Below are 70,614 nucleotides of genomic sequence, written 5' to 3'. Positions count from 1 at the left end.
TGGCTCCAACTCCTCTCTATCTCCTCTCCCACCAGGACTCGTGCAGGTAGCTAGCTGATCAGGTGCTTGGACAATCAGCTCGGTGCTATGAGAAAGGTTTATGTCTCTGTCTTCATAAGGTGCTCAGTCAAGATGAGGAGCCAAGTCCCAGGCTGGCAGCAGGAATGTCCCAGAGCGTTCTGTTGAGTGTTTGACTCAAGCCTTGAGCTTCAGAGGCAGGAGGGACCCCCCTAGTGGCTTTGGGCAGTGAAGAGGGACCAGAGGAGGGGACCTGAGACAGGTTGGGGGATCCTAGCTGGATCCCTAATTGGAAAGGAGCATACACTTCAGTTCACAACTCCTGGATGCAGAGAACGGCTTCTGTTTCTTTATTCTCTGACACTCAGCTTCATCCTAGCTGTGGCTCCATCCCATTGGGTTGGCATGGGTTCCGACTTCATTAACCCCAGGGTCACTCTCCCTAGCTCATGAAGCTGTGCACAGTGCCAAGGCTTGTGGGGTGGTGCCTGGATGGCCACTGATATTTCTCAGGCCCCTGTTTTGCTGGGTTCCAGAAAATGGTGGTGGGGGAGGGGGAGCGTTGTCTCTGAGAGATGCCTGGGGCTCAGGAATTTGGGGGTGCATCTGGGGGAGTGAGAACTGAAGGCAGAGACCTGCCTTGTGCTCATTCCTTCCAGCTCCCCTCAGGGAGGGGAGGACACCACCTTTCCTGGTCTCATGGTGAAGCTTCCCTTTGAAACTCATCTTCCTTTCTCCAAACCCACTGCCCTTTATTCTCTTGCGGGAGGGAGATTATCTGATTTCTTCAGGGCACACAGACTTCATCTTCAGAGAGTCTCAGGAAGGGAAAAAATTTGCATTTTGCCCCTCAAATGTAGGGGGTAAGGGCTGGGAAGAACAAAAGCTAATTTTCCATGTTAAAGCAACCAGGAGACCATGGGCAACGAAGGCCTGTAATCTAGCACTTGGGAAGTGGAAGCAGCAGTTCAAGGTCAGGCTGCCTAGCAAGTTTAAGGCAGGCTGTGATGCACAGAGACTGCCACCTAAATCTAAAATAAAATAAAGTAAAAGAAAATAAAAACCAGAACATCCACCTCCTGCCTCAGAGAGGAGGCTGGCTGGGGACCAGGGCAATGGGGAGAAGTTTGGATGCTTTTTTTTTTTTTTTTTCTTTTTCAGAACACTTAGTCTGAAGTCAGCCTGTGGTCCTTCAAAGACTCCTCAAAAACCACCTCCTCCCCCTCCTCCTCCCCTCCCCCCTCCCCCCTCCCCTCTCCCCTCCCCCTCCTCCCCCTCCCCTCCCCTTCCCACTCCCCCTCCTCCCCTCCCCCTCCTCCCCTCTTCCCCTCCCCCTCCTCCCCCTCCTCCTCCAGATTGTACCAACTCAAACCATTTTGCCCAATGGCCTTCTTGCCATTGCGGTTTTGGCTTTGGTGGTGCAGGGGCGAAGGGAGGCCCCTATGGATGCTGTGTAAGCCCCACCCCCGGGCTGTGTTTCCAGTCCTTTTAATTTTTGCATTAATTTTTTTTATTGCATTTCTTTGTTTTGTGTTTGGGGGCTGTGCTGTGTGTGCAGAAGTCAGAGGCTAACTTTTGGGACTCCAGTTCTCTCTTTCTACTAGTTTGACCTGGAAATCAAACTCAAGTCATCGGGCTTAACAGCAAATACTCCAGAGCCATTCTGACTGCCCCATCTATTTTTATATTCTTTGTATGTTCATGTGCGTGCACCTTGTGTGGAGGAGGCACCCAGTGCCTTTCCTAAGGAACTGTCCACTGGGTTTTGGTAAGAAACCAGGATTCTCACTGGGACCTGTTTGGTCCTGCCAACTGGGCTACGCTAGCTGGCCAGCAAGCCTTAGGGACCCCATAGCCTTTGCCCTCTAAGCACTGGGGTTACAAGCATGCCCCCTCCCAAACCTAGCTTTTTACCTCCATCCGGTGGAATTAACTCCTTGTGCTTGGGCAGTGAACTTTGATTCTTACATTTCTACAGACTAAGGTACCTTCCTAGCTCCGCATCAAAAACAAATCGATTTGAGACAGGGTCTCACTAAGTTGCCTAGGGCTGCCTTTGAACTTGTGATCCTCCTGCCTCAGCCCCTGAAGTAACTGGAATTACAGTTAGGCATCACCAGGTCCAGTTCAAATGGCGTTCTTGACCACTGACATTGACCTAAGAGTGGCCTACACAAGATCTTGTAAATCAGTGGTCCTCAGCCTTCCTAATGCTGCGACCCTTTAATGAAGTTTCTCCTGTTGTGGTGACCCCTCAACTATAAAATTCTTTTTGTTGTAATATAACTATCTGTGTTTTCTAATGGTCTTAGGTGACCCCCATGAAAGAACCATTCAACCACACCAAAGGGGTTGAGACCTACAGATTGAGAACCGCTGACTTAAATTTTTACTGACCTTATAGGAAGGGAGCACAGGCTAGCCCCATCTTGGCTGGACTGTATGGGAAATTATACCAGAGTGGCCCTCACAGTACACATTTGGGTTCCTTGGGCGGGTCTGAAATGACCTCTTGAAGCTGGGAGCCTAGAAGTGCCTCCTGACACCTAAGAGACAGTGAGGAATGAAAGTGTTGTGTGTCTTTAGCTCATATCAAATCCCATCTAATCCCTGCCATATTTGTTATAACTATAACTATATATATGCATATATATACACATGTACATATATACACATATACATTATATATGTATGTATATATATATATATATATGTGTGTGTGTGTGTGTGTGTGTGTGTGTGTGTGTGTGTGTGTGTGTATTTTTTTAAACCCATATCCATTCCTTCTCCACCCAGGCCAGCCTTGGCAACTGTGAGACCTGGCCTCAAACACACAGTTCCTTTCTGAGCCTTGAAATCCTCTCCCTGGACTATACCCAGGAGCTGTGACTGTCACCTCTATGACACGCTAGCCTACTGTCTATGGTCAAAGATGGGTCTGTGTCTTTTTATTTTGTGTGTCTGTGGCAGGTTGGGGGATACATATGCATTGTGGGTGCTTCTTGAAACCAGAACAAGGCATCAGATCCCTTGGAACTGGAGTTACAGACAGTTGTAAGCCACCACGTGGTGCTGGGAATAGAACCTAGGTCCTCTGAAAGAGCAGCCTATGATCTTAAGCACAGAGCCATCTCTCCAGTCTGTATACTTTAATTTTTGACGCTGTGTCTCTTACTGAGCCTGGAGCTCATCAATTTGGTTGGTGGGCCAATGGATTTTTGTCTCTGCTCTCCCATCCTCCGCCCAGGAGTTAGAGGTGTACATAGCCACCGTCTGCCTTGTATGTGGTTTCTGGGAGTCCTCATGATTGCACCACAGCCCCTCTACTATCGACTGAGCCCCTCTACTGACTTAGATCGCTTAAAACCTACTTTAATAAGGGTTCTTAAATGCTTCAACCTCCCTTCTAGCCAACACCCTCCAGAAGTAGTGGGAAAGAAAGGTTAATAGGGCAAAGGGGGATGTGGACCTGTTTAGAAATAGTTCTTTGGGAGCTATTCCAGTCTTCGTTGTCAGCAGTCCAACATGACTCAGCAAAACACCAACATGACTCAGCAGCTGAGTCCAGCCCGCTCGGCCATCACCACTCACAAATCAGCAACAGCGGTTCGATCCGGCAATCAGCCCATGTCTAAGGAAGCTCAAGAAGCCACCAGTATATCATGAGAAGTTCTTTGGCAAGTTACTCTCTAAGAAGTCACGACAAGTGAAGATCAGCAATGCTATGCAAGGAGAACCAACACGTGTGGGTCACCAACTAGTAAGGTAGAGCAAGGCGAACCAATGCCAGAGACTCCCCCCACTGTCTGTAGGGTCACATTCATATTCTTTCCAAACATCGTGCATCCTCTCAGATGTCTGCTTCACCAAGACATTCTCTCACCTGTGTCTGCTTCAGCAAAGCATCCTTTCACCTGTCTGCCCGGGCAAAACATCATATGAAGTAACTGAGTTTCCAAAGAACCCAGAAATTTCCACTTCACTCCCCAGCCCATCCATGTTGAGGAAAATTAGATGAGCTGTCCAAGGTGGGATAGTCAAAGCCTCACACAGCCTTTCTCTCTTCCCACTGGCTTCTCTGAGACTGGGAGTTCCTCTTGAATGTCCCAAGAGTAGGAAGTCTGCCCACAGACACTACCTACGCATGCACCACTTAGTCCTTAGATACTAACGGATGCCACAACCTCCAGAAAGCCTTCAGGGACTTCCTGTTGGCCACTCAGTAGCCCTTGCATATGCCCCCCCCCCCCCAAACTGTCCTTTATCTCCTGTGTGAGGGACACAGACGTTCAGTCTTGTAACTCTACTGTGGCCGCTAATAAAGAAAGACACAAAGTTATTCAGAGTTCCCCAGCTGAGCCAGAAGGCTGAGGTTCAGGCAAGGCATGCACTGGCGGAGCCTGGACTGGAACTCAGGCCTCCGCTCTCTGTATTATCTTTCAGGGTTTCCGGCTTGACCCAGAGAGTGCTGCGGAGACCCTTAATCACTGTTGCAGCCCCCTCTTCCTATCCCTGATTCTCCCTTTCACCCTCTTCCCCACCGGTGCCTCCGTGCCTCCCCCCCCCCGCCCGCCCCCCTTCCTGGGCTCAGCCTCCTCTGTCTCCTGTAAAGATTTGGAACTGTACCCTCAATCTCTGTAATACACAGATCGTGCCACTAGAGGGAAGACACAGAACATGAATCGGGATAAAAGGTGTGCGCTACCACATCTGGACCTGTGACTAAAGGGCTTTGAGAAACCTCTCCGTTAGCAGATTGTGGCAGGAGAGGTGGTGGAGGTTGTGGCTGTGGCTGTGGCTGTGGCTGTGACTGTGGCTGTGGCTGTGGCTGTGGCTGTGGCTGTGGCCGTGGCCGTGGCTGCGGCTGCGGCTGCGGCAGTCAAGACTGTTCACCCAGCCAAATCTCCTTGTACTGCTAATAAGCACCAGGCATCTCTACAGTGGGGCTATCTCAAGCATACCATGCTCCCCTGTGTTTGAAATCATCAGCATCTCCACCCAGCTGCCTAAGCTTAAAGTCAGGGTACCCTCAGCTTCAGCTTCCCCCTCTCTCGGTCTCTCCACTCTGCGTGGCTCCTGTTCGTGCAGCAGTTTATATTTTAGCCCTCCAACCTCTCTCCGCGGCCACTCTTGTGCCCTAACGAGGCCAAGTGGCTCTTGAACTCTGCAGTTGGAATGAGGTGGGGCGCTTCAAAAACTTCAGACGCCCATCAACACACACCTGAAACCAACAGAGTGGGGGTGCCTGGGGCAGGCGCCAGGTGCAGGGCTTTTGAAAGAGCCCCACCCAGATGGCTGCAGCGGGAGGCCAAATTTAGACACAACCCTGAGACCAGACTCTCTCAATGTGTTTACACCTGGGATGCTCCAGCCCATCTGTCAGACCATTGTGTAACATGACTGCTTTTCCTAGAATTCAAAAGAATTATCTGAAGGCTCGCACTGCCTACACACTCACTCTCTGGTCCTGCTTTCCTCAACAGATGCCCTGCAGTTTCTGTCCACGACAGCTTGAGCACAGCAGCTTTTCACTGGTAGAGGTTACTTTCAAAACAAAGATTTAATACCGGGCATGGTAGCGCACACCTTTCAGCCCAGCACTCTGGAGGCAGAGGCAGGCAGCTCTCTGAGGCCAGTCTGGTCTACAGAGTGAGTTCCAGGATAACCAGGGCTACACAGTGAGACAGACCATGGGTAAGGGGGTGGGGAGACCCTTCCTTCTGGTGCACATCTTTGCCCCCAGCACTCAGGAGGCGGAAGCAGGCGGATCTCTGTGAGTGTCAGGCCAGACGAGGGTACACAGTGAGGTCCCGCTGTGTATGGTTATGTGCGTGTGTGTGCAGGTGCCCTCAGAAGCCAGAGGCTTTGGATCGCTCTGCAGCTGGAGTTGCACGACTGTTGGGAACTGAACTCAGGACCTCAGCAAGAGCAGGGAGTGTCCTTAACTGCTGAGCTGTCTCTGCAGCCGCAGAGGTAGGCTGTAATTCCTTGAACTTTGTTCAAAGTTGTGACTGTTTTGTAGGTCATCGGTTTAGAGCAGCGGTTCTCAACCTGTGGGTTTCAGCCCCTTTGGGGGATCACCGAATACCTTCTGCATACCAGATGTCTACATTTCAATTTGTACCCAGCAAAACTACAGTTATGAGGTAGCAACAAAAATAATTTTATGGATGGGGTCACCACAACATGAGGAGCTGCATTAAGAAGGTTGAGAATCACTGGTTTAGGGGGGTTCCCATAGCAACACATTATTTTCTTTTTGTGTGGATTTAACTGTCAACACCTCTGTTGTTAGAAGCCATTTTGTACTGTTTTCTACTTGGAATTTCCAAACTCTGGCTCATAACAACCCAAAACACTCCAGCTACAGAGAACACTGCAATGGTTAGGGGTTTTGTTTAGTTTTTTTGTTTGTTTGTCTTTTTGTTTTTGGTTTTTTGGTTTTGTGAGTCAGAGTCTCATTGTGTAGCCCAGGCTACCCTCACAAACTTTTTCTTCCTGAGTCAGGATCTCAAGTGGCCTAAACATGCTAGGTAGCCAAGGATGACCTTAAATTCTTGATCCTCCTGCCTCAGCCTTGGCTAGGATTGCAAACATGCCATACCATACTTGGTCTCTGCCCTGATTTTTGTTTGGTCCAGGACCTTTCTGGAGAGTTCTTCTTGGGTTACAGGGTTCTGTCTGAGGTGTCGAATTTCGGTGAACCAGATTGTGGTAATACACAGACTCTTACATGCAAATCAGTTCCTCTCCATTCCTGGTGCTTCTCTGATGTCCACGTTTGAATTAAAAATGAAATACTTGTTTGGCCAGCACTCATTTCTCCAGGGACCTGGCTCTTCCCACTAGAAGAGAGCAGAGTTTTAAAAATAGTTATAATAAAGAACTTGCAAAAAAAAAAAAATCACACACCAAATTCAACCAACCCAAAGTTTGTCAGTGAACTTCTAACTAGTGTGAAGCTATGAAGCTTCACACTGGATTCACACTGTCACTATGGGATATATTTTAGGCACTTATCTACCACAATATGAAAAATCCACGACAGAATTGAAACTAAAGAACAGAAACAACAACAGAAACCCAATGAGCTTTTATTAACTTTTTTTTGTCTTTTTAAAAGATTTATTTATTTTCTTTAGGTATGTGAGTACACTGTCGCTCTCCTCAGACACACCAGAAGAGGGCATCTGACCCCATTACAGATGGTTGTTAGACCTGCAGCAAGCATCCTAACCACTTGAGCAGTCATGTTAACTCCAGACCAAGGCAAACTTCTCAGTACTGACTGCCCCCACTGGACTCCAGGTCACCAGCAAGAAACAGGAACCCTTCTGCCCTGAAGACCTCACACCTTCCCTCCTTGGTCTTGCCCTTGGAGTGCAGGTGGGGAACAGATGTTCTTAGACTCAGTTGTCCCTCGGATCCAGGTTTGATCCTCCTGGCAGGGGATGAGGGATAAGGGGCACGTGCATCCCAGACGCAATCATGGAAACAGGCAGGATCCATTTGAGACAAATTTGTAAAAGTTACACTTCTGTTCAGAGTTGGACATTTCTGTGTCAGTGGGCATTGTGCGGCGTCCAGATGTGACCTCCATGCAGGCAGGCTGCCCCTGGCCTGGACTTCTCCAGAGGCTGTCAGTGTTGCTTACACTGAATTATGTTGATGGCCCAGTCGTGATACTTTGTATCCCCATACTTGGGAGGCTAAGCCAAGAGGGTTATGAGGGGCAGCCTGGGTTATAGAATTTATATGTATGTGTATATATATATATATATATGTATATATGTGTGTATACATATATACATATATATATATACATACACACACATATATATTAGACACACACATATATATATTTACACATATATGTATACACACACATATATACATATATATATATACATACACATATGGTTATACATATATACATAATGAAATACATACATACACATACATATATGAATATACATATAATGAATATATACATATATACATAATGAAATATATGTTTATTTTTGTACACATACATATGAGTATAATATAAATAATGAATATATATACATATATAATGAAGTACATATATATACACATACTTATATAAATATACACATATAATGCATATATACATGTATATATAATGAAATACGTGTGTGTATGTGTGTATATAGGTACTTATCTGTCATCTCATCTCAGCACTTGGGAGGCAAAAGCAGCCAGCTCAGTCACATGATGAATTTGATGCTAGCCTGGTTTATCCAACCGTGTCTGAAAAAAGAAACACAGGGCACTGCCAAGACGGCTCAGTGGCTAATGGTGCATGCCGCCAGCCAAGCATAACCACCTGAATGGTGAAAGGAGAGAGCCTCTTCCTGCAAGGTGCCCTCTGACCTCCACACTTGGGCTACGGCAGCCTGTGCACACATACATAATAAGTAAATGCAATTTAAAAAATAGTTTGTATCTCAGCTGGGTGGTGGTGGCACGAACCTTTAACCCCAGCACTTGGGAGGCAGTGGATCTCCAAGTTCAAGGCCAGCCTGGTCTACAGGGCATGTTCCAGGCCAGTCAGGACTCAGAGGGAAAACCTGTCTTGAAAAACAAAACAAACAAGAAATTGTGTCTCATGGAAAGGGTGCATTTGTTTCCTGCAACTTTTTAACCTAGTAACATCATTACCATTTTGATGTTTGTACAATGGCAAAACTGCCCAGTGAGTTCATTTCTCTGGGCCCTATCCCTAAGGCTTGGATAAGGACACCCTGAGCCTTATTTACCATAGAAGACCTACCTGTCTGGTATTTAATGTGAGCCAGTTCAGTGCTTAAGAAAGCATACACTCTTATTGCCTAGGGCCAGCCACAGCTCTAGAGGAGACACACCACTCATTTTTGGTTTCCATGGACACTGCATTCACATGCAGAAGCCACACACAGACATCCACATATGCATATCATTTTTAAAAAGAAAAATAAAATCCTCTTCTTTAATATGAGTCACATTGGTGTGACGGTGCGCATCTATTGCCTTATCTACGATGACAGCCAGGGTAGGAGGAAGCCTGGATAGCAACACAAGTGTTTGTTGGTTTGTTTGTTTGGTTTGGTTTGGTTTGGTTTGGTTTGGTTTGGTTCTGTGAAAGTGTAAAATTGGAGGGAGACTTGCTCTTTTACCAGAGGAAATCAACAATGCTCTCCAAGTCCGCTGCTTTTACTTAGCATGTAGCTCATGGCTCTCTGAAACACTAAATAGCAAGGTCACTGAGTGTCATGGTTTGGATATGCTTGGCCCAGGGAGTGGCACGATTTGGAGGTGTAGCCTTGTTGGAGTAGGTGTGTCATTGTGAGTGTGGATTTAAGACCCTTGTCCTAGCTGCCTGGAAGTCAGTATTCTGCTAGCAGCCTTCAGATGAAGATGTAGAACTCTCAGCTCCTCCTGCACCATGCCTACCTGGATGCTGCCGTGCTCCCACCTTAATGATAATGGACTGAACCTCTGAACCTGTGAGCCAGCCCCAATCAAATGCTGTCCTTGTAAGACTTGCCTTGGTCATGGTGTCTCTTCACAGCAGTGAAACCCTAACTAAGACACTGAGCTTCCTTCCCTAACACTTCTTCAGCCACTCCCCGGGACATTCCTATGAGGCGAGATTCTCTGCAGTCATGAGGAAATAGGTAGAGTCATTTGCTCAGAGAGGGAGAAAAAAAATGTTGCTTTCTGTGGGACACTTGGCCCAGTCATGGGGTGAGTATCAGGGTAGTGGAGACTAACCCAGGTTCCAGGTCCAGGAGATTTCTGAAGGTCTGTGTGATTGTATGGGAGGCTCCAGACCTGAGCCTTCTCTTCAGTCAGAGTCTGACTTGTTTACCTCACAAAGGTTTGGTGCTGTCTCATAACAAATAATAATAATAATGATGATGATAATGATAAACAATGCAGTCTCCCCTGTTAATAACAGAAAATTGAATTTTGTTAAAGGAAGGGCTTTCTGTTTTTCCAAAAAGGGCCCCAAGGGATTAGTTCATGAGACAGAAAGTAGAAGCTGGGACGCAGAGAAGACGTCAAAATGCCCTGAGAGGAAAGACAGGAAGTAGAGGAAGGAGACAGGAGGCTTCCTGCACAGGGTTGAGCCCTCCAGGACCCAGTGAGGTTTTCATCCAATGTCTCAGTGGCCAGCTCTCTGGTGGAAGCTTCGGAAGGACCCAGCTCTGCAGCTTGCTGTGGGTGGGGCTGCCAGCAGTCAGTGTGCATGGCCCTGGGGACAGCTCACGGGGGGGGGGGGGGCTCACGTTTAATAAGCATTTCCATGGGTTCACCTCTACATGGCACCAGGCGCTGAGCAGGCGTGGTGGTAATGTAGCTAAGGAACAGTCTTTCTTTTATCAACCATCCAGCAGGCCCAAGGCCCCGGGTACACTTAATCTAGAGCTGGGCAGGCTGCTACTTTATCCTTGGTGAAAGCCTACCACCTCTAGGGGCCTTAGAACCCAGCACAGAAAGCGGCAGAACATGGGCTTGCCACTTTCCGTGGCCCAGGCGGACACATCTGTGTATGTTTTCTCGGTGCAGAATGTTCTGCCCTTCCATTCAGGTTCTTCAGGAGCAGATTTAGCCCCTAGATGTGAACTGGAAGCAGCTATCATTTGGTTCTATTTTAAAATTTCAAATTATATTTGTGTGTGTGCGCACACTCGTGAATGTGTGTGCGAGTGTGCATAGGCCAGAAGACAACTTTTGGAAGTCAGTGCTCTCTTCTTACCATGTAGGTCCCAGGGATGTCTCTCAGGCCATCACAGGCTTGGTGGCAAGAGTCTTTACCCACCAAACCATCCTGCCAGGCCAACTGTTTGAGGATTTGTCCTCCAGCATTCATACGTGGGAAACTTCATCCCAAATTCCCCATGTTAATCCCTTGGGAGGTCATCAGGACCAGATGGGGTCACGAGGGGGAGGATTAGTGGCTGTGTTCATTTGTATTTTGGGGACATGATCTTTTTTTTTTTAAGATTCATTTATTATATATGAGTACACTGTAGCTGTCTTCAGACACATCAGAAGAGGGCATTGGATTCCATTATAGATGGTTGTGAACTACCATGTGGCTGCTGGGATTCAAACTCAGGACCTCTGGAAGAGCATCTGGTGGTCTTAACCACTGAGCCATCTCTCCAGCTCCCCACCACCACCACCACCACAGGATCTTAATGTAGCTGGCCTGGAATTCACTTCACAGCCAAGCATGACCGAGTTATTCTGATGCTCCTGCTTCCACCTCCTCAGAGCTGGAATTACCCCTTTTGCCACCAAGCACGTGGTGTAGTACTGGGGATTGACCCAGGCCTTGCATGCGTGCAAGGCAAGCTCCCTGCTAACTGAGCTACTTCCCAGCCCACGTCAGAGGCTTGATAATGCTGGAGCAGATGCGGGGTGGGAGGAAAGAGAGTTTGGACATGTGGTACCCTACTGGGTTATGATGCAAGAGTGCCCAGTGGATGCCAAGCAGAGGTGGCACGTGCTCTTAGACTTCCCAGTTCTTGGAGCTATGTATTTAATAAATGCCAGTGCTTTATGAGTTAGTGTCTTTATGAATTAGTTAGGGTTTCACTGCTGTGAGCAGACACCATGAACAAGGCAAGTCTTATAAAGGACAACATTTGATTAGGGCTGGCTTACAGGTTCAGATGTTCAGTCCATTATCATCAAGGTGGGAGCATGGCAGCATCCAGGCAGGCATGGTGCAGCTGGAGCTGGAGCTGGAACCTTCACCTGAAGGCTGCTAGCAGAAGACCAGCACTACTTCCAGGTAGTTAGGATGAGGGTCTTAAAGCCCACACCCACAGTGACACACCCACTCCAACAAGGCCACACCTCCTAATAGTGCCACTCTCTTTGCATAGAGCATATGCAAACCATCACAATTAGCTTGCCTCCATTATTTTTTTTTTCTTACCATAACAGAGGACAAACTGAAACTAGACCTTCAGACTGCTAGGGGAGCCTAGTCAGATTCCCTGAGCCTCCCCTTTTCAGCAGGACCCAGCTTTTCCTGGAAACAGCGGCCCTACAGCGGCCCTGCCCGCAACGCAAGGACTAGGTAGGGTGCCAGCCATTTCCTGTATGAGCCATACAGGCCTCATCCAACATTCTGTCAAAGTACCCAGACTGCTTTCCCAGAATTCCAGGTTGGGTCCATCAACAAGGACAACTCCGGGATGCTAGAACTTGTGTCCAAAGGAGCAGTGGTAGCTCCTGGGCTACGTCTGGCTGGTGGCTGCTTCTGAGACCCTCTGCCACGAAAGCCACAGGACCAGCACGAATGGCGTCTTTTCAGCCTGCCAGCCCTTGGCACTGGCCTCAGGAAGAATCTATGACCTAACTAAAACGTATACAATGGCTAAAATCAGGCATGTGCTGACCCACAAAAGGCTGAGCAACACGTTAAATATATTCAACCTCACCAGCCATCAGGGAAATGCAAATAAAAGCGGGCTTGGGGAGACGGTTTAGTTGTTGAGAGTATACGGCTATGCAGAGGACCTGAGTTTGGCTCCCAGCACACACTTGTTAGCTCTAGCTCCAGGGCACCCCACGCCCTCCTCTGGAGTCCATGGGCACCTGCGCTCACACATGCGCATGCTACCCCTGGGCAGGCAGTCCGGGGAGGTGTGAGGGAAGGAGCAGAATGTGAGCATGGGGAGCCAGCCAGTGAGCAGCTTTCTACAGCCTGCGCTTCACTTCCTGCGTCCAGGTTCCCGCTCTGCTTAAGCTGCCGCTTTGACTTCAGTGGCGCCCCTCAGTGAAAAACTGTAATGGGGGCTGGGACGCCAAATAAACCTTTTCCATCTCTAATTGCCCCCCCCCCACACACACACGGGTGTGGTGGTTTGAATAAGAACAGCCCCCAAGGGTTCATATGTGTGAATGCTTAGTCGACACATAAGAAGGATTAGGAGGTGTGGCCTTGATGGAGAAAGCGTGTCACTGGAGTTTAAAAAGTCCAGGCCAGGCCAACTCCCCCCAAAGCCCCTGTCTGTGGATCCTGTTGTCTGTAGAACTCTCAGCTACTTCTTCAGCACCATGTCTGCCTGTGTGCGTCCATGCTACCCACCAAGCCTTGGAGGGTTTAGAGGAAGAAGGTAGGCAGGAAGGCACCGGGGAAATCCAGCCCTCTATGTGATCATAACAGAGTGTCTATCCCAGCTTGCTCTGGAGGGAGCTGGCTGGTGTCTGTTTGGAGCAGGGGGTCAGAGTCATGGGCAGTCAGGACGGTATGGGACCCAAGCCCCATACTATCTTCAGCAACTCGTGGCCTCAGGATCCTGTCACAGGACTGGAAAAGACTTCCTGAAAAGATGTTCCAAAGACTGCACAGGAACCTGGGGCCCAGGATGGAAAACCAAGAAAAAGACTGGATATTTGGTCTGGAGAAACCCCTCCCGAACTTCTCCAAACTGCTCTACCTTTCAGAGCAGTGCGGCCCTGAAGTTTTGTGTGTTTTTTGTTTTGCTGTTGTTTTACAACAAAAGCTGTTTCTGAGATTCTAAATCACCATTATCACCACCACGTAACTTTAATTTTTTTTTCAGTGTCTATTTTTAATGATGGTTCTTAAACGCTTTAACCTCCCTTTTAGCCCACCACCCACCACTTCAGTGAAACATTCCTTCATGTGTTTGCCCCAGCAAAACACCATCTAACAGACTTTGGACCAAAGAACCCTTAAGTTTCCACTTCACCACTATCATCACCACCATCGTCATCATCATCACCACCATCAATCACTACCACCATTACCAACATCTACTGGCATCTATCCCTGCCTTTCCTCTTCACTCTTTGTAAATGACAGGAGCATCTGCCTACTTGTTCAATGCAAACTTATCCAAACCAAACCTAGGGCTGATTCCAGACATCTCTTTCCTCACAAGCCACACCCACCCCTCATCAAGCCCTCCTCTACCAGACAAAGCTACCGTTTTGATATCTCGTGACAGGACACTGTTGTCTACAAAGTGCAAGTCTGAGATGCATGTAATCAAGTTACCAAAAAAAAAAAAAAAGGTTGTAAAAGAGCTTTCTGCAATGTTTTGAGTAAGTTCATGATTTCTTGCTGGGCCAAAGTCACAACCACCCTGGGGTGTGCGGGGCCTGCGAGCTAGAAATAAGCCAATTCAACCTCTGGCCCCCATGGTTTCACAGCCTCCACCTCAGCGCCTCCCTCCTATCACTGGATCTCCCTAGCTGTCTTCTGAACGACAGGTTAGATTCCACACCTGTCTCCACATAAACCTTACTAGTGGCCTGTGCCATAACAGGAAATAAGTAGAGTCTCTGGTTTGGTTTACCTTCAACAGCTAGGCAGAAGTTGCTGTCCTTTGCAGAGTTAAGAAAGACAAGAGTTCCTTTCTTGTCACTGCCCCCACCCTCTGGCTCTCCACCGGACACTCATTACATCATTAGCATACACCTGCATCTGAGGTTAACCTCTTCTGTGCTTTTACACATTTGCTGATTGATCTGTTAAGGAAGGAATCTAAGGTTGTCTGGGCTGAATAGAAATGGTCAGACCTCATTGTTTCAGAGATGCAGAGAGAGTCTTGGATCCAGTTGTATATATAGCTGCAGACTTACCCAAGGACACAGATGCATACAATCATTACCTTGTTCTCGATCCATGATTGGAGCCATTACTGTCAAGGATAGCTTCCCTCTAAATGTTCCTGCCAGGTTATCATGAAGAGAAATCTCAGCACATGTTCTCAGGCCCGTGCAGATAGCGACAATGCTAACCTTTATGAGCAGGTAGCCACAAAACCGGTTCCTGTAACTTCACTTAAGACTCAATTGTCCGTCCTTGCAGGAAAGGCCTGCTCAAGGACATTCGAGAGACAGGATTCAGGAAGCTAACAGATGTGTGCCCCTCACCCCCCCCCCCCAAGGATCTAGCCTTGTGCGCTGCCTCTATGTGAAGGAGCACCTCTGTAAACTCTAGGATACTTTATCCAGTCTATGCTTAATTAATGTGTGTGTGCTTCATAATGAGATGTTTCTAAAAACAAAACAAAAAGTACAGTCCCTGAGAGATGGCTCAGGCTCACGAGGGCTTCCTGTTCTTGCAGAAGACCTACGTACGGTTCCTAGTACCCACGTCTGTTGGCGTACCACTCACTACCTATAACTTCAGCTTCAAGAAATCCAACATCTCCTTTGGATGCAAGAGCACCCACAGACTCAATGACATTCAGACAGTCTCTCTCTCTCTCTCTCTCTCTCTCTCTCTCTCTCTCTCTAAGTAGAAATACCAGGATTAGCACCTGACCTGCCCACCTCCTGAACACTCCCCCCCTCTCAGCCCAGGGAACTTGTCTACAGGTGCCATTTCCAGATTCACCACCAGAACTTTCAGAGCTTTTGACTAGCAGCTATGCATTTAATTACCGATTGTCACAAACACAGACTGTCTGGTTCTCAGGCTCTGCACAGAGTCAGGCTAGGCCGGAGACAGGAAAACAACAGAAGACAGCTGGGAACATTTACCAAGGAAAAACGATTCATAGCTACCTGTGGCCCAGCCCACCAAGGGAAGGCTGGAGGGAGGTCAGACCCTGGCTGAGTGAGTGAGTAGTGACTAGGTTTGTAGAAGGTCCTAGAAGAGGATTTTCTGGGAGAAGAACTTTTTTTTTTGGGAGCAGAGTTGGAGGGCAAAAGGGAATTTCCATGGTCAGCTGGTTGACGAGCCTGGGGCAGATCTGTCTCCGGAAGTCTGCTGCTCCAATGGAACACCCTGGACTGGTGACCTTCCAGGATGTGACCATCACTCTTACACACTCACTTGCTGTTTTTGTTTTGTGTTTTATTCAGACTGAGTGTCACACAGCCTTGGCTGGCCTGAAACTTGCTATGTAGACCAGGCTGCCCTCAAACTCAGGGATCCACTTGCTTCTGTCTCCTGAATGCAAGGTATCAAAGGTGTGCGCTAGGATGTAACTGCAACAACAACACACTTGGTATTTTGTTTTGTTTTGTTTTGCTTGTTTGTTTGTTTGTTTGTTTTCGAGACAGGATCTCACTGAGTAGCTCTGGATGTCCTGGAACTCACAGTGCAGACCAGATTACTCACATAGATCCGCCTGTCTCTGCCTCCTCCTAACTGTCTCCACTGTCGCTGTCCTTTCTCGCAGTATTCAATCACACCCGTGGAAAGCCAGCCTTATTTTTGACGGTACTTAGGAACTCAGGCTCTTAGGCAGTCCTCTATCACTGAACTACAGTGCGAGCACCCTGTTTTCTAATACAGAACTGGGCACGCTCGCCCTTACTCCTGCGCCTCTCCAGGCCACACGCTCCCACGCTGAGATACAAATCGAGGACAGGATCTATGCACAGGAGCGCTCCTTTTTTGAGTCTCGCCCCCTTCTCTCACCCGGTCCACTGTAGCCTAAGCCACGCCCCTAGAATAGAAACAACGCCCCGACAGCGCGACACGCCCCCGACACGCCCCTTCGCGTCCATTGGCTGCCCGCATTGTCCGCTCCCTGGCCCGAGCGGTGATTGCGGCGCGCCTGAGTCAGTCCAGGGAGAGAGCGCGGGTGGCGGGCCAGGCCGCGGGACAGCCGCAGGTGGGGCCTGGAGCGGTGGCCGGATCGAGGCAGCCCCGCAGCCCCGCGCGGGAGCCAAGATGCCTCGCGGGGACTCGGAGCAGGTGCGCTACTGCGCGCGCTTCTCCTATCTTTGGCTCAAGTTCTCTCTCATCATCTACTCCACCGTGTTCTGGGTGAGTGATGGAGCCCGTGGAGCCGGGGTCGGGGTGGGGTATGGGACGGTCCACACTCCTTCGATGGCCCCCTAACACTCGACCCAGGCTTGGGTTCAGCTTCAGCCACTCAGAGAGGCCGCCGGGAGTGCGGGAGGGCTTCTCGCACCACTTCCCTGGGAACCGGGATACCTTGGCGGCCCCAGCTCTGCTCGGTTCCAGCAGCCCAGTCAGTCCTCAGCGTTCGAGCCCTGTTGCCCACAGGACGCCACTTTGTTCACCTATGCTGCTGAGCTCCTACCTAATGGGGTCCGGCTCGCCAGCCGAGTCTGCTGTGCATCCTCTGGCTGCTGTGTAGGGCGCGGGTACGTTGTTGACTGCGCCCACCACGCCTTCAGGGTGTGACTCTCCACAGCCTGGCCAAAGGTGGGCAGCTTTTGTGCTTGTGGCCACCTGGATTCCAAGTCTGGCCCCTGTTGCTACTTGCCTGTGCCTTTCCTCTGACCAAGATGTTTCTCTTGGGCATCTTGCTTTCTTCCTTGTTGGAAGGAAATGCTTTCTTGTTGGAGTGCGGCATTCCACTTGACAACCCGGCGGCTCCTGGATGGTGTTGCTATTTTCATGAGGTCTGGCATTGCCCATAGAGGATCAGGATGGCATTGGTTGCGCACAACCAGGCTTTGAATACTACCCGCCACTTCCTAGCTGAATGGTCTGGAAAGTTCCTTCATTTCTCTGACCATAGTTTTCTCATCTGTAGTTGGAGACAGTAGTTATTAAACACTTGGATGGTTGTGGAAGTAAAATAACGCAGGCCAAGATGAGGCCACAGAGAGCTAAAAAAAAGGGGGGAGATAGTAATAATATAATTATTATATTATAATTATAAAAACATTAACAATAAATAATAATTATTAGTATTTATTGTTATTGCTATTGTTTTTTGGGTTTTTTTTAGAGACAGGGCCTCTGTATGTAACTGCCTCTGTCACCCAAGTGCTGGCATTAAAGGCACCTATTATTATTGTTGTAGTTATTGTTGTGACAGGGTCTTACTATAGCTTAGTCTAGCTGGTGGTGGTGTATATGTGTGTGTGTGTGTTTGCTTATTTGTTTTGAGACAGCATCTTATGCATTTCTGGTTGATTTAGAACTCACTAAATAGTCCAGGCTAATCTTGAACTCAGTAATCCTCCTGCCTTAGCCTTCCAAGTATTGGAGTTACAGTTGTAAGACACCATGTCTGGCACCATTAATGTTATTATGGGCAAGAATCTTTGCCTGTGAATGGTATAAGCTAAAAGGTCCCCAGGGACATTTCCCCCCACAGGGTCTCATGTCATCTAGGCTGGTCCCAAACTCACTGTGTAGCTGACAATGACCTTGAACATTGGATCCTCCTGTTTGTACCTCCCACACACTGGGTACTGGGATCACAGGGGTGTGCCACTACCCCTGGCTTATCAGGGCATTTTAGAATAACTGGACTTCAGTCTAGACACGAGGATATCTTTCCACAGGTTGGCCCTGTGTTTACCTCTACAGAAGTGTGTATGTAGATAGGCTTGTCCAGAGATCCCAAAGGGTCCCCTGAAAATAAGGTCCTCCCTCCTTCCCTCCCTTCCTCTACTTTCTCTCCCTTTGTCTTTCTTCTCTTCTTCCTCAGCTCCTTACTGCATTTCTTCTGTGGGCAGGAACTGCTGGGCTGGCCATCAAGACTGCCTTTGAATGGGAGCCCTTTACAAGGCGACCCTGCTGGCAGTCAGTAGATCTTGATTCTAGTCCTGCTATGTCCCAGACTCACTGGCATATTGTAGGCAAATGATATCTGTTTTGGGTCTCAGAAATGTTGGTTCTAGCCTTTGGCTAGCTTCAACTCCAGGTACCCCGAAAGAAAGATTAGCAGTGTTGCTAGGCTCCCAAGGGTAGAGGGTGGGGCAGAGACATGGGGTATGAGTTGCAGGGAGTCTGAAGGTTCGGATAGACGATTTGAGCTATAACTCAGAGGCTCTCACCCAAAGTTGCATCGGAATTAACTGGGAGGTTTCCAACAGATCCCTGTGCCTTGGCACACGTGTTTATTACTGTGTACCTCAGCTCCTCACACAACTGCAGTGTGAGCCAGGGTTGAAAACCCCAACGCTGGATGGGCCTGGGAGACCACAGTGATTCTGCTCAGTTTAGTCCTGTCTATAAGTCAGAGACAAAAGGGAAAGTTGAGGACAAGGGTGGAAAGGTGGGGGGTCCCATTCCCTCTCCCTCCTCACCTCCATTCCATACCTCCTCAGTGTGTAACCACTGGCTCTTCATGCCTCCCCCTTTACACCTGTAAAATGGGAATGTGTTACACTCTGTCTTGCACACCCACAGCATCCCTTTTTAGGACTAGTAGTGAGAGAGAATGAGGAAAGAGCTGGCTGAACCTGGTGAGATACAGACCCCCCCCCAAACCTTGTCAAAGTAAAACACAGTTATATAAAATCAGAAGAGCTCACAAGGCCCAAATCACTGCCCCTTGCAGCCCCTCCCCACCCCCACTCCACCCTCTTTAGCCAACCAAGCCTGCTGTGTACCAACCGAGCCATCCCTGACGGTATTTCTACTTTAAAAAAAAAAAAATCTCCCCACCCAGGCCAAGAACTCAGCTGTGGGCAAGGCTGCTGGGACGGCTCCAGGTACCAGAGTGTGACTGCAGGGTGACTGCAGAGTGGCAGCGGGCGGCTGCCGGTTAAGTAATTTGTCTGGATTGAGTTTCCTGCTAATTGAAAAGCATTTACAGAAAAACCCATTATCTGGATGCAATCTCCTGCCTCTCCCCTGGCAAGAAGACAGGTCAGAGCAAGGGTTACTCACTTACCAACCCAGAGTGTGAGTGCTTGCAGGGCAGTGGTGGCCCTTTAGTCCCAGCACTTGAGAGGCAGAAGAAGCAGGTGGCTCACTCTCTCTCTCTGTGAGTTTGAGGCCAGCCTGAGAGGGAAAGGGAGAGAGAGAGGGAGAGGGAGAGGGAGAGGGAGAGGGAGAGGGAGAGGGAGAGGGAGAGGGAGAGAGAGATTTTACCACAGTGAACCTTCAGATCTTCTGTCAGGCTCTTTTAGCTTTGGTCTCTTTTGTTTTGTTTTTTAATAGGATTTATTTATTTTTATTTTGTGTATAAGTGTTTTGCCTGTATGGAAGCTGTGTTAAATGCTTTTTCAAAATAGTGTCAACTATTCATTTGTTATCTTGCTATATGGATTATACACATATACGGAGATCAGAGGACATTTCTGGATCAGATAGTTCTCTCTTCCACTCTGACTCTGGGGATCGAACTCAGACTGTCAGGAGTAAGCGGCAATCGCTCTTACCTGCTGAGCCATCTTGCCGGCCCTCCTTGACTCTTTGTCTCCTGAGAAATGTCTTTAGAGATGAGAACCTTGGTGTAAAATCAGAACTGCTTTTCTGCTGTTGAGCTGGTAGAGTCCCATACACGTTCTGGAGGTCAATCCCTCGTCCCACAGGGCAGCAGCGGCGGCCTTTCTAAGCCTGCCCGCATTGCTCCAATTTTGTCCGTGTGCTGTTGAAACCAGCAAAGCTTTTATTCTGAGCATAACAGATAAGGGAAAGGAGGGGGCTCCATCTGGGCTGATCGTGCAAGAACACTTGCTTGCCCAGCGTGAGCAGCCCCTGGATTTGATCTCCATCCCAGAGGGGGAAACCATCAATTGTTTCTATATCAGCACCCTGCGCTTTCCCACACTGCACAGTCCTCCCTGATGGTCCTTTACAGGGACTCTGGCCACTCTTCCCAACCACTTGTATATAATTCTGCTGGAAGTGCGTGTGGCTTGGCCAAGGGTGGTGGGAAGGAGGGAGGCGGGTAGAGTATATAGATGGGGAAGAACTGGGTGGGGGGGGGCTTCATCTACAAAGTCATGGGGGAGTCGTAACCTATGCTGGGGCACACCTTCCTGAAGAGCTGCTTTAAGGTCACCCAGGCTCCTGCCATATGTGTCTGGTGCCCATGGAGGCCAGGAGAAGGTATTCGATCCCTTAGATCGGTCTGGAGTTGTGGAGTTATACAGTTGTGAGCTGCCGTGAGAGTGTTGGGAGTTGAACCCGGATCCTCTGGAAGAGCAAACAGCCAGTTCTCTTAACCACTGAACCATTTCTCCAGCCCCATGACCATGAATTCATAATCTCTCTGATGTACCTCCAAAATCCCGAGATTGTAGGCAGATATCACCATGCCTAGCTTATAAAAATCGTCATTGACTCTGCAGGATTAGGTGCATCCTCTCCCACTGAGGCCAGACAAGGCAGCCCCTCTACTACTTATGTGCTGGGGGCCTCCGTCCAGCCCATGTATGCTCCCTGAGTTCCCAGGGGTCCAGGTCAATTGACACTGTTGCTCTTCCTGTGGGGTGCCCATCCCTTTCAGGGCTTTCAATCCTTCCCCCAACCCTTCTAAGAGGTTCCCTGTCCTCCATCCAATGTTTGGCTGTGGGTCTCTGCATCTGTTTCAGTCGGCTGCTGGGTGGAGCCTCTCAGAGGACAGTTACGCTAGGCTCCTGCTATAAACATAACAGAGTCTCATTAGTAGTGTTGGGGATTGGTGCTTGCCCATGGAACGGGTCTCACATTGTGCTGGTTGTTAGCTGGCCATTCCTTTACTCACTGCTCTATCTTTGTCCCTGCATTTCTTCAAGCCCCAATTAAATGCTTCTTCCTCCTCCTCCTCCTTCTTCTTTTAATAAGAGTTGTTGTGGTCGTGATGTCTCTTCGTAGCATCAGGACACTGACTGTGACACTCCATTAGAGCCCGTTCTGTATGGGTATAGCAAGAGCATCTTTAGCATCTTCTCTATGGACTGTTCCACGTAGAATGTAAAAGGGAGCTGGACTGGCTGGTCTCGTGTGTCAACCTGACTGAAGTGAGTGAGACTCATCAGAAAGGAAGGAGCCTCAGCTGAGCACATGCCTTCATGAGGTCCAGCTGTAAGACATTTTCTCAATTAGTGATCAGTGGGGGGTTGGGGGGCCCAGGCCTTTGTGGGTGGTGCTATCCCTGGCCTGGTGGTCCTGGGTTCTATAAGAAATCAGGCTGAGCAAGCCGGTAAGCAGAACTCTTCCGTGGCCTCTGCACCAGCTCCTGCCTCCAGGTTCAGGCCCTGCTTGAGTTCTTGTCCCGACTTCCTCCATTGACGGGCTGTGATCTGTAAATGCAAGCTGAATAAACCCTTTCCTCCCCTCCCTCCAAAAAACCCATCATTGACAGAAAATGCATGCAATGATACACAAATAAAAAGTAGAAAGGGCGGTGGGGGGAGGGGTCGGAAAGATGGCTCAGTGGGTAAAGCCTGAGTTTGATCCCCGGAACCCACTTAAAGGTGGAAGAAGAGACCTGACTCTAGGGTTGTTCTCTAGCTTCATGTGTTCCCTGTGACCCATGTGCCCATGCACGCACAATAAAAATAAATACAATTTTAAAAAAATTAAAAGGGGTCTTTTTGTCTCAAAACTAAAGGTGAAGCAGACGGCCAGTGGCACCCTTCCCTTCCTGCTCTGGCTTGTCTAAAACAGAGGGAACCCTGCTATTAAGTTATCCAAGGCAATGAATGACCTCGGTACAAACATACACATGCAGTATGTAATATTTACATATTATTATATACTTATGTACCACTTATATATTATTTCTATATATTTATATATTAATGTTATATTAATAATACTATATTGATAATATTATGTATTTTTTTTCCTCACTGTGCAAGGAAATGTGGGAAGCCTCATCTTTTCACTTAATGCTTTAGTGCTTTTGTTTGGGAGGCAGGGTCTCAGGATGCCTTTGAACTTCAGATCCTACTGGATGCTAGAATTATAGGCATCCACCACTACACCTGCTTTATCTGATGCTAACTATTGAACCCAGGGCTCACTTTGCGCATACTAGCCAAACACTACCAAATAAACCAAATCACTAGGACTTCACTCAAAGAAAAATCTTTGTAAACTTTGTGATCTGCTAGGGTCTACCTCTGTCTTCTAATTAGTTGGTTAATTGTTGTGTGTTTATGGTGTGTGTGTGTGTGTGTGTGTGTATACATGCATCTGTTGCAAGTCCCATATCTTGCATGTGGAAGACAGAGGATTAGCTTTTTGGAGTTGGTTCTCTCCTTCCACCTTTTCGTGTGTTTTGTGGCTCAAACTTAGGTTGCTGGGGTTGCAAGGCAAGAACTCTTACAGACTGAACCATCTCACAGGCCCCAAGGGCTGCCCTCGTTCTATGTGGCAGTCTTAACAGTCTCCAGTCTAGGCTGTGCCAGTGTTTTATTTCTCTGGCCACAGCTGGGGGATTCTGTGGTTGTTTCCAATCTGAACCCCCTGTTCTGATGCCCCACACTGAGGGGGCTTCTTGAATGATGTGCTCAGGGTCACCCCACGGGGCTGGACTGAGCGCTCTACTTTCATCATCTTGGCCCAGAGGTCCCCCTGCTTCTCCTACCTTGTCTCCAGGTTGTCCCTGTGAGTCTCACCCAGAGGCACCCCGAGCCGCCTCTTCCCACAGGCAGGGTGAATTATTGTAACACGTGTGCCCTGAGGTCACAGGGGTCACCTCTCTAATTTTAGCATTGCCCAGGACATCCTGGAGATCTGTTTACACACACTGCTTTTTCTTGCTGGGCTTTGGGCTCCTGGAGGTCAGGGGTGTGGCTCACTAGGAATACCAGTTTAGGACTGAGCGTAGGGCTTGAGGGTGATGGAGTTAGCCCTGTACCCACAGGGCTAGGATTGGACCCAGGACAGAGCTGAGCCTGGCCAGTGTGTGTAATTTCTTGCTGTTGGCCAGATTTTGAGGCATAACTTCAAGTGGGTTAGTCTGAATTCACGGCCAGCACCTGGCTCTCTAGAAAGCCAAGCCTGTTGTTGGGTCTCCTTTTGGATCTGTGTGTGTGTGTTTGTGTGTATGTGTATACGTGTGTGTGTGTGTGTGTGTGTGCTTGTGTGTGTATATATGTGTATGAGCGGGTGTGTGCTTGTGTGTGTGTATGTGTATATGTATGTGTTCATGTGTGTGTGTATATATGTGTATGAGCGGGTGTGTGCTTGTGTGTGTGTATGTGTTCATATGTGTGTGTGTGTGTGTGTGTATATACGTGTATGAGCGGGTGTGTGCTTGTGTGTGTGTATGTGTGTATGTATGTGTTCATACGTGTGTGTGTGTATATATGTGTATGAGCGGGTGTGCGCTTGTGTGTATGTATGTGTTCATATGTGTGTGTGTGTGTGTGTGTGTGTGTGTGTGTGTGTGTATGTGTATGTGTATGTGTATGTGTGTAGTGTCGTTGAGGAATCAAGAAGGGAAGAATCCTGTGTAGTAGTGGTGAGTGGGGAGGGTTGGTGGCAGAGGTCACAAGTGCAGGAGGAAATAATTTGTAATGATAGGCTAGTCTTCTAAGCCTTTCCTCAGAATCTTTTTCTGTTCTTAAAGATTCGTGTATGTATTTATTATGGGTGTGTGTGTGCGCGCCTACATGAGGCTATGTGCACCGCGTGTGTGCATGTGTGTCCGAGGAGGCCAGAGAGGGTGTCAGATCTATTGGAACTGGAGTTACAGGTAGTTGTGAACTGCCCAGTGTGCTGTGGGCGCTGGGACTGGACTTGGGAGCAGCAAACTCTTAACCACTGAGCCATCCCTCCATCCCTTCTTTTCCTCCTCCCCGCCCCTCCCCCCCTTTTTTGAATCGAGGTCTCATATAGTCCAGGTCTCAAACTCCTATTGTGGGTGACGGTGACCTTGAACTTCGGATCCTCTTGCCTCCTCTTCCCAAATATTCCTATTTATTACAAGTATGCAACTACCATGCCCGGGTTTTTTAATGTGGTGCTGGCGAGTGAATCCTGGAAGGACCGTGCGCATGCTCAGTGAGCATTCTACCTCTAGCACTAGAGTCTCGACTCTACAGTCCCTGGATCTTTGTATTTCGCTGTCAGAGTGTGAACTCTGCACCCAACGGCGGCAACTCTGCGGATTTATCCGTGAAATGCATGTTAAGAGCAGAGCACGCCCAGACTTGCTGGGAGTAAGTGGACTGATATGTAAACCGAGCTGGGAGCCGGGCCTGGCACTGCAAACACTCCACTCCTTATATACACAGGGCACTGCCCAGCGTGCTCTCGCCTCATCTCCCTGCCAGGCGCGCCACGGCCTCCCTGGGACAGGTCCCTAAAGCCCCTCTGGAGGTCCAGAAGAAACCAGAGTCTGGAGCAAAGTGAGGAGCTGCCTTAGAATGCTCCCCCAGACCAAGAAATAGGTGTCTCCTCACAACCTTCAACCCCCCAGCCCTCCAGCCCCCCCCCCCCCCCCCCCGTAGCTCACACCTCCAGGGTTAGAGTGGGAGGTGACCACTCTCGGAGGAGTCATCCTCCTCCACCTATGTCCTGGTAGGTGATAGCAGATGGAAAGCAAAGTGGTTTCTGCAGATTGTCATTGCTTGTTGCATTGTTGTTGCAGAATGCCTAGCCCAGGCTAGCCAGGAAGTCACCATGGAGCCCAGGCTGGCCTGGAATTCCCAGTGATACTCTTGTCTCAGCCTAGAGAGCAATGCTTACAGGTGTGTGCTTCCACACCAGACTCTTGCAGATTTTTTCTTTTTGAAAACGAGCCCTGTTTTTTTTGAGAAAAATCATACAAGTACCTGACTATTTTTTTTTAAAGCAATTTAGGAAAACATGAAGACAATAATTTACCTTTGATCCTACCCCAGTATGGGACCTCTGTCACATATTGATTGGCATCTGTCTGGATATCTTGTACATATGCAAAGGTTTTTACTTCCGGAATTGTTTTTTTCTCCTTGATTCTTTGGGCAGGGCTCGTTTCACATTCCATGCAGGTGCTTTAGAGAGAACCCAGTGAAACTCCAGCTGGAAGCCAGCGAATGGCCTTCCCACAGCCCGGGTCTGGGCCTCCTTTAGCCTGAACCAGGGTGAGGCAGGATTGCAGCCCTCTAGTGTCCCTGTTGTATAAAGGAACAGCTGTAGGGTCCAGAATTCTGCACAAGGCCCTGTTCCCTCCTGCAGAGGAATGGCTACCTCAACCTGTACAACCGGACCCAGCACCTGTGGCTTTGGTTCTAAAGAAACAGGCAGGGCTACCAGCCCTCCTTCTGCCTCTCTTCTCTCTAGGTGATTCACGGGGACACCCATGGGTGGGGTTCATAGGAAACCAGATAAGGGACTGATCTTGGAATTCCAGTGCCAGCCTGCTCCACCCACAGCAAAGATGCCTTCTGGGTGAACTAGGGCACAGGACACAGGGAAAGGCTTACCCAGAAAGGACTCTGGACATGAGTTGGTTTGGGTTGACACTTTAGTTGGAGACAGGAGGCTAGACCAGCTGTTCTTTCTAGGGCAGGTAGGGAAAGTACAGTAATTCATTCTGTCAATGAGTTGACACCTCCTGTAGACCAGACACGTACAGTACAGGACACAACCATGAACAAGAAAGGTCTTTGGGTAAAGCCTTGGAGGGACATATTGCTAAGGTGGGAATTCGGGAGTCAGTGGGAAAGGCTAGGAATTCCCACTTTAGGTGTTCTGGTCAAAGAAAGTCTTCACCAGGAGCTGGCTTGGGGGGGGGGTTGCAATTGACAAGGAACATCCCGTAGAGAACACCCCAGGCAGGCAGGGCAGGCAGGCAGGTGGGCAGGGTAGGGCAGGGCAGGCAGGCAGGCAGGGTGCAAAGTACAAAGGCCATGAGGCAGGCAAGGCAGGGCCGAGGCTGGTGCAGAGGAGGAACCTAGAAGAAGCCAGATATGGGTGGAGAGGGAGAGGGGATTTGATTGTATATGGAGTTTAGGGTCAGGGTCAGAGTCACTGGAAGGGGACGTTTCATTGTCAGGGCTGTTGGCAGGGACATCCCAGGAGAGCTAGGTCATTGTCATCTTTTCTGTGTGAACTGGGTAAAGGACTGCCTTTCCCAGAACCTTCATCTGTAGACACCCCTCAAGGGCTTTGAGGGGCTCCTGTAAAATAAAGTCTTTAAGAGCCTGAGGAATGTTCCGTCCCCTTGCACAGAGAGCGAGCTGAGGAGCCTCAGAACCAGTCACGTTGGCAGAGGCTGCTTTCCAAGAATCCCTGGCTTCTAGAACAGGTGGTGTGGCCTCTAGCTGAGAGGTTCAACCCATTGAGGGTGACAGGTTATGGGGCCCTCCTGTCTGTATTGCTTGCTTGCCTTCTTGCTGTGACAAACAGTGCAACAAAAGCAATTCATAGAAGCAAAGGTTTGTTTTAGCTCGGTGTAGTCTGGCATGGCAGAGGGGCACGTTACAGCCGCAGTCAGGAAGCAGAGGGATGGCCAGAGCTGCTCTTCCGCTGGTCTTCTCCATTTCACGCAGTCTTGGACTTCACATGTGGGACCTTGTTGCCCATGTTCCGGAGCCCATGTTTGAGAGTCTTCCTACCTCAATTAACTCATTCCAGAAACTTCCTCACACATGTGCCCAGAGGTCTATCTCCTAGATGATTCTAGACCCTGTCAAGTTGACAGACCCTGTCAACGTGACCCTTTGCCATGCCAGACTACACCGAGCTAAAATAAACCTTTGTTTCTATGAATTGCTTTTGTTGGATTGTTCGTCACAGCAAGAAGGCAAGCAAGCAATACAGTATTAACCATCTCATTACCCAGGGCCTTGGGGGTATACCAGCAGAGACCGAAGGCCACACAATGGGCCCGTGTGAGGAATGTTCCACTAGGCTCTGAGAGTCGGTCCCAGAACCCAGAGAAATGGACAAGGCATTTCTGGGGGCTCAGGGGGACAGGGTCTACACACACCAGGAGTGTCAGGCAGGTAGCTGTCAACACTGTACATGTGTACAGTTCTGAGCTAGATCCCTGGGCCAAGGCTGGCTTGACCAAGTAGTCTAAGATGACATCTCTGTGCGGTTCCTAGGGCTCACTTGCAGAGAAGATGGAATTTGTAGTCAGGCGGCAGCAGCCAGTGAGCAGAGCTACTATGGGAGTCCTGAGGCCTGAAGGGCTTGTGGGGGGTGGGGAGCTTAGAGAGAGGGTCCAGTGTGAGCTTGGGGGGGGGTAGTATGTGAGAAGGCATTGACCATCCGTTGGTTACCCCTTTTCAACACTCAAGGGGCCATGTAACACACAAAGGGCCATGTAGCTAGAATGTGTAGGGAGGCAGAAAGGCTCAGCTCTGTTGCTAGAAAGAGAGAAATACAGAGGTCTGTTTAGCTGTGTGACCAGAGACAGGTTGGGGACAATGCTCTGTCTTGATGTTTGTTCTTTCTTATCTATCTATCATTGATATATATATATATATATATATATATATATATATATATATATATGGTCTGTCTGCTGTCTGTTTAGCCAAGGCTGTCCTAGAACTCACTATGCAGATTGGGCTTTAAACTTTGTGTGTGTGTGTGTGTGTGTGTGTGTGTGTGTGTGTGGTGTGTTACTATGCCCTTGTAGAGATTAGAGGACAGCTTTGTGAATCCAGTTCTCTTCTCCCACCTTTACTTGGGTTCTGGGGATCAAACTCAGGCCATCAGACTGGCCTGGCAAGGACTTTAGCTGCTGAGCCATTTTGTTAGACTCCTGTACTTTAATTTTCTTTGCTCTTGAAAGGAGGTGATGATTGCATCTCAGAGGTGTTGGCGTAGATAGGATGAACCTTGCAGGATGTCTCATGAGATACCACGATCGCAGCCCCCTTAGCTTTCCTTCACCTTTCTGGGTTCTTGGAACAACCCAGTGATCTGGGTAGGATGGGGATGCTATCCCATTTTACAGATAGAAATACTGAGGCTTGAGAGGGGAAGGGAGTGACTTGTTTGCTGCCACCTTTTATATCTGTGCCTGTTTCATGGAGAGAACAGTACCTATCATGTATTTCCCTTTTTTTCCAGAAGGGACTTTCTCAGCTAGAGACATACGTGTGTCTTGACCTGCAAGAGAAATCAATATTTGCTTTGTGAGTAGAGGAACACAGCCTTGGCAGAGGGAGTCTGTTTTTCCGTGTTACAGCCTTTCCGCTTCCTGCCCAGGACAGCTGCGTGCATCAGAATGGGCACTGCCGGTGTCCCAGGATGGTCACATGGCCTTTCTTTGCTGATTCCCAGTAATTAGCAGAGAGCCGGTGCTCTAGGCTCTCCAGCTACACCAGGTACAGCGTGGAACCCTCAGTCATGGCTGAAGTCAGAGTCACAGCTGACTCTGGTGTGTGTCCTCTTGCTATGCCAGGACCCTGTGCAGGCAGAAGGAACAGTGTGGCGGGTGGGTGCCCAGTTCAGAGCAGTCGCTGGGTGCAGTGGAGCGGAGTGCTCTCTTCTGAGACTGGGTCACTTACCAAGGCTAGCAGACTTACCTTCTCCTTGCTAGGAGGCCTCCTGCCCTTAGAGGTTTCTCAGATCCACACAGCCACGCCCATCGTGATTGCTGCTGACTTGGGTGGATCTGGGGTGCACGAGGAGTAGACCTTGCCACTTTCGGTTAAGGTCACATTTACATTCACAAGTTCCAGGGCGTGGGGCCAACTTCTCCAGGTGAAATTTTTTTTTTTCTTTTTTTGGTGCTTCTGAAACAGCAGTTTTCTCTGTAGTCCAGGCTAGCCTTGACATTTCGGGAATCCTCCTGCCTCTGCTTCCTTAGGGTTGGGAGCACAGGTAAGCACAGTTGCTTCCAGGTAATTCTGATATGTGCCTAACCCGTGTCTCTCGATCACTTCTCTGCTTGGCTCCGACTCGGCCTTTGACCCGGGAGGCACTGCTGTTGGTCTCGTGACGAGCTGCAGGACAGGTGAGCCTGGCTGAGCTGTATAGCAGCATGCTGAGACAGCTGTGGTCTTGGGTGACTCGAGTGGGGCCAGTAGAGGCCCTGGCAGTTGGCTTCTCGGAAGCCCTGATGTCTGGCGGATCATTTATCACAGCCACCTCCCAACTCCTAACATCCCTGGGAGATACATCTAAAAGAATTTTTTTAAAGCAGGGACTTGTATCTTAGGGTTTTATTGCTATGAATAGACACCATGACCAAGGCAATTCTTACAAAGGAAAACATTTAATTGGGGCTGGCTTACAGGTTCAGAGGTTTGGTTCATTATCATCATGGCAGGAAGCATGGCAGTACGCAGTCAGGCATGGTACCGGAGAAGGAGCTGAGAGTTCTACATCTTGATCAAAGGCAGCAGCCAGAGTCTCTGAGCCACTCTGAGTGTAGCTTGAGCCTAGGAAATCTCGAAGACCACCCTCCAGGGCGACACCCACTCCAACAGGGCCACAACTCCTAATAGTGCCACTCCCTGTGGCCAAGCATTCAAAAATCTCTGGGGGCCAAACCTACTGAAACCATTACCCCAGGCTACCCTGGAATTGGCTATGTAGCCGAGGATGACCTTGACTTCCCGATCCTCCTGCTTCTGCTTCCTGAGTATTGAGATCAAAAGTGGGTATCCCTGTGTCCATCTGTCTGATCCTCTTGCATACTAGGGAAACACCCTGCCAATGGAGCTCCGTCCTCAGCCCCCTAAGCTAGGCCTTCTGCAGCCAGGAAACCCCCCTGTGCCTCCCGGACCTGGTATCTTCTCAGGTCCACATCCTCTTCCTTTGTCTCCTTGGAGCTAACAATGAAGAGCTCTTCCGCCTGTCGCTCCCAGCTCAGTCGCTTACTAGACATGCTTGCCTTTGCAGGCCCCAGGGAGCAGCTGTTTGTTCCTGCCCTGTTCCTGTGAGTGTGTGCGGCTCTGACAGGACTGTTGGTTGGCTGGCTGGCTACCTAGTGTCTGCTGCAGGTAGCCTCTTTTGTTCTGCGTTTCTTTCTTCGAGGTCATCCTGGCTTGATGGCTTTAGTCATCAAACGTTTCTTTGGCGTCTGGGAGTTTTGGATCCTCTGGAGGCTTGACTGGAAGAAGCTGGGTGCTGGAATAGGGGTGGTGGCTCTACCAGGGAAGTACACTGACCATGGTCCAGTGTGGGAAAGGAAGGAGTGGGCAGAGCCCTAGTGACTGAGGTTCCCCGGTCTGGGTCCCATCAGGCTCCCTGGAGTTGCAAGAAGCAGAAGTAGAACCAGCTTTACTGTCATGAAAATGGTTCTTTTTTCTTTTTCTATTTTTTTTTTTTCTTGAGAGGATATGCCAGGGCGTGAGAACTCATATTCCTGAGGAGGAAGGGCAGCCTTCGGTGGAGACAGTTGGCCTGGGAGTCGGGAGAACTGGGTCACAGCTGCTGACCAGTGGTTAATTCACTGTGTGACACTGTGGGGGAGTGATCACTGTGCCTCAGATTGCCATCTGCACAATAAGGGGGTTGGGCAGCCAGGATCTGCCTGCTTATCTCAGGAGGTCACAGCACGGTCTTGTGGTCCATCTGTGTATTAAGAGCAGTGTTTGTTACTGAAAATAATTAAGAGGCTGGAGGGATGGCGCAGTGGGTAAGGGAGCTTGCTGCTCTTCCAGAGGGCCCAGGTTCAATTCCCAGTATCCACACTGGGTAGCTCATTAGTACAGGCTATAACTCCAGCTCCAGGGTGTCTGTCATTCTCTTCTGGGTACGGCATGTATGTAGTGTGCATACATTACATTCAGATACATACACATCAAACAAACATTTTTTTTAAAGAAAATAAGAACCTTGAATGTTTGATTTTATAGGTGCTGGTTGGGTTAGGTCTGGGACTGTTCAGAGAAGACACCATTTTAAAGAAAAATCTTATCCAGCAGGGTGGTTCATACCTGTGATCCCAGCACTCTAGAAGCTGGGAAGACAGGATTACCAACTCAAGCCAGGCCGGGGTACAGAGAGAAAGCCCCTGTCTCAAAACAAAGATAAGGTGAAGAAGTAACACACACACACACACACACACACACACACACACACACACAGGCAAAGGCACGTAGACATAGGCACACAATACATACACAGAGACATAGACACACACACACAGGCATAGGCACATAGACATAGGCACACAATACATACACAGAGACATAGACACACACAGAGAGACAGACATAGACACACACGTACACACAGAGAGACATAGACACATACATACATACAGACAGACATAGATACACATGTATACACACAGAGACATAGACACTTACACACAGACAGACAGGCATAGACACACCGAGAAACATAGATAGATACCCCACACATGCACACACGTGAGCGCGCGCGCACACACACACACACACACCCCTAATTGATAAGTCTAAGCAGCACATGCCAATCCAAGTCCAAGCGTGCACAAGGTAGGGGGCCAGTGGACTTGGGACACATGGAAATCCCCACTGACTGGTTTCTGGCTCTTCTGGAGACTCTTGTCATTGTGCCACCTTGTTCTGAAAGAGTCAGGATTCTTACCAGTAGGTCACAGTTCACAAAGAAGGCTGGCCATCTCAGAGGAGCCTTGGAGTGACCATTGCATTTGTATTTTAGAGTGGAGAAGAAGAACAGAGCTCAGAGAGGGCCCTGGTTTTCCCAGCGCCCCAGAGCCTCTAAGTAATGTGGGCTTCTGCTATCAGGCTCAGAGCAGCTCTGTCTGGAGGGTGGGGGGGGGGGGTTGGGTAGTGTTCTCAACGGTCTCTTCTTATCTTCTGAAGCGGGATTTTACACTGTGGCACAGCTCCTGCCCCACCTCAGCCCCCCAAGCAATAGGATATGCAGGTGTGAGCCACCACACCTGCCTTGTGTTTGTTTTTCATTTTCTCAAAGCTGAGGAGGAAGGATTAAGATGCCAGGCGTCTCCTCTCTGTTCCCCATCCCCAACCCCTTGGCCTCCTACTTATCTCTATCTCTCTCTGACTTTTCTAAAGCCCCCAGTGTCTTGTTTTCTAGCTCAGTGTGTAAGAGGGAAGTTCCCGTTATAGTCTGTACTTAGCTCCAATTAGCAGTTGGTGAAGTCTCCAGTTTAGCCATTAATTTGGGAGCAGAAGAGGCCACCCACCTCCGGCTCCTGGCTGTCTTCCCTGACACTTCCCTGCCAATGCTACCTTGTATGCTATGAGGCCTGAGACTTGCAACAGGCTTCCTGGAGAGCATGGGGCATGGTTTGTTCGTTCTCTCTCTCTCTCTCTCTCTCTCTCTCTCTCTCTCTCTCTCTTTCTTTCTTTCTTTCTTTTGTTTTTTGAGACAGGGTTTCTCTGTATAGGCCTGGCTGTCCTGGAACTCACTCTGTAGACCAGGCTGGCCTTGAACTCAGAAATCCGCCTGCCTCTGCCTCCTAAGTGCTGGGATTAAAGACGTGCGCCACCACTGCCCGGCTATTTTTTATTTTTATTTTTTGGTTTTTCAAGACAGGGTTGCTTTCTATAGCCTTGGTTATCCTAGAACTAGCTCAGTAGTCCAGGCTGGCCTTGAACTCACAGAGATCTACCTACTGCTGCCTCCCAAGTATGAGGATCAAAGACATGCTTATTTTTTGAGTCAGGGGCTCTCTCTATAATCTTAACTGTTCTGAAAATTGTTATATAGACCTGGCTAGTCTCAAACTCACAGAGATCCTCCTGTCTCTGCCTCCCAAGTGCTGGGATTCAAGGTGTGCATCACTATGGCTGACCTCCAGGGTGTATTTTAAAATCTTCTTGGGTCAAAGGATACCCCTTTCAGGTCCACATTAAAACTGCAGCTCACAGCTGTCTTTAACTCCTGTTTGAGGGGATCTGACACCCTCACACAGACATAAATGCAATCAAAACACTAATGTGTATAAAACAAAGAAATAATTTTAAAAGGTGCTCCAATTGTATCTAAAACGTTTCTCAGACATTAAAAAAAGAAAAACCTGGCCAGGCAGTGGTGGTGCACGCCTTTAATCCTAGCACTTGAGAGGCAGAGGCAAGCGGATTTCTGAGTTCGAGGCCAGCCTGGTCTACAAAGTGAGTTCCAGGACAGCCAGGACTATACAGAGAAACCCTGTCTCAAAAAAACTCAAAACCCATAGTCCCTGTACTATAACTTTTGACCCAAGGGTCGCAGAGCATCTGGAAACTCACAGACCTTCAGATCATTCCTATGCACATTCGAGGTCTCTGCCCTCTGCCCAGAGCAAACAGCCACCTCTTTGTCTTGTCGTCTGTCTTACTTTGGGTCTTATTGCTGTGAAGAGACACCATGACCACAATAACTCTTATAAAGGAAAACACTTAATTGGGGCTGGCTGACAGGTTCAGAGGTTTAGTTCATAATCATTATGGCAGGAAACATGGCAGCGTGCAGGCAGACATGGTGCTGGAGGAGTCAAGAATGGTTCATCTTGATCCGCAGGCAACTGAGGGAGACCATCATTGGCATAGCATAGTACCTCAAAGCCCGCCTCCACAATAGCACACTTCCTCTACCAAGGCCACACCCACTCCACCAAGGCCACACACTCCCTATGGGCCAAGCATTCAAACAAATGAGTCTATGGGGCCATTTCTATTCAAAACACCGCAGCTCCCAAGTCATGATACCTGATCAGCTACAAATTTTTAGGCCCGGGGGTCCTGCTTGGATGCTCCTCCGAGGAAGCTCGGGCCCTCTCTTCACCCAAATGCCACCATCCCTGATTACAGTAGATAATTGGCTCCTCTTACTGTGACATTTAAGTAAGCTCCTTAGCCTGTCATGTTGAGAATAGAGAGGGGTGCAGAGGGAGGCCACTTAGGAGCTCACCGAGGTGATACCCTACCTATTTAGTCCCAGTGCCTGGCACACGGTGGCCTGGTTGATGGATGTAGAATGGACCATAGGATGTGTCGTAGTTATTTTTCTTTTGCTGTGAAGAGACACCATCACCAAAGCAACGTAGAAAGGGAAGAATTTATGCTGGGCCTCTGGTTCCGGAGGGTTAGAGTCCATGACGGAAGACTGGAGGGGGTGTTCTGCACGGGGGAGTCACAGCTGAGCAGCTCACATCTCAATCTACAAGTCTTCTGAAACCCCAAGGCTTGCCTCTTCCAGTGATGAACTTCGTCCAGCAAGGCCACACCTCCTAATCCTCCCCAAATACCCACCAAGTGGGGATCAAGTATTCAAATGTCTGAGACTTGCTGGAGTGTTTCCTTGAAGTCCACAGGACTCTTCCCTCCCTCTGGAAGGTAACCTTGGATCAAAGTGGCTGTCATGAAAAGGTGGTTGGTTTTTCTGTTTGTTATTTGTTTTCTGACATCAGAATTAGGTTTTGAGATGTGTGCCTAACAGTGACCCCTGTGTGAGCTACAGGAAGGAAGTAACATTATTGAACACCTGCTGGGGGCCCAGAACTTTGGAGAGTCCTTTTGCATTGTGGTCACTTGGTCATTGTAAGCTGATTTGACTAATCGCCTTGGCTTTTGTGGTAAGAGCGTGGTATGTGGAGAAGCCATTCAACGTCCTGTCCATAGATGTTTGGGTCTTTTTAGTACATTTGTGATAATGTGCTATGTCGAGGTCACAGTTGGTAAGTGGTGCTGGCTCCTGCCACCAGGCCATGCACATATCTATGGACTGTCTTAGTCAGGGTTTCTATTCCTGCACAAACATCATGACCAAGAAGCAAGTTGGGGAGGAAAGGGTTTATTCGGCTTACACTTCCATACTGCTGTTCATCACCAAGGAAGTCAGGACTGGAACTCAAGCAGGTCAGGAAGCAGGAGCTGATGCAGAGGCCATGGAGGGATGTTCTTTACTAGCCTGCCTCTCCTGGCTTACTCAGCCTGCTCTCTTATAGAACCCAAGACTACCAGCCCAGAGATGTCACCACCCACAAGGGGCCTTTCCCCCTTGATCACTAATTGAGAAAATGCCTCACAGTTGGATCTCATGGAGGCATTTCCTCAACTGAAGCTCCTTTCTCTGTGATAACTACAGCTGTGTCAAGTTGACACAAAACTAGCCAGTACAGTAAGTATGGTTCATATTGCCACCAGTGAGGGCTTCCTGTTGTTGCTTTTGTAGCCGTTGAGAAGAGCAGAGAGATCCCTTTTACCCAGTGAACTGTAAGGCATTCCCAGGAGAGGAGCGCTCTGAGCTGAGCATTACAAATAAGTAAATAGAATGATTTGGGTTGTTTTGTTTTTTTCTTTTTCTAGACAAGGCTAGCCTTGAACTTCTGATCCATATTTGGATTTTTGCAGGTTTAGGGATTAAACTCAGGGCCTCGTGCATGCTAGGCGAGCATTCTGCCAACTGAGCTACATCCCTAAGTCTTGTTGACTGTTTGTTTCTGGCTGTCTGGATGCCCTGGGCTGTAGGGGAAGGCAGTCATGGGTGGGGTGAGAAGGAAGAAGGTTGAGCCCCGGAGACTGTCAGCAGATCTCCCCCACCCTGTAAGGCTCTCATCCCTTGGGTCTCTAAGCTCCTATCCCAGAATTCCCTATTCTCTCCTACCATCAGTACAACTCTGTCCCTGCATCTGAGTGCTCCTGCAGTGGCCTGAGTCGGGGATTTTCGATCCCCAGGGTCAGATGTACGGGGGTGGGGGTGGGGGGGGAACCGCAGGGAACATGGCCTTGTGCTCTGTTGGGCTCTTGGCAATGAGCTATCAAGGCTGACCAGAAGTAGGTCCTTGGCAGCCACCGTTATCCAAGGACCATGGAGATGGTTCCAGGGAAGCAGGGCAGAGAGGGTTAGAGAGAGCTGGTGTGTGTGTGTGTGTGTGTGTGTGTGTGTGTGTAGGTGTAGGTGTGGTTATGTGTGTGTGTAAGAGAGAGAGAGACACGGGGGGGGGGTGTTAGGGGAAATGGAGGGCAGGGGGTGGGGAAGGAGGGGAAGGTGACTTACTTTTGCCCCTCCCCTCCCTCCCATAACCACCTCCGTGATTTTTCACATACTCTTCTGTTCAGAAGGGGATTCTGTGGAGGGCCTTATTCCAGAAGCATCTCAGGCTATGTCAGCTCTCAGATTTACCCTCCCAGGTGCATAACTCAGCGCCTCCTTCCAGGCTTACTGCAGTGGACCCTCCCTGGACTCCCAAGGACAAAGAAATGGCTGCGTCTTGTCTCAGTATGCGGTTGGGTTCTTATGACTCCCACCTGTCTGTCTGGGCTACACTTTGTTGTATGGCTGTGATGGTTCTTGATTAGAAATTCCACTCTGCCCTGGCTGGACTGAATAACTGGTTTCACAAACCTCCCAGTCTCTCTCCCTCGCTGTCTGGAATGCGTTGTGCGCGTGGGGAGTCTTTGAAATCAACTTTCTGCCAACAGGAGGGTAGAAAATGATGTTTACCTTGCCTCCTAGGCGGGCCTGTTTTGTGACTGCCATGGCTCCCACCCCTGGGCCAATTCAGGAAGGCTACAAAATGCCCCCTGAAGATTTTATCCAGCGCAGGAAAGCCTGAGCGAGGAAAAGAACCCTATTCCTAAATAAGACTCGCATAAAGAAAACCCACAAGCCAGGCAGAGTTGCAGGATGCTCCAAAGGGAGGCAGGCTAACATGGGGACCAGCTTCGATACCCGCACCCTGGCCTGCACGGATCTGCACAGTGAAGTGAGGCTCCCCCTCCCTAAGAGTCACCAATAGCTGCCCCTTTGAGAAAAGTTTCTACTTAAATTTCTAGGTAAGGGAATATGGGGGTGGGGGCGGGGCATGGATCTGGCCTGAACTGGTTTTGAGTGCATTCACAGTGAGTGAAACTGTGTTCTCCTAGGAAACTTTTAGGAAACGTCCCCTACTTGCAGTCTTATGCATATTTCGGTGTGCATATGTGCTGTGGGAAAGGACATTTGCCGTGAGTAGAAGCATATATATATATATATATATATGCCAAGCCTGTCAGTCACCTGGGCTGCTCCTCTTAGCAACCAAGCTCCTTCTCTTGGATCCCATCAAAGGATGCCTCAAAGGAAAGCCAGGGCCTTTGAGAGCCATTTGATTCAGGTGGCCCACTGTGTAGTGTGACAGTGTGGCTGGTGTCTTCTATCACTTGGCTTCTGAACGACATTTCCTTGCTGCTTTGCTGGCTCTTTTTCTTTTTTCTTTTTCTTTTTCTTTTTCTTTTTCTTTTTTGCTTTTATTTCAATCATTTGATTAAGATGCTAAAATCCCAGAATCACCTGATCTTGATGTAACACTAGTAACAGAAGTTCAGGGAGGGTCTTCCATGGAGTTAGCACCAGGCCAGCCTGGGCCACATGACACTCTGCCTTTAAAAAAGGAGCCTGTGGCGATAGATCAGTGGTTAAGGGCACCGGCTGCTCTTCAGAGGACCTATGGTCAGCATGCACATTGCAGCTCACAACCATCTATAACTCCAGCCCCGGAGGATCTGACTCCCTCTTCTGGCTTCCTTGGGTGTCAGACACATAAATAGTACACAGACACACATGTAGACAAGCACATACATGCATAAAAAAGATGCTCTGTTACGGCAGCGGGCTTTATTTTACTATCTGACAGTGTCATAGGAATCAGAGTAAGGATGCACCCACACCAAGGCAGGCCCAGAAAGCTAGCTCCTGTCTCCTGCCTCTGACCGGTCCTTCCTGCTCTGTACGGCTGGGACAGAGGCATGGGGAGACATGCTGTAATCCATCAGTGACCATCACCAGTACTGTTAAGTCGCCTCCATTTGTAAGCCTGGAGAGTATATTGCAATTAGAGGCAGTGTTAGTCCACGCCACAGTACTGTAACAAGTTACCTGAGCTAATTAACGTGGAAGGGGAAAGGTTCATTTGGGCTCACTGTTTTGGGACCTCTGGGCCGTGATCTAATGACTTGGTCCACCTCCTCAAGGCTCCACCAGCTCCCAGCAGCCCCACCCTGGGGAGCAAGCCTTTATTACAAGAGTTTTATACCCTGAGAGACACTCAGGGTTAAAAAAAAAAAAAGACATGACTTTCCCTGCAGCCCAGTGTTCCAGAGACTCCCTGAATCCATCCATGGGACAGACATTTGCTCCCTATCTGATTTTGAGTCCTTGTGGCCTGGGTGAAGCCTGGCAGTTTACCTGGGACACAGCAGGAGCTTGTAATGTGGATTAGGGTTGGAAGAAGACCTCATAGACTCCTTTAAGTGGAAGGCTGTTCCAGGTGGGATGAGCTAGCCAGGCACCAACCAGATGCATCCTGAGGACCTACAGGTGCTGGGCACCACACAGGATGGCCCGTTTCCCGGCAGCTTTGTATAGCTGGGCCTGGCTCTGCCCATGAGAAAGCTGAGCTCCAGGCTGGTTCTGAAAAGACCCAGTTCATCTTGGACAACAGAAGGGCAAAGAGGCAGCTTGGTCCTACAGCCTAAGGCCTAGCCACAGACTGCCGGCGTCACGTTCATTTCCCACCGTATTCCAGCTGTGTGTGGCCCCATGCCCCTACCCTATGCCTGTTTAGCTGAAGCCGTCCAGTTTGACAAATGATCTGTTTGCTTCCTGCACTGGAGCTGGGGAGGCTGGCTGCCTGGGGCAGGGCTATAATTAGCGAAGGAGGGGACCGGATTGCACGATGTCATTGACTGATGACTTTATACCCAGATGGGTGAATTGATGTCATCAGAGATGTAAATATCACTTGGAAAATGTTAAATTCCCAGGAAGATTCATGCCAGCTTCTTGTCCTGATCAGCAATGCTCCGAACACCTGCTCAGGGACCCTGGGTTAGCCTGTGCTGGGTTAGCCTGTGCTGGTGTGAGGACAGTGTGAAGGGTCACTTTGACCTTGAGGGATGGGTCTATGATGGTGAGGTGTATGGTAGTGAGGGAGTTAGGATGCCTGGGCTTTCTGGTCTGCTGTGGAAATTTTGCCCAGGGTTTGGAGGCCAGGAGCTCTTGCGACTGGCTAGCCCTAGCAAGGAGATAGTAATGGTGTTTGAGGGGGTTTGGGGGTGGGGCAGGGGGATGCAATCAGACCAAAGGAAGTTTGGTTTTACTGGCAGCAGGACTGTCCTGGAGTGGTCCCAGGGCTCCAAGGAGCTTGTAAAAATAAAAGAATCCACCCATTGTCCTTCTGCCGAGGGCTGAGATGGGCTGTGTATGAAACTGTCCCGCAGCTCTGGGATTTAAGGGATGGGTTTAAAGGCCAAGCAGAAGCAGAGAGTCAGGCGGGAGAGAGGGGTGGGGACAAGCCTGGGGTCTGGAAGTGGGTAGGAGGGCAGCCAGCAGAGGGGAGATACCAGGACCCAGAGCCCATCCTGTAGGAAAGAGGAAAGCTTTAGGACCACGAAGCTTACAACCTTGCAGAACATGGAATCAATCCTGAAAATACTAACGTGGATGGGCTGTACAGTTTGGCTACAAGATGAGACTCAAACTTTCCCCCCACAGACTCCATGAAGCCCCACCCCCTCCTCCCCTCAAGAACACTGGGTCCCCACCTATTTGATCGCCTCAATGCCTGGACTCTGATGATGCCTGGGCTCTGTGGAATGGCACCATCTATGGTGGTGTGAAGGTTTGATTCCCCAGTCTATGGACTGTTTAGGAAGGATTAGGGGGTGTGGCCCTGTTGGAGTAGGAGTGACACTGGGAGACAGGCTTTGAGGGTCCAGAAGCCCATGCCAAGCCTAGCCTCACTCTCTTCCCGTGAAGTGCATCCACAGGTCCGAGGTGCGGGTGTCTCGGGCTGACCCACACAGGGTTAGGGTGCAGTGAGCAGCCCGTGGGTGTGGAGTCATTCGGGCAGGTGGCTTTTTCAGCAGGTGCTCAACTGCTGAGTTATATCTCCAGCCACTTCAGACCTTTTTTTCTTAAGTCAGAGATTCATGTAGTCCATGACCTCAAACTTGCTTTATAGCCCTGGATCCCATCTCTTCCTGTCTCTTAGCTTCCCACTGTTGGGAGAGAGCTGGACTTACCTCTTCTTCTTCTTCTTCTTCTTCTTCTTCTCCTTCTCCTTCTCCTTCTCCTTCTCCTTCTCCTTCTCCTTCTCCTTCTCCTTCTCCTTCTCCTTCTCCTTCCCCTTCCCCTTCCCCTTCCCCTTCCCCTTCCCCTTCCCCTTCCCCTTCCCCTTCCCCTTCCCCTCCTCCTCCTCCTCCTCCTCCTCCTCCTCCTCTTTCCTCCTCCTCCTCCTCCTCCTCCTCTTCTTCTCCTCCTCCTCCTCCTCTTCTTCTTCTTCTCCTCCTCCTCCTTCCTCCTCCTCCTCTTCTTCTTCTCCTCCTCCTTCCTCCTCTTCCTCCTCCTCCTCCTCTTCTTCTTCTTCTTCTTCTTCCTCCTCCTCCTCCTCCTCTTCTTCCTCCTCTTCTTCTTCTTCTTCTCCTTCTCCTCCTTCCTCCTCCTTCCTCCTCCCTCCTCCTCCTCCCTCCTCCTCCTCCTCCTTCTTCTTCTTCTTCCTCCCTCCTCCTCCTCCTCTTCTTCTTCTCCTCCTCCTTCCTCCTCTTCCTCCTCCTCCTCTTCCTCCTCCTCCTCCTCCTCCTCCTCTTCTTCTTCTTCTTCTTCTTCTTCTTCTTCTTCTTCTTCTTCTTCTTCTTCTTCTTCATCTTCCTCCTCCTCTTCTTCTCCTCCTCCCTCCTCCTCCTCTTTCTTCTTTCTTCTCTCTTCTCTTTTCTCCCTCTCCCACTCCCTCTTGTGCTCTCTCGCTTGCGCTCTCTCTCTCTCTCTCTCTCTCTCTCTCTCTCTCTCTCTCTCTCTTGGGTCTCATGAAGCCCAGGCTGTACTTGTTTGCATCCCTTTGCCCAGAGTTTCCCTTACCTGCTCATACAGAACTGCCAGCTGTTTCCCTCCATGCTGTCAGCCCTCCTGGTCATGTATACCACAGAGACCTTCTTTCTAGACGAGGAGGTGGGTCTCAGAAAACCAGGATGTGGCAAGTCTTTGCAAACCAGGAAGACTCAGCTTCAAATCGAAGAGGACTCTGGATCCAAGAGAGCTGGTTTTCTGGTGATCATCCCATCAGCTGCTTCTGTGTCTTAGAGGTGTGGCTCCTGGCCATGCTTGTCACTTCTCTGAGCTCAGGCGGAAGCAGGCACATCCCTTAACACAGGATAGCCTTGGCACTATGTGAGGTTACCATAGGCTATAAGGAGCCTCTTATGGCCACTGAAAGGCTGGAAGTCATTGTGGAGCAGCCTCTGTGCTTCTGAGTGCTTGCTGAGTCGCCAGCGTAGCTCGCTAACACTGTTAGTGATTTCCCTCATTTCTCTCACTTTGGACATGGCTTCTGTTATTCCTCCTTACTGCTTGCTGTGGACTGGAAAAGTTCATAAAGCTAGTGGTCGTTCCCTGCCCTTCAGAATTCAGCTCTGGTGCCAGAATCCTTAGTTGTGCAGACTTGGGGGAAGTGATGTCTGACCTTGAAGTCTGTGGGAAAGTGCAGCCTATGTTCTTTTGCAGACATGGGGTATAGATACTGACCAGGCTTCTTCAGTGACAGTGTGTGTGTGTGTGTGTGTGTGTGTGTGTGTGTGTGTGTGTGTGTACTCTGAACTGTCAAAATCTACCTGTCCTGGAATTATGTTTAGGGAGGTGTGTTAGTTTGGGTTTCCATTGCTGTGAAGAGACACCATGATCAAGGCAACTCTTTTTTTTTTTAAAGATTTATTTATTTATTTATTTATTTATTTATTTATTATATGTAAGTACACTGTAGCTGTCTTCAGACACTCCAGAAGAGGGTGTCAGATGTTTGTGAGCCACCATGTGGTTGCTGGGATTTGAACTCAGGATCAAGGCAACTCTTACAAAGGAAAACATTTAATTGGGACTGGTTTATAGTTCCAGAGGTCCAGTCTGTTATCATACCAGGAAGCATGGCAGCATCCAGGCAGGCATGATGCTGGAGAAGGAGCTGAGAGTTCTACATCTTGATCTGAAAGCAGCCAGGAGGACTGTCTTCTTCTATAGGCAGCGAGGAGAAGGGTTTCTTCCGTCCTGGGCAGAGCTTACATAGGACCTCAAAGCCCACCCCCACACTTTCTCCAACAAGGCCACACCTCCTAAATGCCACTCTCTGGGCCAGGTGTATTCAAACCACCACAGGGGGTAAATAAAGGCCGGTGAGGTAGCTCTCTGGATCAGAGTGCCTGCCATGAACCTGTTTACCTGAGTTCCGTATTCAGTTCTCGCATGGTGGAAGTTGTCTTCTGGCTTCCACAGGCTGCCTTTCTCCCCAAGTAAGTAGATAAATGTAATGCAAAGTTTTAAAAATAATGTCTATTTAATACTAATAAGCACAAATCCCAGAGTGATGGTGCATGCAGTCATCCCAGTACTTGGGAGACAGAGGTGGGGAGATTAGCAGTTTAAGGTCTTTCTGGGCTACACAGCAAGTTCAAGGCCAGCCTGGGCTACGTGAGATTGTATATCAACAAAACAAACAAATGAAATAACTCCCTCCAACATACTCATAAGCACAAAAGGAGAAAAAAATAAGCCAGGAGAAGTTTCATGGGGAAAGATCTCCCTATCATAAAACAAACAAACAAACAACCCTTTTATGATGTGTGTGTAGGGTTAGGGAGGGAGAGAAAATGGGAGAACGTCTCTAATGTAGGCTGACCTGGAACCCTCCCACTTAGCTTCCTGGGAGGTAAAGATCACAAGCATGTAGACCAGAGCAGTTGGGGATTTTCAGCGTTTAATACTGTGGCTCCCCAAGGCTTCACGAGACTCATAACAACCGAACACACTCAGAGAAGGGTTTGGGGGATCGTGCCCTGGGATGTCAGGGGGAAGCTAAGGAGGATCAGAAGGCCATGTGGTAAGCCCGTGTGGCTAAAATGTGTACCATGTCTCAGTGTTAAAATGCTAGTAAGTAGAGAGAGAGAGTGTACCTCAATCCCCTAGAAATCTCTCCTGTCCTGTTCTGACCTTCAGTCTTCTCAACAGTCATTCCGAAGGGAAATTCCTCCCTTCCTTTGTGATTTTATACCGAGTGAAGTGTCTGTCTCTGAACAGCTGGGAAACGTCCCTGGGGCGGCATGCCTGTTGAGTATGCATGTCGGTGACACTGTGCCCCGTGTTTCTAGAACGTCCATCTTTATCATCTCATAAGACCTGTCAACAAGCTGTGGGGTGAGCAGGAACGGAATGAGTGTGTTCATACCCATTACTCAGATGAGAATGTAGACTCCTGGTGAATGTCTGTCCCGGAGCGGAGACTCATGTTCTCTGACTCTGCGGGCAGTGGCATATCCCTGGTCCATGAGCGCTGTCCTCTATAGTTAGTACCTGTCTTCAGGGGCTTTTATAGCACACCACCACAGAGTTCCCCTTCCTCACAGTCTGTGGGTCAGAGCCTAAGATTAAGTTCTGGTGAGTTCCAAGCCCTCTCCCGGGCTCGCAGGGGGATGTCTGCCTTATGCATCTTCCTGTGCCCTTCCTTCTGTATGTGTCTCTGTAATAATCTCACTATTTCCTTCTCATTCCTCTTCAGACAGGGTCTTATGTATCCCAGGCTGGCCTCAAGCCTGAATGGAACCAGAGGGGACTTCTGCTCTTAATTGGCCAGTGCATAAACCACCACCCGGCTTATGCAGCGCTGGGAATTGAACCCAGGACATCTGCAGCACTTGACTAACTGAGCTATTCTCCCAGCCTGTAATTTCTTACAACGACAGCACTCAATATGGATTAGAGCCACGTTCGTGACTCACTCTATCTATCTATCTATCTATCTATCTATCTATCTATCTATCTATCTATCTATGGGAGACAGGGTCTCATGTAGGCCAGCTGTCCTGAAATTCATGTGTGGATGGTTTTGAACTTCTGATCTTCCTGACCCCACTTCTCAGTGCTGGGGCTATAGGCATACACCACTGCTCCTAGTTTATGCTCAGCAGTGGACAGAGGAGGACCTCCTGCATGCCAGGCAAGCATGCTCCAATGGAACTATCACACCTCCATGGGCCCTCACCTTCTATTTCTCTTGCAGCTGATTGGGGGCCTGGTCCTGTCAGTGGGGATCTACGCAGAGGCAGAGCGGCAGAAATACAAAACCCTGGAGAGTGCCTTCCTGGCCCCCGCCATCATCCTCATCCTCCTGGGGGTGGTCATGTTCATCGTCTCCTTCATCGGGGTGCTGGCTTCCCTCCGGGACAACCTGTGCCTTCTGCAGTCGGTAAGTGGCTCCTCCCAACCCTCATGGTACATAGGGAGTGGTTCTTGCTGTCTCTGAGAAAGCTGAAGAGCTGTCCCTCTCCCCTGGCCAGTTCAATTCCTTCTGCCTCTTACACAGTCCAGCCACCCTAGAACATTTCCTGAACCAGGAGTCATTGGAGCACAGTGGTCCAGGTCTGCCCCACCTGTAAACATCAGCGGGTGCAGCTGACTTGAATACTGCTGTCACAGAGATGCTGGGATCTCTGTGCTCTCGGTTGTCATGGGAGAAATGGCAGTCAGCTGCAAGCAAGCAAAGCCAGGGGGTGGGGGTGGGGTGTGATGAATCATCAGGCTCGCGCAGCCAGGGATGCTAACAGCACCAATGGGCCAGGCTGGGCAGCCTGTTTGCCACTGCCTGCTACCCCTGGTCATCCTTGGGCTCAGAGTCTTTATTGCTGAGCTAAGGGCATCTTTCTTGGACACTCTGGTCGGAGTCCCAGTACACTGGAGGACCTGGCTCGGATCACATGTCCGTCAGGTGGATAGTCTTAGTCAACACAACTCATCTATACCTGAGGGACAACACCCCAATGCTGGGGACCCGGAGTGTGAAGACTCACTTCCTCTGTTATCTGAGAGGATACCTTTATAGTCACACAAGCAGGATCTTGGTACTGCCCAAGGCTGGAAGTTGCTAGAATATATTTGGTCAGTATCTATTAACCCGGGGTGCTGCGGTGGGCAGGGTAGATGGGTGGTTCCCATAGAGTAACTAAAGAGATGAGGTTGGGTGACTTGGGAAGCCTAGGCCATGAGGCTCTGCGTCATGAAAAGGGACTGGGCGGGCTGAGAGGCAGGAGGAACCTCTGGGCAGGGTAAGGGAATGGAGTGTGTGTCCCCAAACCTCAGAGACCCCTTCTATACTTGGTTGACTGGGAAACCTCTTCTGAGCTGTTAGGGCTGTTGTGGGGAGTCAGGGACTGGAAGTGGTGCCCAGGCCTGTTTCCTCTGGCGTGTTAGAGGGAGGAAGAGCCCACTGTTCATCTAGACCTCACTGAGGACCCCTGGGGAAATCACGAGAGGCAGCTCAGTCAGTCTCTAGCTTCAAGGCTTCTCTAGCACAGCCCTAGGAGTGGCGGCAAGACCCAGTCAGGGAGGGCTAGTGCCTTATTATCTCAGCACAGGTGGGGGGTCCCTTGAGCCCTCCCACAAACCCCCAAATGAATCTCTTCACCTTGTTTTACAGTTTATGTATATCCTGGGGATCTGCCTGGTCATGGAGCTTATTGGTGGCATAGTGGCTTTGATCTTCCGGAACCAGGTAGGCCTGTGGGTTCATCATCGGCCATATGTGTACCAAGATCCCAGTGGGTATGCTCTGGGCTGTACCCAGGGTGCTGCCGTGGGCAGGGTAGACAGATGGTTTTCTTAAGAAGAGGGTTGGGTAAACTAGGATAGCCCGGGCCATGCAGCTCTGCATCATGCTAAGTGGCTAGGAGGGCAGAGGTGGGCAGAGCCTCTGGGCAGGTTGGCAGAAGAATGTGGGTGGGGGGATCTACTGGACTAGTAGGGTGAGGTGTGGAGGGGAAGATGGAAGGCGGGGTTGGATGGCTGGCTCCGGGGTGTACGTTGGACCTCAGAGGCCAAGGGTTAGGTGCCCTGAGTGACTTTGAAAGGCAGTGAGTTGTTAGAGATGTATGCAAGGAAGGGCTTTGCCTGACTCACGTCCGTCTCACTCTAGCAGCCGAGTGGAGAACAGGCAGTAGGAAGTAAGGGTGACATGGGAGGCTGTGACAGTCACCCAGAGAAGACATAATGGCGGCTCAGATGGAAGTGAAGACTAATGTCCCCAGACCACAGACGGTGGTGTTTGATGCATGTTTTAGACATGTACATATGATTGAGGGGAGGGACAGCTTGAGTGACATCCAAGACCCAGCAGTGTTGGTGAAATGAGGACCCCCATAGCGGGGCACAAGTCTCAGAGCTCCAGGACCTCAATGTATGGTTCAGACCTGCGTGACTTAATACGGTTCCTCGTGTTATGGAGAGTCGCCTCACCATAAAGTTAGTTTTGTTGACACATCATAACTGTAATTTTGTTAGTTATACATCATAATGTGAATATTTTTTTGGAGATAGAGGTTTGTCAAAGGGGTTGCAGCCCATAGGTTGAGAGGCGCTCTACTAGACCCTTCTTGGCATTTCTTATCCAGGATCCCATTAGTGATGGTGTAGAGCTGTCTTCTGACTTAGGGATGCTGGGATGGAACCCAAGACCTTGCACATGCTAGGCAAGAGCTCTACTGTTGCTGCACACAGAGATTCCTTCTGTAATCTTCTTCTTCTGCCTTTTTCCTCCTTGGGTGGTGTTATGGGTAGGGCTTGAGCAAGCTCATTGCAGAAGTCTAGGTCTCCTGTCCACCTCCCTGACCTTACCCTGCAGGTCCCTGACATCTTGGTCCCTGGCCTTCTGGGAACTGTCAAGACTGTGCCTCAGCAGGAGACAGAGGCAGGCAGATCTTTGTGAGTTTGGGGTCAGCCTGGTCTACATAGCCATTTCCAGGACAGACAGGGCTATGTAGAGAGACCCTGTCTCAAGGCAACATGACTGTGTCTCAGGCTACAGGCAAATCATGCTAGAAACTCGTTGAAAGTTGATCCCAAGTCACCAATTGGTGTCTGACACCTTCAGAGAACACCATGTCTGATCCCTGGTACAGCCTGCATGAGAATGGTGGTTTTCTGACCCAGGAGAGAACATGAATAGTGGGACCCAACCCTGGGCAAGTCTGACCTACTGAGGACCTCAGGGTCTGCTTCCTAGTGGGTGATTTCCAAGGCTTTCACGGGAGAGGGAAAGTGGGACAGTTCCCATTGTATTGATGGAGAGTCAGCAGTGCTCCCTGCCCCCCCCCGTGTGTGTGTGTGTGTGTGTGCACCTGTGGTTTGTTTTCTGAGATAGGACCTCTATAGTTTGATGGCTATGTAACAAAGATGACCTTGGTTGTAGAGATTGGACCTACAGTTGTAGAAATTTTTTCATCCCAAGCCAGGGTTTCTACCACTTAGTTCCTGGATAAAAGACACATACAACCTCTATATTTACAATAAGCTTTGATCAGCACAAGAGCTGGGCAGATCTACCCTCTATGCTATTAGAATCTACTTTCCTACTGATAACCCCAAGTTATTACTTACTATGTTAACTCCAGTTGGCCAGCCCTTGGTGCCATGTTTTCATAACTCCTAAACACATGGCATCTCTCTGTTCCTTCTTCCCTTTCTTCCCCTTTATGGTTCTCCTCAGACCCCCAAGCCCAGGGATCCTAAACCCCGCCTATGTCTCTCCTGTCCAGCTATTGGCTATCAGCATCTTTCTCCACCAATCAGAAATAACTTGGAGGCAAGTTTACAAAGCATCACTTGGATCTATAGACTTTCTTGTCTCTAGGGCAGCAACCAGGGTTTGGGGGCCTGTACTTAGCATTACAATAATACATAGCAAAAGACCTCAACAGCCTACTGCCTGCATCTTCCAAGAGCTGGGATTAGCAGTGTGTACCACCCATACCCCAGACCCTTAAATTGTTTGTTTGTTTGTTTGTTTTTCCTGCTTCTCAGACCATCTACTCTGAGCTGGCAGGAATGAGGTATTGGTTCATTTCCCAGAAGCCTTAAGGAGAGAGAGGTATTTATTGCAGTTGTATATAGCGATGCTTTTGTGTGTGAACAGCTCTCAGTTAGCCAGTGGCCTTGCAGGGGTCTAGGTTAGCACTTTCCTGCCACAGCCCCGGGGCTAGCTCATGGTCAGCACCATTCATGGCTTTAATAAACCTGCTCCTACCAAATGAGCTGGTCCTGGTTCCTGTGTGCCTCTCCAAGGCTTTCAGATTTGTCATATTTCAGTGCTCTGTAGTTCATTTGGGGCCATGACATAGCTTCCTTCTTTTAGATGGGGAGGCTGAGCTGAGTGCTTTGGAGCCTCTTGGGACCTTCAGGAAGCCAGGGCCTGGTCACAAATGACTTTCCTGTTATTCCCACACCCTCTGGGCCTCATGACCCCTGAAATGTGTGCTTCACAGTGTGTGGGGGAAGTTCAAGGCTATCCCTCAACTACTTAGTACGTTTGAGGCTACCTCAGCTACCAAAACCCTGTCTCAAAACTAAGCATGCCAAAGACCAGGTGTGGTTTAATTCCAGTACTCAGGAAGCAGAGGCAGGTGGATCTCTGTGAGTTTGAAACCAGCCTTGGCTACACAATGAGTTCCAGAACAGCCAAGGCTATGTGGACAGACTCTCAAAAAAACAGACCAACCAAACAACAACAACAAAACCCCAATGTCAAAGCCATAGTAAACAATGCAGAAGAGGTGTTTGGGAGAAGGTGGAGGCAGCTCCCAGCACCTCCCTCAGTGTCCCATCCTCCAGGACATTTCCTGTTCAGCTCTTCAAACTTCCACTGAATCATTATGGAGACCACTGCTGATGAACCTGTCTGAAGATGCTTCAGCATTCTCTCATAGGTTTGCCGCAGGACCCTCTGGAGTGAGCTTACAGATAAGGGTGGCTCAGAGCAGATCTTTGTGGCCTCCCGAACTGGGAAAGATGAGAATTAGAACCTATCGGGTTTTTTGTTTGCTTGTTCTTTTTGTTTTGGTTATGTTTTTTTGTTTTTTGTTTGTTTGTTGTTTTGTTTTGTTTTTGGCCATCCTTGGAGAATAGGGTCATGAGCAAGGAATCAAGAAGAAAAGAAAGCAAACATATAAAGTAGTGACACATGCCTGTAATCCCAGGCCTAGGGGGACTGAGGCAGGAGCATTGCTGAGAGTTTGAACTATGTACTGAGTACTAGGTTAGCCAGAGGTATACAGCAAGATACTATCTATCTAAAAAAAAAAAAAAACCACAGTATATTCATCATAACATTTAAAGTTGTTAGAATACAGCAGGCATAGTGATGCACACCTATAATCCCAGACCTTGAGAGGCTGAGGCAGGAGGATTGCAACTTTGAGGCCTATGTAGGTTACAAAGTAAATCCCTATTTTTAAAAAAAAATTTAAAAGAAAGACCTGAAGCTGGGCATGTGGTGGATGCCTTTAACCCCAGCACGTGGGAAGCAGAAGCAGGCAGACCGCTGAGGTCAAGGTCAGCCTAGTCCATAGAGTGAGTTCCAGGACAGCCAGGGCTACCCAGAGAAACCCTGTCACAGAAAACAAAACAAAACAAAACAAAACAAAAAACAATCTGGAGAGAAATTTCTGGAAGCTGAGGAATATGGTGCATTGGTTTATTCTCTCCTTTAGATATATTTTTTTCTAGATTCCAAATTTCTCTCTCTCTTTCTCTTTTGGTGATATCTGGAAATGCCACATTAAGCAACAACAAAAGCAGCAGCAACCACAAAAACAAACTGTTATGCTTGCCTCTTCTGGCGCTAATGCAATGTGATTTTGTAAGACAGGAGCCAGGCCTGTGCTGGGCATGAGGGAAGGAGAAGCTACTGGAAGCTACTGGGTGGGGGAGGTGTCAGCGAGGATGAGAAGGAGGAGGGAAGGAGAGAAGAGGAGGGGAGGAGGAGGGGGAAGAGGGAGAAGAGGGTACCCAAGTGAAGTGCTCTCCAGGAAAAGGCAGGTTTCTTTAGCCGTCGTAGAACAGTCAGTGTCCAGCACCATGGGCCTGCCTGTTCATTCTGACAGTGTGCTTTGTGGTGACAGTACTAGTCACCAGGCTAGGCTCTCGGGGAGCAGCCTGACGTGGCTGAGGCCAGTTAGTGAGAGGTAGATGCTTGGGTGTGAGAAGCAACTGTGTCCCTGAGCCAGGTGAGGCAGCTGCAAGCAGGGGGACCCAGCCACCAGAGCCCAGTGGCTCCTCGGTCTATGCACGTGTGGTGCGTGGTGAGGGGTCAACTGGGGGGCAGCAGAAAAATGCTCAGTGCCTTGACCCCGGGCATGGGCATGGGACTTGGTGACCTCAGAACCTGAGCTGGATTCTCCATACTTATTGCTGTCCTAGCTTACCCCGGGTTTCATCATGAGGGTATCAGGGGTGTCGGAGGTGACAAAACTGAGCAGAAACACCAGAGGGCCTTGGCATTAGCTGGTAGGTCTCCCAGGCCTCGTGCCACTTCTCCCAATAGAAACAAGGTGACTGCAAGCCACTTTCTGTCTTGATCAGAGGATGTCTTGGTCATTCCTGATGCCAGGTCAGAGACTGGCAGGCAGCACCAACTTGGTTATCTTACCTGGTATAGCATTACTAGCCAGCACTTAGGATGCCTTGAACCCAGGGGCAGGAGAAAGCTGGTAGTTCCTCAGCCCCCCTTGGCTAAGCACCCGAACATATACATCCTCTCCCGCACAGCCTGAGGTCCCAGAAACTTTGCGCAGCCTGCGGGGACCCAGAGTAATTCTATCCCCAGAGGGGCTGGATCCTGGGGCAGTCAGCCTGGGAGGGACACCTGTCTACGCAGGATTACACTACATGCCACATTCATTGAAAATAGTCCACGGCTTCTTTGGGGAGATGCAGAGGCGTCTGAGGCTAGAAATGCAAACCGAAAGGCAAATTCTGGAAAGAAAGGTCTTTGTGGCTTTATCTGGTGGCTTAACACACTTTGAAAGTCATGTGGCCTTCGATGTTTGCTTGCTCTGGGTCATGTGTCCCTCCGTGGCCTGTGACAGTGGCACTAGAGAAAGGCATCTTGCTAGCTGGAGTTGCTCCTGTTGGTGTGACCTGGTTGAGAGCTTTGTCTGGGGACAGTGGTATGGCTGGCTTTTAGGAGCGGAGTTCCTACCCTATGTGCCCTGCCCCCACTGGGCCAGATCATCTGTACCCTGTGTATTGTCAAGCAAGAGGTTCTCCTCAGAGCCTTCTTCCCCAGCAGGGCCAAGGCAGCTCACTAGATGGAGATAGGGTCCTCATGGGTGTGTGGGTCTGCCTGGTCTGTTGGTCTGTCTTGAGTGTAGCCAGCACATACCATACCATACTAGTTAGACTTATCAGGAGAGGGAGGGAGGGAGGGAGGGAGGGAGGGAGGGAGGGAGGGAGGGAGGGAAGGAGGGAGGGAGAGAGAGAGAGAGAGAGAGAGAGAGAGAGAGAGAGAGAGAGAGAGAGAGAGAGAGAGAGAGAATATGAATGAATATGAAGACTCCACTACCCTACCCTGGCCATCCTGCCCTTATCCATTCCTGAGGGAAGAGACTCCCTGGAGATCTAAGGATGGCTGGGGGAGGGGGGTGCGGAATGGAAGGTCAGGGTGAGCCAGGTCTCCAGCCCTGGTGCCTGGAGAGTGGAAAGTCACTGCGCACGCCACATTTCTACCCTCCTGGCCTAGGCAAGACCCTAATGGTGGTGTCACCCATAAGCCTAGCTCAGCCAGCGGAGCCCCTACAGTGCATCATTCAAGGCTGGTGAGCTCATGCCGTTGCCCCACTCGGGCGGGTGGCACACAGACCTCGCCCTGGTGTCCTGTTTCTTATTCATCCCCACTCCACCCCAGCCATCTGGCCTGTCACCACATTCCCCCAGAGGCACAGGATGTGGAGGTCAAGCTGAGAGCTGACTGGTTCTGCCAAGGCAGTATGGCTGACGGGTCCACTCAACCCCTGCCCTGACCCGTGAAGGGCTGGCTGTGTGCTGATGACCTCAGAGCCTCTCCTAGAAGCCCATGGCTTCTCTTTCCTTTTGAAGTCTGTGCTGCTGCTGGTCATCATGGGGTGGGAATGGGGTCCTCCAGACAGCTCACTCTGAGTATTGCGGGTCTCAGGAACAGGCAGTCACACCTGAGACTTCTTAGCTTGTAATGTAGAGTGTGGCAGGCAGCAGCTGGGACCTTGACCTTGACCTTGGACAAGTATATTAGTCTCAGGGCTGCAGGTGTCTCGGGCAAGCTCCAGGATGCTCACACATGCGGGGCTACCGCTCTTGCAGGAAGTCCTCTGGGCAAGCTGTGAGCCTTAACACCTCTGGGGACTGAGGCTTCCTCTGTGACACCTCGAGAGATCTGTTTCTCACATGCAAAGATGCAAGTGTTACCAGGACCTACAGTGTGACCAGCATCCACAATCACTTTTGTGGGGTTCAAACTCCGGATACCTCCAGAAGGCTGACTGTATTTGCTTCTTCCCTTTGTGGATGAGAGAAGGGGGCTTGGAGATTAAGAGATGCTGGGGTCCGGTGGCAGTGGGGACTGTGCCCTTGACTATGAGACTTGATGTTCCTTCCCCCTTGGCTTAGCCTCTAATGCTTAATTCTGAAAGGTCCCCAGGGTTGGTTCACCAATGGGAAACAAAACCCCAACAGGGCCTGGGAGCTGGTCCCACCACCCACAGGAATTGTCTGGCTACTCTGTCCTGTACCAGAGCCAAGAATGCCCCTTTGTGCCCAGTCTCTGCCTCTGCTCTGAAAGCTTCAATTGTCACAACAAGCCTGTTGCTGGGCTGCCCACTCACCCGCCCCAGCAGTGCCCGCTGTGGGCTCTTTGTATTCCAGGGATCTCAGCCCAGCCTGACTGGGAGAGGCTGGCATTCCAGTGCTCCACTCGCTCTTCCGGGTGGAGATTGGTCCCTCCCAAACCGGGTGGGGACTGTGTGGCCTGAGGGTCAGAGCACCAAGGGATGAAGAAGGGCCCATGTAGGGTGTCAGGGTACCTGGGTTCTAGTCCTGACCAGCCTGCTCTGTGACCCAGAGCAAAGTCTGTCTTCATCTCTGTTTCCTCTCAGTTCTCACCCCCATGGTCTTCTTCCCCCCAGGGACTGTTTCCTTCTTTATAAAGCAAGAGGTTGGGTGATGGGAGCAGAGAATGGGCTGGAGGACCAATGGTCACGGCTGTCGCTAGGCAAGGGAGAGAAAATGCCAGGATCTGGGAGGGCTGAGGCCTGGATCCAGCATACTGCTTCAGAGCTGGAGCCAGGCGGATCAGCCTTGCAGGGCCTGGACCTTGGAAGCCTGAGGAGTGAATGTCTGTGGTGCGGGCAGTGCCAGGTGTTCAGGGTGGGGTATGTCGGGGACCTTCTGCTCAGGTAGGTGGGAACTGTTGATCTCACCTCCGTGCTAACCTGGACTTCTAGAATAATCCAGGCTGGCCTCTGATGTGTATTCCTTTTCCTTGGCAATTTTTCCTTCCGGGTAGACTATTGACTTTCTGAACGACAACATCCGGAGAGGAATCGAGAATTACTACGATGATCTGGACTTCAAGAACATCATGGACTTTGTTCAGAAGAAGGTGACCGGGCAGCGGGGGATGAGGGGAAGAGGGGGGACCTCCAGGACCCTTGCCCTGAATTCAAGCCTCTGTTACAGAGAGTGGGGTGAGGGGCCAGCTGACCTGAGCGTTCCCAGTGCAGGTGGCTGGTCCATGGATGGCCCCTTCAAACATGGGAAAACTCACAACAAAGCCAGATGTCTCTGGTCACTTTACAGAGCCCCAGGGCTCACCCCCTGGGTGGCAAGGATCTCCCTTTGGGACTGGCTGGCCTGGTGTCTAGCCTGTTGGACCCAGTTCTTCTAGTGTGGAGAGCTTTACTTCATAGGTGGTGAGAATATTCTCTCCTAATTCCAGCTTCCTCCACTGGACACCGAACAAGACCCCTCCCTTTTCTCTGACACATCTTTGAATGTGTCCATAATTGTGTGTCCCCTTGAGACACTGCTCCTCTCTCCGAGGCCCAGCCCAGTATGTGGGTGAAGCAGTTACAGCTGCAGCAGGAGCCACCCTTTCCCTGGGCTTGCCTGCCTCCCTCTTAGTCCCGAGGCCTGGATTTCTTGTCTGCACCACAGGAGCTGACTCTGGTCTCTCCCTCTTGTAGCTGAGACTCCCTTGGTTTGTTTATGACGGTGCTTAGGGCAGAGCCAGTGCGGTGGGGTCACCCTCATTCCCTGGATAAGGACAGTAATGGTGGAGTCTGGCGATTGGGTGTGCCTGGTTCCCTGTGCGAGCCTTCAGTGGGGACCAGCCTCATCACACCCCAGGCCTTTGGCTCTGTGCTTCTCTGTAGAAGAAACAGGTGCAGCTCCTGGGAGATTTGTTTGTGCCAGCAATGTGCCTGCCAGCCCCGGCTGGGAGAGCCGAGTCATACTCTGGGTAGATGCTTTTGTTGGAACCAGCCCCTAGCTGGCTCAGGGGTTTAATTTCTCCTTGGGTGGGGGTAGGAGGTGACTCATGTTCACTGAACCTCGTGCAGAATGCTTCATGCAGGACTCCTCTTACAGTCAGAACCCAGCCAGGCGAAGTTGGCATTGCTCTTTCTAGTAGATAAGCATCCGAGGCCCAGAGAGGGCAACGGCCTTGCCTGTGGCCACCAGCTGGAGCGGTGACGTGGAGATTTGAATGTGTATTCATCTGGCAGCAGAACAAATGGCCCTTGTCCAACATAGCTGATAGATAGGCATTTGTGGATCCTGAGTCCCGAAGGGACTACAGGGCACTGTGGCAACTTCAGAAGGGTGCCCAGATTGTGTGTCCCAGTACCTCCTACAACACCGATCCTTCAGCCTCCTACCTTGGAACACAGTCCCAGAGCTCTGTTTGCTCTGGCTGATCGGTCATTTACACATGGCTGTTGTTCCCTGGACGCAGCCTTGTTCCCTCACAGGGCCTTTGCACGTGCGTGTTGACTGTCTTTTCCTTGTTCATGTTGCAGATGAACTGTCCTGTCCTCCCAGCAGCCTTTCCTGTCCTCCCAGTTATAAAGCTATGCCCCCACCTCTCCACTTCCCTGTGCCCAGATACACAGCATCCCTTCCTAGGAGATCATTCCTCTCCCAAGGTGGAATTGGTATAATTTGGGGTGGTTTTTTTTTGGGGGGGTACCTCACCCTGTATCCCAGGTTGTACTAGAATTCACTATGTAGTCCAGGTTGGCTTCAAACTTGTATTCCTGTTGGCACACCGGCCTGCTTGGCCATGGTTCTTGTCACTTAGACAGTACTCTTGTCTCCCCAGATGACTGTACTTAGTCTATGCAGAGCCCAGAAGGACTGTCCCAGCTAGACTCCAGGACTGTTCTCTGTTCTTCCCATCCAAGAAGCTGACCTCTGTGCAGCGAGTAGAGGTGGGAGGGGAGCTAAGGGGAGAGTCTGTGGCAGGTACTCGGGTCTCCAAGGTCAGGGTGAAGCAGGGCTTCCACAGGCTCTGGTCTCTGAGGCTGTCTTCTCTAGCCAGTCCCCTGTCTCAGGGGGTTGAGTCTTGAGGAGAAGGTGCAGACCAGTTGCCAGGGACAGACATCCCTCCCAGAGTCTAGTCACCACCTGGTGTCCAACTGAAGTGTCCAGCCTTACTATGTAAGCTCTCCAGAGTGGAGAGCTCACCCCCTTCTTCATGGCCATGCCGCTCTTGATAGCTCTGACGTAATAAAGTATGGCCTCATGGGGCCCTGGTGCCCCCACTCTGGTACCTCCATCCCCACCTCCACCCCGGACATACACACCTCCTCAGCCACTGCTTCCCGCTGTATGACCCTGACCTTGGCAGTGATCACAGCTCTTCCTTGGTGCTTTTCCCCTCAGTTCAAGTGCTGTGGCGGGGAGGACTACAGAGACTGGAGCAAAAACCAGTACCATGACTGCAGCGCCCCCGGGCCCCTGGCCTGCGGGGTGCCCTACACCTGCTGCATCAGGAACACGGTAACTGCATGGGTGCTGGATGTGAGGGTCACCCAGTTTGCCAAACACTGCTCTCACTCTGCCCAAGTGGAGCAGGCAGTGGGAGTGGGTGGGACGTGGTGGCCGGGGCTGAGCTTGCCTTAGACCAGGGGCCCTAGCAATGGGAGATGAGTGGGCAGCTTCCTCTGGGAGTGTGTCAGTGAGCGTGTGCGTGTGTGGGCCTGGCCCAGGCGCTTTGGTTGTAGTTACTTGGTTCTTACAACAGCTTTGGAGGGTCTCAATTGGGGTAGTGTTGCTTTAGCCACTTAGGGGGACTTGCCCAAGGTTGGCAGGGCTCTTCCCAGCAACAGAGAGCCAGAGTGCCCGGCAGGTGCAGCAGGCTCTACCCAGTCACTGGAGGCAGAGTACAGTGCAGGTGCTGTGAGCACTGGCAGCAGAGCCCTGGGCAGCGGCATGCGGTAATGTAAATGCCAGCCTCCACTTTCCCCAGTGGGAGCCTCTCAGCTGTCACCTCCCAGTCATCTGGGATGCTGAGCTGTGAGGTCACCGCCTGTCAGCCCTGATGTGTGACAAGTATGTCAGGAACTGCCCAGTTTTGAGACTGGAGCAGAAAAGCCTGGCAATTACGACACACACGCGCACACACTCATAACACACACCACACACACACATCACACAAACATAACACACACACACCACACACACACATAACATAGCACACACACACCACACATACAACACACACACACACAACACACAACACAGCGCACACAACACAGCACACACACCATACATACACCATTCATATACATATTTACTCTCCTGGAAAGTCTCTTGTTGATGGTTTCAACAGCTGTGCCTACCACCCCAGCCTGTAACCATGAAAATGGGGTACACGTGGGTAGGGCCTCACCCAGAGTCTGGAACATCACCAAGTGAAGGTGCCCTGTGAGAGCTGGGGTCCTCTGCTGCTCCCCTCCCTTGTCACTGCAGGGACCCAGGCTGGATCCGGGCTGGGCCTGAGGTTCTACCTCTCCCCTGTGGCTGAGGTTGGGACCAAGCAGGGCCCACGCAGTGGTGGGCATTGTCCTGGGGCCTACCTGGGAAGGAATTTGATGGGGGCTAGAGCCCAGTCATTGCGTCTCCAGGGATAAAAGCTCTGGAGAGCGGCCCTTCTTTCAGAGAGGAACTTCTGTGGCTCTTTGATGGTGAAGCCAGCTTTGAAGGGGCAGGGGAGCGTGGCCAGTGACCCAACCTTGCCCTCAGGTAAACCACAGCTGGCAGGGGCCCAGTTGTGGTTTGAGCAGTTCCTCTCTGAGAGCCAGTAAAATGGGAACAGCATGGCTCAGCCACGGGGAGCCATGGGGGTGCCTCCGGCTAAGAGCTTAGACTGCTGCTGGTGGAGGGGTGACCCTCACATGAACCCCCAGGGAGGGGGCCTACCCATGGTTCTTCACTGGGGCATTTCCTGGAGGTGGTCACTAAGATACAGGCTGGAGCCTGATCCTGGTGGCAGGAGATCTCAGCTCCATCTGTACCCGCCAGACTGTATACCCAGCCCTTGGCTCTTCTGTGAGCCCTTCAGATTACAGCCTATAGAATCGTGACCGATGTGTTTCTGTTTCAGACAGATGTTGTCAACACCATGTGTGGCTACAAAACAATCGACAAGGAGGTAACAGCCTGGAAAACCTTTGTCCCCAGAAATGGTGCTCCCTTTGTTCCCAGATGGTGCTCCTCTTGTCCCCAGAAATGGTGCTCCCTTTGTTCCCAGATGGTGCTCCTCTTGTCCCCAGAAGTGGTGCTCCCTTTGTTCCCAGATGGTGCTCCCTTTGTCCTACTCCTCAGCTAATAGAGGGTTTCTAGCAGAGGGCTCCTGGCTACTCAGATTTCCCAGCTCTCCTTGGCTGTCACTCACAGAAGGACCCAGGGAGCCAGGGGAGGTCATCTGGCCAGGTTTGCTGAGTCCCTGCTCCAGGCAGGCTTAGCTGAGTGAGATATCGTGTCCAGGGCTCCTCCCATGCTGCCTGCCCAGCCCTGCAGTTTGTTGACAGCTCACACTGGTACTACCTGCCTGGGACTCAGGAATTCCTGGGGAAGAGAAAGTCCTTGGGTGGCTCCCAGCCTCGGCTTTCTGGACAAGTCTATGTAGCCCCGTTTGACCTGCAATTGCTATGTAGACTAGGCTGCCTCAAACTCACAGAGATTCCCCTGCCTCTGCCTCCTGAGTGAGCACTAGGATTAAAGGTGGGAATCACTGTGCCCAGTCTTTTTTCTTTCTTCTTTTAATAACCCAGTGGGTCCGATTAGTCCTACTCATGTGTTCAAGAGGGTAGCGCCATCCACAAATGGCGTTGTCTTTAATAATTTGTACATGGAACAAAGTTTCAAATGATGATGTTTTTAATAATTTGTACATGAAACAGTTTCATGGCAAGGGATTGTCCACTCGTGGGAGGAGAATGTAACATAGTAATTCTAGAAGCTTCACTGTACATTAAAACCATGTAGGGTTTCCCTCCACATATACCTGGAGTAGGCTTTTGGCTCAGGTAACAGTGCGCAGCCCTGGGTGGCATCTGGGAGGCATGCAGGCACACTCTGCCAGTTCCCAGCAGTTCTCACCACCAGAGCACTACCACAGTGTCCCCAGTGCCATCTCGGGAGCAGCACTAGAGAACCCAGGGCCACCTTCCCATGCCGCTGATCCTCTCCCTCCTCCCGCACAGCGCCTGAATGCACAGAACATCATTCACGTGCGGGGCTGCACCAACGCCGTGTTGATATGGTTCATGGACAACTATACCATCATGGCGGGCCTTTTACTGGGCATCCTGCTTCCTCAGGTGGGTAGTCCGTGGGTGCAGATGAAGCCAGGCTGAGTGTTGAAGGAGAAGGGTTCAGAGGCTCTGGGAGGGCTGGGGTCTGGAAGGAGAGCCAAACAGAGTAGTCTCAGTTGCTCTCTCTGCACTGGCTCTGCCTCCAGTCCGCCAGTGTGGTTGGTGCGACTGATAAGCACATCTGCTTAGTGGCGGTAGTGGAAATGGAGGATTCGAAGAGTGAAGTGACTTTCCCAAGGGTCCCCTGGATAAGGTGTGGCAGAGCTGGGATCGAGGCAGAAGACCAGCATAGAGGGGCCATGCTAATGTACAGGGGCAGGAAGTCTCCACGTTCCTGGGAAGGGTAGAGCAGGTCCAGCCTGGGGCTGCCTGGGCAGTGGGTGCTGGGGTGCCTTGATTTCCCCAGCCCAGTTCCCAGGGAGGGAACTGCCATGGAAGGATGCCCATGTGCCAGCAGGCTCTCACCGGCTCCCTCTCTGTCCTCAGTTTCTTGGTGTGCTGCTGACCCTACTGTACATCACCCGTGTGGAGGACATTATCTTGGAGCACTCTGTCACGGATGGATTGCTGGGACCTGGTGCCAAGTCCAGAACGGACACAGCAGGCACTGGATGCTGCCTGTGCTATCCCGATTAGCTATGCTGATTGAGCTATCCTGGCCCGGCACAGCAGCTCCCAGCCGGACTGTACTGCAAAGTGCATCTAAGACTACACAAGCTGGACAGGACCAGCTGCAGCTCCTCTGCCCACCCACGGCGCTGACCAAAGCCCAGGGTGTATGTACCTGCGTATAGTGTCTGATGGCCACTCCTCCTAGGGGAAAGCTGAACCCTGTGGGATCCCGGGAACAGGGATAGCCCAGCTCCGGTTCTGAGTCCTGGAGAAGGCAGCTCAGGGCTCCGTGTGGGCTCTTTTTCTTTCTGGCAGTGCCTTGGCCAGTGGTCATTATGCCCCTTCAAGGGCAGTTTTGCAGTGATTATTTTTAAAGGCAAGAAGGGAGTGTATCTGTTCTATAGGGAAGTCCTGGGTGCAGCCCTGGTACACTACTCTAGATGTGACGTTGGACTGTGTCTCAAATTCCCAGGTGCCTTGAGTCCTCTGTAAGGCTCCTGCTTTGCCCACCCATTTTCTACATATGTTTTTTTTCTTTTTTTTTTTAATAACCGTGTTTTGTATACAATTAACAAGAGTTTCTGGCTATTCAAAACTAGCCACCCCTGACCGAGTCCACTCACCCCTCCCCGTTAGTTCATTAATTGAACAATAAATATGTGTTTTGGGGGGTGGTCTTTTATTTGTGTTGTTTGGAAGTCTCTTGTCAGATTGAGAGAAGGCTGCCCCGGGGTGAAGATTGGTATAACTTGGGGCGCTGGGGTCAGGGAGAAAGAATGGACAGCATTCGTATTTCACACTCTATGGGAAACTAATAGTAAGACTTAAGAGTCCATGGTTACATGGAGAAGTAGCTGAGTCCAGGGCTCCTGTAGGAGAATGGTATCACAAGTCTACCCGTGTTATAGAAAGTAACCGAGGTAGGGCTCTGTAGGGACCCATGCCAAACAAAGCTTGGTGCTTGCCGCCCCCTGCTGGAGACATCCGGCCTTGCAGGAGCAGTCGGTCCAAGTGTCACCCCAACCCTACCTGGGTTTCTAGGTTTTTCTGTGAGAGTTTTAGACAGGGCAATAGATATAAAACAAGAATCTCAGACCCAGCTAAGCCTGGGTTAGGGAATTCCCCTCACCAGGGAAGCTTGTGTTCCATATGAGGAAGGGTGGAGGCGGGGCTTTAAAAAGAACACCATGACCATGAACACACCAGAGGCCAGACCTAAACATTCAGCATAGACAGAAACTCTTGGTGCTCACAGCTGTTTGTGGTCATCCCTGTAACCTCAGTTTTGTATGGAAACAGAGGCACAGTTAACCAACATGTTGAGGCATGGGACTGTGTATGAAGAACCTCTGCTTGAGTTGCGTCTGTGTATAGACAGACTCTCCCAGGTGTGCGAAACCAGGCATGGCTGGGACTGCTGCTCCCGTGCTCCCTAACTAATCCCCCTTTGGTTGTTGAGACGGGGTCTCACGTAGCCCAGGCTGGCCTCCAGCTCACTGTGTAGCTGAGGATATCCTTAAGCTCCTGATTCCTGGGCTGCTTTCTCGTGAATGCTGGGATCACGGTGAGTCCCACCACTCCCCGTTTATGGAATTTGGGGCCTGAAAGCTCTTTATCTCGTGGCTCCACTGAGCCCCTTTGATCAGGGCACAGGGCTGGGTGGTGAGCCTTCTGGCCCTGGCTCTAGCCATCCTCAGAATCCTGTAGTATAGCAGTATGGCTGGGGCACTCAGAGGGGATCAGAGGCTGGTGACTCTGTCATTCTCCCTCTCTCTGCCATCAGGGATGGGGGTTGGTGCCTACCCAGACCCGAGTTTCTATATGCCCTCTGAATGACAAAGCTGTCTCTTGCCTCTCAAGAAAAATAAAACCACAGAGCTTTGCCAGCCGGTCTCGGGGGTCACCTGCTATGGCACGTTTCTGTTACCCAATGCCAAGGGTACCATCTTGCCACCTTGTCTCTCAAGAATAGAGAATAACTTCAAGGGGTTGGAGAGATGGCTCAGTGGTTAAGAGCACTGACTGCTCTTCCAGAGGTCCTGAGTTCAATCCCTAGCAGCCACGTGGTGGCTCACAACCATCTGTAACAGGATCCGATGCCTTCTTCTGGTGCATCTGAAGACAGCGACAGTGTATTCATAAATAAAATAATTAAATATTTTCTAAAAACCCAACAGAATGACCCTCAAAATTAGTCCCTTTCTTCACTCTTCAGTTTTTGAAGATTTTTGTTACAAGAAAAATGTGGGGGCTGGAGAGATGGCTCAGCGGTTAAGAGCACTGACTGCTCTTTCCGAGGTCCTGAGTTCAATTCCCAGCAACCACATGGTGGCTCACAACCATCTGTAATGGACACCCACCCTGTTCTGGTGTGTCTGAAGACAGCTACAGAGTACACATATACATAAAATAAATAAATCTTAAAAAGAAAAATGTGTTTAGGAACCCTGGTTTCCTGTGAAAATTTAAAAAAAAAAAAACTGTTGAAGAAACTTCCTTTTGAAATATGCACAGCACAAGTAAATAGTAATTTGCTGAGCATGGGGGCTGATCCATGCCTGTAATCCAGCACTCAGGGGGTGGAGGCAGGAGGATTGTGAGGTCAAAACATGGACCAAAAATAAACCCTTTCTTAAATTGCTTCTGTCTGGTGTTTTATCATAGCAATGAGAAAAGTAACTAAGACGGGACTCTGGTATTTACAGTGAGGGGAACACAGAGCCCACAAAATCAGGGATGCAATTTAAGATGATAAGCATATGATTGCCCTAAAGATTTTTCTCCTAATCTTTGCAGTCCTTCACCCTAACTCTCCCCAGCACTGCTTGCTGCCTCTCAAGGCAGCCCCCTCCCGCAGCTGCTTTCTGTCTCTGCGTGCTCATCAGTCTCTTTTCTAAAGCCTTTATGAGACAGGACTCACGAGATCTCTTTAAGGCTCTGGCTACTACCATTTAACATAATTATTTTGAAAGCCATTCATTTCTGTGGCCAAGTTGTATTCTGTTCCATTGTATGAACACACCATAGTTAGTTTATGCATTTACCAATCAATGGGCATTTTTAGCATTTTTTGTTGAGAGACAGACAGACAGACAGACAAGAGAGACTTGTAGCCTTGACTGGCCTCAAACTTCAAAGATGTCCATGAGATCAAAGATATGCGTTGCTGTATTCAGTGACAACTTTATTCTGTTATTGCAATGAACATTTGCATATCTATGCAAAAAACATACCTGGACTGGCAAGAATGCTCTGTAGTTAAGGGCAACACAAATGGGAAGAGAGAGCCAGGTTTTGCCAGTTGTCCTCTGAACTACACCCACAAATGTATATCATGTGCATGTATGCATACACACCACACACACATACACACCACACACATACACACGCACCACACACATACATATGCACACACACATACACACCACACCCTTGCACACACCACACACACATCCACACACATACACTAATAAACTGTATTTTTAGTTTTCATATTACTGAGTTTGGAGAACTCTTTATATATTCTAGATACAAGCCACTTACTATATATGTATAATTTGCAAATCTATGTTTTCTCTCAACCTTGGTGTAGAACACTGACTGCTCTCGCAGAGGAATCAGGTTCAGTTCCCATACCCACACGGTGGCTCACAGCTGTCTGTAACTCCAGTTTCAGGGAATCCAACATTCTTCTGGCCTCTGAGGGCACCTGCACATGTGCAGTGCACATACATTTAAAGAAAACCAAGTTGCCAGAGTGGCACACGCCTGCTGTCCTGGGTACCGAATGTGAGGTGAAAAGAGAGCTGAAGCCTAGGAGTTTAGGAGCAGCCTGGTTAACAGTGAGCCCTGCCTCTTAAGAAAAAGACGAGAAAAAGGAAAGAAGGAAGGAAGGAAAGAAACAACGAAAGAAAGAAAGAAAAGCCAAGCCAGGCAGTGGTGACACACGCCTTTAGTCTCAACACTTGGGAGGCAGAGGCAGGTGGATTTCTGAGTTCAAAGCCAGCCTGGTTTACAAAGTGAGTTCCAGGTCAGCCAGGTCTACACAGAGAAACCCTGTCTCGAAAAAGAAGGAGGAGGTGGAGGTGGAGAAGGAGGAGGAGGAGGAGGAGGAGGAGGAGGAGGAGGAGGAGGAGGAGGAGGAGGAGGAGGAGGAGCCTTGTGACAATCTTCCCAGCCAAGTAACCATGATGCAGGGAAAGTTTTTCTGTGCCTTCTTACAAAACAGTCATCCCAACTGTGTCCCCTAATGGAGGGGTTGGGGGTAGTAGGGTCAGGAGAATCTCATCAGCCACTCCCAAACACCTGTGGTGAGCCGCTCTGCCTTAATTGCAATTGGCCTCCGGTGGCTGGAGTAGTGTAGGCTGGGAACTGGATCTCCATCTATGCAGCCCTGGGTAAGTCACCATTCCTTTTGAGTGAAGGTTTTCCAGCCTTTTGCGGGAGGAGCACCCACGCTCCTTTAAGTAACCTTTTACCTGTGCTCTGTAAGGACGCCCCCAAACCTGACCGGTTCCCCAGAATGAACCCTGGTGAAATTGTGCCTTGGTTTGTCCTTGCGACCTTAGAAGGGAGGGTAGACGTTACCTGTGTCTCCCTCTGGGGAGAAATTTTAGAAGCAGCTCTCGTGTGGCCAGGCCGTGAACCCTTCTGTAGTTTACCCTACGATCACGTCTGTATTACCTAGCAGGGATGACAATTTACCCACAACTTCAGGGATGGAGCGCCAGTCCCCACCAGCCCCTAGGGGGAGCCAGAGTCGCAGTCTTGAGAGCCCAAGTCAGAAAACAAAAGCAAACAGCAGGAACGGAAGCATATGGCCGTTAGGTGGCGCTGTCTCCACACACTCCAAAGCTCAGCAACTGTGCTCCTCCTCACCCAAAAGGACGGACCACAGGTGAAGAAGGTTAAAAATTACACTCCAGCTACTGGACTGTAATGGAGTCTTAATGAAATCACTGTTGAGACCTAGTGTCCTAGGCCTGTAAACCCAGCACATAGGAAATGGGAAGCAGGAGGCCCAGGAATTCACAGCCAGTCTCCAGCCTCGGCTACATATTGAGTTTGAAGCAAGCCTGGGCTAGATGAGACCCTGTTTCAAAACAAATTGTTGACCTCGTGGATGCATAGACCAGGGAAAGGAGATTATTGTGGTTGGTTATTGTGTGGCAATGTGTCAGCGGGGACGGAGGGGCTTAGAGAGGCCAGGTGGCTCACCAAAGTTACATAATCAGGAGAAATCACAAGAGTCAGGCCTTGAAGGCCTCCATAATGGTCCTGTGCTTCCTCCTTGCCCCATCCTGGCAGGGCACCAGGAATGAAGAATGAATGAAGTTTCTCTCTGCCAGTGCAGCCCTTGTCCCTCCATCATTATGTAATCACTAGAGGAAGTCTGGGCCTTTGGGCATTCACAAGAGCCTGAGAGGAAGAAGCTAAGGAGAGGGGCAGGACTTCTATGCCAGAATGAGACCATGGGAGTATGTATTCACCCTGCGACACGAGGGTGGCCATCTTTACCTTGCCAGGAGACTAGACATGGAAGGAGGGTGCTCAGTACCTGCTCTCCCTCCACTGTTGCTGATGGCAGGATGCAACACACACACACACACACACACACACACACACACACATACATGTACGCATGCATCCACACTCAAGTATCACTGGCCTCACATTGCTACTGCATTGCTTGCCAGACCACTTAAAGCAAGATTTTGATCTGCTCTGTGTGTGTGTGTGTGTGTGTGTGTGTGTGTGTGTGTGTGCCCTCGTGCACTGTTGTCTCCACAGAGCTTAGATTGTTCCAGAAGCATGGTATACAGTCACTGAGTACCTCTGACTAAAAGATGATGGGCAGTGGTTGGAGCAGACAGGGATGGCCCCTGGGGCTTCTGGGATACAGTGGGCTAGCTGTATCCCACCTCTGACCAGCAGAGGACCAGGCTTGATACACAATGTAGCCTTGCCCAATCTTTGTCTCCCTCTGAGCCTCTTTCTCCTTTCCCAAAGAAGCATTTGAGGTGTCTAGATGTAATCGCTGCACACATTTGGATGCCTTTCTATGCCACCTGCCACTCTGCTGGTGACTGAGCTAGCTGCCTGTCCTCTCACTGGTCCTGTGTCCTCTCCATCAGCCAAAATAGACATTCTGGGCCCCAACCTCTAGAGGGAACCAAAGACATCACGTGACTAGAAAAAGCCTGATCTGCATCCACTGAGGACACAGGCTGTGTTGGAGGCAGAGCTAGGAAGGCAGACACTGAACCAGGGTTGGGGCTCTGCCCGCTGGCCTCAGGTGCCCTCTGGGTGCTGACTTGGCCTTGGTTATGGATGCTCCAGAGCCAGGTGTCCTGGGCCTTTCAGAGTCATTTGGACTCTTCTGGCAGCCAGAGTGGGGTTGGGGGAGGGGTGGAGCAGGAGGAGGAAGAAGAGGAGGAGGAGGAGGGGCAGGAGGATGAGGAGGAAGAGGAGGAGAAAGAGGAGAAAGAGGAGAAGGAAGAGGGGAAGGAGGAGGGCTCTAAAAGTAGAAGGCAGACCGGAGTCACCTCTTTCCTGGAGGATTTGAAAACAACTCCCAAGCCAAAGAAGAATCAGTAGGTGGAGAATATTTGCCAGGGCTGAGTACCAGGGACCTCAGAACCCCCACTTCCAATGGCATCTTGTCATTAGGGCAGCTTCAGAGTGTCACCAGATACTCAGTAAATACTTGACAGATGAATCTATGACATTAAATAGATTAATGTCCAATTTAGAATAATTTGTATTTTAGACGCTGTCAGGATTTGAATATGAGACATTTCTCACAAAGGAGAAGTTAAAGCTTTGTGGTTCCTGGCTAGTGTACTGTTTTGGAAAGGGCTGGAAACTTTTGGAGATGAGGCCTAACAGAAGAAATGTCCTTGGAGACTGTCCCTTGTCCTGGCCTGGTGCCCCTCCCCCACATCTGTTTCTGGGCTGCTGTGAAGTGAGCGGCTGCCGTGAAGTAAGTGCAGTCCTTTGTTGCATAGTCCCATCAATATGGTGGTCTGTCCAAGTGTGTGGAGCCAAGCAAGGGTGACCTGAGCCCTCTGAAACTGTGAGCAAGTCTTTCCTCCATTAAGCTTCTTTCTGATGCATTTGTTATAGTGACAAAACCCCTCACTTGAAACAGGCTCCTTCGAAGGAACAAGAGAATACTGCTTCTATTAAATGAAGGTCATGGGCTGGGGAAATGACTCTGTGAACAAAGGCTTGTCATGCAGATGTGAGGATTGGATTCCCAAACACACACAACGTTGTGTGGATGTGGCAGTCAGCCTGTGTGTAACCCCAGAATACAGGGATAGAGATGAGGCATCCACACAATAAGCTGATTAGTTTTACCTGGGGCCTTTATGCACACACACACACATACACACTCACATTTGCACAAACTTACACATCCATGCATGTGCAAACATGCATGTATGAATACAACATGGGTGTACATGTGCACAAGTGTGTACGTGTGCGCATGTGTGCATCACACACACAACGAAAGGCAATTCATGGTAGGGGACAACAGTCAACAAAAAGTATAGTATTTCAATGAAAATTAGATGTGGTTAGGGAGATGGCTCAGTGGATAAGATATCCTGCTCTTGCAGAGGACCTGGGTTCAGTTCCCAGCGCCCATGTCAGTCAGCCCACAACTGTCTGTAACTCCAGCTCCAGGGGATCTGCTGCACTCTCTGGCTCTTCCTGCACACACACACACACACACACACACACACACACACACACGTATATGCATGCAGTACACCCACACATGCACACTTAAATACAAATGGCTATTAAAAAAAATAGTAGACCTAAATGTTCGAAAATCTAATTTGAGATATAGCGGAGCAGCTGGAGAAACATTCCTGGCATCCAAAGGGAGAGGATGTGGTGAGGACAGAGCATCCTGTGACAGGTGCTCCCTGCTCTCTCAGATACTCCAGATTAAAGAAATCTTAGCTGTAATAAAAGTTGCCAAAGTAGACTCTAAAAAATTTTTATTTTATTTCTCCTCTTCCTCCCCCTCCTCCCTTTTCCTCCTCTCCCTTCTTCCTCCCTTCTTCTCCCTCTCTCTTTCCCTCCCTCCTGTGATGTGTGTTGCAATACCTGGCCTCTTTGGAGTACTTTTATTTTCAAGCCACGCCGGTGCTGGGAACTAAACTCAGGACCTCTGGAAGAGCAGCCAGTTGGTGCTCTTAACTGCTGAGCCATCATCTCTCTGGACCCTCTATGTGTAATTGCTAATATGATATATTGTGCTTACTAGTATTGCTATAAGAAGGGAAGGTATTATGCTAAGGAATAGAAGGAGATATTTAAAATTCGTAAGTCTCTGAGGGAGAGAGAAGGAAAATGGGACCCAGTGGAACCTTAGCCTTAGCTAGATGGCTTTGCTTGCTTGCTTCCTCCCTTTCTTCCTTTAAGATTTGTTCTCCTTTATGAGCATCTGTGTGCATGTACAGCACTGTCTGCAGAGACCAGAAAAGGGCTTGAGATCCTCTGAGCTGGAGTCACGGGCAGCTATGAGTTACTTGGCATGGGTGCTGGGGACTAAGTCCAGGTCCGCTGGAAGAGCAGAATATGCTCCTAACTGCTGAGTCATTTATCCAGCCCCCAAGTCTTTTATTTTATTTAAAACTTGGAAACAGAGCTTGGGATGTGGCACAGTTGGTAAAATGCTGGCCTCAGACACACAAAGCTCTGGCATTGATCCCTAGCCCTGCATAAGCTAGGGATGGTGGCATGTGCTCATAATTCCAGCATTTAGCAGGCAGAGGCAGGAGGACAAGACAGACAAGATGTTTAAGTGAGCTTTGATCCAGACTACCTAGAGATGAGACTTTTTCAATAGTTTTCTCCGATTTTGTTATACTTGGTTCTTTTGGTAAATATTTTTATGGTGCTTCTACAACTTTATGATTGCAAGTATGGGGTGTGGGGTGTGGGGCCTTCATACTGTGGGGCATATGAGTCGCTCACAGGACACTTGGTAGAGCCAGTCTCTCTTTCCATCTTTATGTAGGTTCTGGGGATTGAACTCAGGCCCTCCAGCTTGCATGGCAAGTACTTTGCCAGCTGAGGGTCTTGTCACCCACAATGGCTCTATTGTTAAACTCTACTGACGACAGCCTTCTCTGACTGACTTCTCCGGTCTATCTTCTCTGGGGATGCCTCACCATGAATATGCATGCTTCAAATTCTATCCGCCTATGTCGTAAGGAAAAATAAAGGCTATCTAGGCGTTAACAACCGATTCTGGCTTTAGGCTCCTCTTCCTTGCTCATTTAATAGACGTTTCGTTTCCGAGAATCGTTTTCATCCACATAAATAGACATTACCCCAACAGCTCCCATTGTCCCAAAAGCCAATCCCAAGGCAAACAAGGTGAATCAAATGGGAGCATGTGGAAGAGGGACCGTGGGCTGTGGTCAAACCTGTCTTTACAATGTCTCTCCAAACTAGAGTCATCCTGAAAGAGGGAACCTCAATTGAGAAAATGCCCCCAGCGGATTGACCTATAGGCAAGCCAGTGGGGCATTTCCTTGATTAATGATTGGTATAGGAGAGTTCAGCTCACCGTGGACAGTGACATATCTGGGCTGGTGGTCCTGGGTTCTATCAGAAAGCAGGCTGAGCAAGTCATGGGGAGCAAGCAAGTAAGTAGCATCCCTCCATTGCCTTCTGCATCAGCTCCTGCCTCCAGGTTCCTGCCCTGTTTGGGTTCCTGCATTAGCTTCCTTCAGTGATGAACAGTGCTATGGAAAAGTGAGCCATAACCCTTTCCTCCCCAAGTTGCTTTGATCACAGTAATGATAACCCTACCTAAGACAGCCATCTTATTGTAGCAGGCTTGGAAGAATTGAGGCAGCTCCTGGGGTGAAGGGACACAACTCCACACTCAGCACCCCAAGGTCTTCCCCCATTTTAGGGACCTGCCTGGAGCCACACTGATTTGGTTTCAAGACTATCCTACAGTATAGTGACGCAGAATTGGAAGTTTTATTAACAATATTTTAATGTAGGCTTAAGCTGGAGTAGTTAAGAGAAAGAGAAGTGTTGTAAAGAAACTGAGTCACTTGAGTGGGAGCATATACTTCCCAAGGAAAACCACAGTGGGTGGGTAGGTGGGGTAAGATGTGTCCAGGTCTGAGTCTGGGCTTTTCAGTAAGTGGCTACTTGTCTGTGATGGTTTGTGTATGCTCAGCCCAGGGAGTGGCACTATTAGAAGGTGTGGCCCTGTTGGAGTAGGTGTGTCACTGTGGGTGTGGGCTATAAGACCCTCATCCCAGCTGCTTCTGGAAGCCAGTATTCTGCAAGTGGCCTTCAGATGAAGATGTAGAACTCTCAGCTCTGCCTGCACCATGCCTAACTAGATGTTGCCATGCTCCTGCCTTGGTGATAATGGACTGAACCTCTGAACCTGTAAGCCAGCCCCAATTAATATTGTCCTTTATAAGATTTGCAATGGTCATGGTGTCTATTTACAGCAGCAAGTCCCTAATTAAGACATTGTCCAAGCATCAGCTCTGATATTGTTTTAGGGGCTCTCAAGTTACATTTCAGAAGGTTACTGAGAAATTCTTTGATTCCTCCCCTCTTTCTCTGTGTGTGTGTGTCTGTCTGTCTGTCTCTCTGTCTGTCTGCCTGCTTTGTATTTTTTTTTTTTTTGAAACAGGATTTCTCTGTGTAGCCCTGGCTGTCCTGGAACTCCTTAGACAAGCCTGGCCTCAAACTCACAGAGATCTGCCTGCTGGAGTGCTGGGATTAAAGGTATTCGACACCACACCTAGCTCGCTTGCTCTCTCTCTCTCTCTCTCT

At 49.8% G+C, this 70,614-nt stretch overlaps 1 protein-coding gene and 1 non-coding gene across 5 annotated transcripts; both read left to right on the top strand.

The window, feature by feature from the left end:
* Positions 1-16,538: 16,538 nt before the first annotated feature.
* On the top strand, positions 16,539-62,419 carry Tspan15 (tetraspanin 15). Of its 4 annotated transcripts, XM_006514080.1 has the most exons (9): positions 16,707-16,795; positions 30,470-30,570; positions 44,550-44,735; positions 45,963-46,037; positions 53,853-53,948; positions 56,231-56,347; positions 57,954-58,001; positions 59,056-59,172; positions 59,653-60,460. In XM_006514080.1, the coding sequence occupies exons 3-9, from the start codon at positions 44,670-44,672 to the stop codon at positions 59,800-59,802; spliced, it is 669 nt and encodes a 222-aa protein (XP_006514143.1). In that variant the 5' UTR covers positions 16,707-16,795; positions 30,470-30,570; positions 44,550-44,669; the 3' UTR covers positions 59,803-60,460. The 4 variants fall into 4 exon arrangements, with proteins under 4 accessions (XP_011241862.1, NP_932113.2, XP_006514143.1 ...); NM_197996.2 differs by lacking the exon at positions 30,470-30,570 and having other exon boundaries at positions 16,597-16,795; positions 59,653-62,419; XM_011243560.3 differs by lacking the exons at positions 30,470-30,570; positions 59,056-59,172; positions 59,653-60,460 and adding an exon at positions 58,082-58,557 and having other exon boundaries at positions 16,539-16,795; positions 57,954-58,035.
* On the top strand, positions 53,588-53,648 carry Mir7662 (microRNA 7662). Its single transcript, NR_106122.1, has one exon. It is a non-coding gene; the product is annotated as a microRNA 7662 (primary transcript).
* Positions 62,420-70,614: the final 8,195 nt, after the last annotated feature.

Source organism: Mus musculus, chromosome 10 (assembly GCF_000001635.26).
Source record: "Mus musculus strain C57BL/6J chromosome 10, GRCm38.p6 C57BL/6J".
Taxonomy (NCBI): Eukaryota; Metazoa; Chordata; class Mammalia; order Rodentia; family Muridae; genus Mus; species Mus musculus.
This window is presented reverse-complemented; position numbering and strand designations above follow the sequence as displayed.

Coding starts and splice junctions, on each gene's coding strand:
- Tspan15 (NM_197996.2), top strand. CDS start 16,700: ATGCCTCGCGGGGACTCGGAGCAGGTGCGCTACTGCGCGCGCTTCTCC. Junction 53,949..56,230: donor TGGACTTTGTTCAGAAGAAG/GTGACCGGGCAG, acceptor TTTTCCCCTCAG/TTCAAGTGCTGTGGCGGGGA. Junction 58,002..59,055: donor ACAAAACAATCGACAAGGAG/GTAACAGCCTGG, acceptor CCTCCCGCACAG/CGCCTGAATGCACAGAACAT.